This window comes from Lathyrus oleraceus, chromosome 2 (assembly GCF_024323335.1).
Source record: "Lathyrus oleraceus cultivar Zhongwan6 chromosome 2, CAAS_Psat_ZW6_1.0, whole genome shotgun sequence".
NCBI classification, from domain to species: domain Eukaryota; kingdom Viridiplantae; phylum Streptophyta; class Magnoliopsida; order Fabales; family Fabaceae; genus Lathyrus; species Lathyrus oleraceus.
Window position 1 is genome coordinate 184,693,590 of NC_066580.1, and position 72,089 is coordinate 184,765,678.

General features: G+C 37.6%; 1 protein-coding gene, 2 long non-coding RNA genes and 1 other non-coding gene across 4 annotated transcripts; 1 reads left to right on the plus strand and 3 right to left on the minus strand.

Annotated features, from left to right (window-relative positions):
- Positions 1-4,869: 4,869 nt before the first annotated feature.
- LOC127118783 (uncharacterized) lies at positions 4,870-6,995 on the minus strand. Its single transcript, XR_007802343.1, has 2 exons — positions 6,477-6,995; positions 4,870-5,126 (listed from the first exon to the last, which is right to left on the minus strand). It is a non-coding gene; the product is annotated as an uncharacterized LOC127118783 (long non-coding RNA).
- Positions 4,874-15,330, plus strand: LOC127118784 (uncharacterized). The gene is made up of 3 exons (XR_007802345.1): positions 4,874-6,508; positions 12,300-12,539; positions 12,641-15,330. It is a non-coding gene; the product is annotated as an uncharacterized LOC127118784 (long non-coding RNA).
- A 2,513-nt stretch (positions 15,331-17,843) lies between these two features.
- LOC127118782 (putative pumilio homolog 8, chloroplastic) lies at positions 17,844-21,560 on the minus strand. The gene is made up of 5 exons (XM_051049038.1): positions 19,930-21,560; positions 19,681-19,843; positions 19,145-19,308; positions 18,525-18,780; positions 17,844-18,438 (listed from the first exon to the last, which is right to left on the minus strand). The coding sequence occupies exons 1-5, from the start codon at positions 21,279-21,281 to the stop codon at positions 18,334-18,336; spliced, it is 2,040 nt and encodes a 679-aa protein (XP_050904995.1). The 5' UTR covers positions 21,282-21,560; the 3' UTR covers positions 17,844-18,333.
- An 18,107-nt stretch (positions 21,561-39,667) lies between these two features.
- Positions 39,668-39,774, minus strand: LOC127125060 (small nucleolar RNA R71). The gene has a single exon (XR_007804525.1). It is a non-coding gene; the product is annotated as a small nucleolar RNA R71 (small nucleolar RNA).
- Between the last annotated feature and the right edge of the window lie 32,315 nt (positions 39,775-72,089).

The window sequence follows — 72,089 nt, forward strand, 5'->3', positions numbered from 1 at the left end:
CACCTTGAGTGTTCTGTTGCTTCCCTGTTCATACTGCATAATCATCTTCTTATCAGAATCATACAACTTCAAGAGATTGTCCTTCATAGTAACTGAGAAACCTTTCTCAATTAGTTGACTTACACTCATCATATTGCTTTTCATACAAGGAACATACCAAACATCCTTGATCAGAACAGGTTTGCATTCTTCACTCTAACCTTGACATTTCCCATTCCTTCAGTATTCAGATACTTATCATCAACACATATGATTTTTGTCCTCTTTCTAGAGTCAAAATTATTCAGTCACTATTTGTTTCTAATTAGGTTATTTGAGCAACCAATGTCCATATACCACTAGTCTAACAAATATCCACCACCAGACTTAGAAACCATCAATAGCACATGCTCATCATCAGATTCTCCTCTGGATATGTTTGCTTCTTTTGATTTCCTTTCCTTGTTAGACCAACAATCAGAGTAAAGTGATCAAACTTCTTACAACAGTAACATTGAACCTTCTTCTTGTCAAGCTTTTCCTTTCCCTTATGATTCTTTTTCTCATCAAAATTAGAGACTCCTGACATCTGATAACCATTATGCCTCTTCTTAGCCTCAAACCAAAACAACTTTTGATTCTTCTTACCAGAAGACACTTTCAGAGCCTGCTCTACCTTTCTTTCAGAGGTTCTCTCACTACAACAAATAACGCTTTTTATGACAAAGCTTTCACCTTGAACAATAGAAAACCGAGGTATAAAGCCAAGGCACGCTACTTTTTATTATTTAACAAAATAAAAAACCATATATTCCCTCGTATTTTTAAAACACCGAGGTGAAAAAATAGCTCAGTACAAGTTTCAATTCCCAGCTATCGTAGTTTATAATTTAATTTGTTTATAAGTGTAAACAAAATGTTCTAACCCTTCGATTTTCTATTTAACCGACGCATAAAATAATAAGATTTTACTATAAAAACACTCGTTAAACAAGTTTTATCATAATCCTTACTAATATGAAGCGGCCCCAAACTCGCAAGCATCATTCTTTGGGATGGATTGCAAGACAGAAAAACTCTTCAATGTTCTTCTATCTTGAACATAACATTTTTTCCCTTGCAATCTATCTCACATAATGGTGTTGATGTTGTCGTTTTTGTATTTTTGGAATAACCCTTAGTTAAATAAGGGAGCTCAATCTTTAAAGAGTACTAAGTTGATAAATTACAAGTGCATAAAATCAGTCTTATTTCAAAATAATTTATTTTAAAGGGTATGCAACAAAATTTGTATATCACCGAAGTTTTTTTGTAAAAAAATGTATTTTAATATTTCATTTAAACAATGTAATTTTAAAAAATATAATTATTCACCTCGATTTTATAATAAAGCCGAGGTGTTCAATAATTTATATTACTATAAAAACACTCGTTAAACAAATTTTACCCTAAGACTAACTTATATGTAGCCTTCCCAAAGAGATATTCATCAAACATCATTTTACCCTAGAGATTTGTTGAAAGAATTTTAATGAATATCTGTTGGAAGAGATATTCACCATCCTCCATTTGATCATGAGTTGCTACTACAGATCTCTGGGATAGATTGCAAGCGCAGAAAACAAAAAATCTCATTAGGAAACAGATCTCTAGCATCTTGCATGGGACCTGGATCTGGAAAATAAAATAAAAAAATCATTGGGAAACATATTTTACAATGTATTCTTAATATTATATGTAAACAATGTAATTTTAAAAAAACAACTTATTCACCTCGGTTTTCTTCGTGATCGATGAGATAGTTAAGCGTTTGTTTTACTATATTCAACTCCTTTAAACAAATCTTTATCGTCCATTTAATGTTTATCAATTCTCAAGAATATTCCATTAGTGATACGCTTGAAACCTAAGGTACATCCATAATTAAAGGATGCTGAATATTGAAAATCTAATATGTATGGAACATGAAGTGCTTGAAACATAAAGATGCTTGAGAAAGTTCTCTAAGGGTCTGTTTGGATTGATGGAAACGGATGGAATGGAATGGAGTGGAGTTATATTCCATTGTTTGGTTTTGCAAAAAATGAAAGGAATGAAATGGAGTGTGATGGAACCAATTTCATCCAATACCACTTTTTTAACCCATTTTTCATTTCCCCCAAATTGGAGTGTATCCAATGGAATGGAATCAATTAATAACACAATTACAATTTTGTCCTCAAAATTTTTAATTTTATTAACCGTTCATATTCTTCATTCTTCATTTCACGTGACATTTTTCTATTCATTCACTGTAACTCTTCTCCTTTCTAGACCTGCTTCTTCTTCTACCCTAACAAGGTATGTCATGTTTCTTCTTATTTTTTTCACCTATTTATAAATATGTTCTATTTATTTATTTTCATGTTCATGAGTATTTCAATTTTTAGAAATTAGGTATGGTACTCTTGTACGCTTCTTGTTGCTTTTTTCTATTGTTACATGTCTTTTTCTACCATTACTGTTCATATGTTGCTTTTCTTCATGTTTTATAATGCTAGTTAGTACCTTTTAAAATTGGACTTGCAGAGCTATATAACACCTACTACAAAAATTGAATTTGCAAACAAAATTATATCTGCAGTGCTATAAAAATTGAATTTGTGGTGCTATAACATTTTCGTAGCATAAAGTAACATACCTGCAATAAAAATTGGATTCTTAGTGCTATAAAAATAGGATTTGTGTTGTATAGAAAATAATTATTAGTAATATAAATTGTTGATTTTCCATAAATATTCTTAATAATTAAACGTAATTTATCACTTTTATGTATTTTTTTTTATCTTTAACGAATGAAATTTAACGTAATTTATTTTATGCATTTTGAGAGGTTCTGTAAAATACTTAAATAAGAGAGTCATTATCTATAATGAACTTATATTTGTCTTTTGTTCTAGCAAGACTTGATATCATTATCTTCAATAGACATATATTTATCTTTTAATTTTAGCAAGACTTGATTTTGTTTATTAAGTATGGTGTGAAAAACTTATACACTTGTTAAGTATTTTGTTTATTAAGTATATATATTTCAAATTTATGATAATATATTTCTTTTCTTTTTTAAATAATAAGTTGATATTTTTATGATTATATGTATTATTTTATTGCGTGAATGTTGGATCTATCAATATTGCAGTGGAATAGATTTTTTTTATCATTATATGTATTATTTTAAGTGTTAAGTGTTTAAGGGTATAAATGGAATAAAAAATTATAATACCTTTCCGCTCCGTCCAATTTCCAAACAATGGAATGGAATATTAGTTCCGCTCCGTTATAAAATATCCAAACAGTGGAATGGAGTTTATGTTCCGTTCCGCTCCACTCCGCTCCATTCCGTTCTATTCTGCTCCGCTTCGTTAGTTTTATATTATCCAAATATAGCCTAAGATGGATTGCAAGAGTAAAAAATTACTTGTGTTTAAGGTTTGTTTTCTTAAAAATTTATTTGAGCACAAAATCATATATTTGAATATTGATTTTATTCATCTAACCCTTATTTTGTTTTGCTTCAGAATTAAATGCATGCGAGATCAGTAGAGAATAATCTTGCACCTAACATTTGATCTTCCCCAAGATTCAATAATTTAAAGATCTAAAGTCTAGATCTTCAGGGAATTTAATTTTTATCAAGATCTCTAGGGAATTTGATTTTTATCTATATCTTTAGGGAATTTGATTTTAATTTTAATATTCTATGTAAACAATGTAATATTTTGGGTAAACAATGTAATAATATTTTTTTAAAAAAAGAAATAATCTTACCCCTCGGTTTTCAAGATAAACCGAGATATAAGATATGCTAGTTTTGAAAATAATAGAAGTGCTGCTACCGGGGTTCAAACCCATGTGCATATAACATTACCCCTGGGCTTTTAAATCACTGAGGTGATAAGTGACAACTTTTCATGATGCCCTTCCTTACCTCGCTACTGCAGCCGAGGTAAAATGAATTTCAAGCCTAATGTTAAAAGCATTTTTTGTAGTAGTGCCTCATTCAGATGTAACTCTTGTGCCTCTAGACTTCTTTGTAGCTCTTTAATTATCATGGTGCTTAGATCCTTAAAATGTTCAATTTCTACAACAATGTAATCAAACTGAGGAGTAAGAGATATCAATACCTTTTCAATGATTACTTGTTTAGAAAGAGTCTCTCCACAAGATTTCATCTTATTTATGATCAGAATCACTCTAGAGATATAATATGTTATCTTCTCATTGTTCTTCATGTTGAGATTCTCGTACTGCTTATGTAGAGATTGAAGCTTCACCTTCTTCACTGATGCATCACCTCCATAGAAACATACTAATATGTCCCACGCAACCTTCATCGTCGACGAATCAACGATCTTCTCAAGCACATTCACATCCACACACTGATGAATGTAGAATAGAGCTTTTTGATCTTTCTTTCTCAACTCTTTGTATGTGTTCCTTTGTGCCTCAATTGCATCTGTTTCATAACCTTCATTGGCGTGATCAAGAAAATCTTGAGCATCAAACAACACACGGGTCTGAACCATCCATCGATTCTAATTCCTTCCATCAAAGACTGGAAGCTTTGTATTCAAGCTACCATTTTCATCGTTCATCTTCGATCTTGTGAAGAAACTCAGCCAGATCTCACCAAACACTCATGTTTACCAATCTCGCAGAATCAAGAAATATGACTCTGTTACGATTTCGATTGTAAATTCAACGTGAAATTAAGAAACGAAATCAATCACACACACCTCACCGTTCAATCATCATGTTTCCCGTGGTGTTTCCCATGGATTTGAACCATAGCTATAGATACCAATTGTTGGTGCACAAGAGGAAGAATACGAAGATGAAGAGAGAGAAGAGAGAAAATTGTAACTAACTTCTCACTGAAATCAAAATTCTGGTACAACTCAATTTTTACTACTGAAAGTAAGATCTAACTTTCAGCATTTATACAATTGAGTCTAAAAAATGAAAATTCAAATGCAAGCTAAATTAAACCTAAAGTCAAATTGACTCCTAATCTTACTTTTTCATCATCCTCAAGATACTTCATATGCATTATGCCATGCCAAACCTACATGAACCATGCTTCATATCAAGCCTAACAATCAACCCTGCAACAATAAGAATTGTCAGCATATACTCAAGCATGTTAGGCCATGATACATCTCAACAAACATTTCACACTTGCACAAATACAAGTCAAACCCATGACGTTCAATGCACACACATACATACTACACATTCAGCATGCCTAACACATACACATGCAATGCAACACCAACCTTCAATTTCTAAATTTTCTTATGCAAACTGATACCAATTATTTCTAGCCTAAAACATACTAACTGTTTTTTATAAAGGGTTCAATTAATCAATTCAACTAACTTCTAATCAAGTAACTTCAAACTGACTTCTAACTCTCCTAACATCAACTCAACTAGCATTTCCCTTTGTGATTCTACCAACATCTCTAATCAATTGACAACTAAAATCCTAACTATTTTTAACCTAAATTGATTTTAACTAACACACTAACCATTTCCAACCAACCAAATCCTAATTTCTAATACAGTTCAACTCAATTCCATAACTAACCTAACATCCACTAACAGTTAATAAAAACCACTAACTATCAAATTCCAAAGTTCTAACATCATAATAGTTCAAACTTCTAACTGATGTTAACATAATAAGCAACTAACATTCATTAACACTAACCAATTACCATAACAGTTCATTAACTCATATATTTAATTCCACATTAAACAATCCAACATCTCCTAACTAACATACACAAACCAATTCAAAATAAATTCTATAACAATTCCTACTAACTAATTCCATAATAACCCTAACAACCCTAACATAACTCACTATCACAATTCACTTCAACTAACACGTAATTCTGGAATTAGCTAACTAATTTTCCCTAACTCAACTCACTAACATTCTATTAACAGTTCAACATAAGCTCTTAACTTCTAACCGATTAAAGCTAGTCGTTCTCTCTAAACATTCCTAACTGTCAAACTTCAAACTAAACTAACTGTCAACCAACACTATTAATCTCATAACCAACTTTGCTCATGAACTCAATTAACCATAACACCTGACCTAACTCCTAACTGAATTTCCCTAGCTCCCGAATTCGGTTGGTTTCAATTCATCTATATAAACTACATTCTCCTCTATAACGATCTTCAACCACTCACTCTGCAAATCCAATATGAAATCACCCTCTGCAAATTCAATCTCTATTCTCCCTCACCAATACTGAATGCTCAAGAATCTTCCATTATTGAGAAAACTTCACATTGAAGTTTGCTTCAACTGAGCTCAGCCTCACTCCTCTACACTCTGCACACACTCTACTTTCCACCCATCAGCAATAACAACACAACAATTTCAGATTCCTACAGATTGAGATTCTGAAGAAGAAAAAGAAGGAAGAACAAGAACACCAATGATTCAAGCAGCTTCAAACTCCCCCAGGGTAAGTCTCTGCTCTGCAAGTAAGATAGTTTCCTTGATTCTTCCTTTTTCTACTTTAAATTTGTTACCTCTTTGTAGCCTTTAAGTTGCAAAACAATAACCTCAAGGTTTTGGCTCAAGATTGTTGATCACAATCATTTAATTTGTTCATAGAATTAGGGTTCTTGGGGGTTTTAGTGGAGGATAGGACTATTAAGTAAGATTTAGGTAGTTTTATGGGGAGAGTTGATTAGAGGATGAGAAAAAAAGTTGATTGGTGGTAATTTTGGTCGTTTTTGGGTTGCTTCGCCACCTCCGACGTGATAGAGAAATTTTCGGTGAGGGACGAGGTGAGAGAGGGAGATGAGTGTGGTTGAAGTGAGAAAAAAATGAAGTGAAATGTTTATGATGCCTTCCACCCTTTTCCCTCAAGCGTGTTGGTCCCTCAAAGTCTAATCACAAAGGACTTTGCTGGTTGGCACCTCAAATATTACTTACACATCCCTCTCTGAATCCAAACACGAGGAGACAACCATGTGCCTCTTAGCTATATAGGCCCATCGCCTTTTCTAATTACACGTGCATTCTTTACAATACACCCCCGGCAGAGAAGAGTGTTTTATTTATTTAAATATTGCTTTTCATTTTTAATATTTTGGTCACACATTGAATACATAAAAATGCACATTAAAAAAACATGTATTTCTTTTAGTTATATTTTAATTATGTTAGGATTATTGGATTTAATTGTTAGTTTTGATTTTAATTAGAGGTATACATTAGATATTAGGGCTTAAGCACTATTAGTTTCAATCTTTAATGCCATTGTTTCTTTTAATTTCATATGTTTATTGTGTGACTCTTTGCATGAATCCTTCTCGGATGATTAGTTGATCAAGTTCATTTTTATCAATTAATTATATTTGTGAATTAGACTTGTCTTAGGTTTTTCATGAACAACATGTATGCTCCCCTTAGGATCCATATTCAGTTAAGTGATCATAAGTCTCTTGATCACTTGATTGAATTAGAACTTCACACTTGCACATACTTGATCCATCAAGTCAACTCAAGATTCATAATCAAGACCCCGGAGATAGGAAGACATCAAGACATTGTCATGTTGAGCTTCATCCATTCAAGAACACATTGCCTCATCATTTTAAAAACAAACAAAAAGACTCTTCCTTGAAACACCTTTTAATTATGATGCGAATTGTGCGCCACGAGTCTTAAGCAATAGAGAAGAATCAGATGGATCATTCCTTCCCTTATTCTGAGTATCTTCAAATACGAGACATATGCCTCATCTATTCAAAGTACTTGACTCTATTCATAGACTTTAGTGTAATTCAAATCAAATAAATTTCAACCTTCAAATCCGCAGACAACACTTCAACAATCAACATCAAAAACACCTTTTTCTTTGGACAAAACACAATTCTCTTTGAATACTCATACACTCGTGATGTTAATCACCTTCTCTTGGTTAGTAACCTCCTTCATGGGTTAATCGCCTTCTCATGGTTAAAATACCCATCTCTAAACCATAGCCTCCTCTCTTTGGGTTAATCACTTTCTTATGGTTAAAACTCTTCTCACACATGCTTGCTTTGTTAGTCTCATGCTTAGGCGAGCCCCTTCATGCATGTTTGCCTTATTAGCCTCATGCTTATCAAACCCCTCATTCTCATGCATGTCTGCCTTGTTAGTACCATGCTTAGGAAGACCCCATTTTCCTTTATGTTTGTCTTGTCAGACCCAATGCTTAGACAAACCCTTCTCATGCATGTCTGTCTTGTTAGTCCCATGCTTAGACAGTCCATTTCATGCATGTTTTCCTTATTAGTCACATGCTTAGATAAACCCCTTCATGCATGTTTGCCTTATCAGACCCAATGCTTAGGCAAACCCTCATCTCTTGGATGCTTTCCTTATTAGTCACATGCTTAGGAATCCACCTCTTGCATATTTTCCTTGTCAGACTCAGTGCTTAGGCAAACCCCCTTTCTTGTAGATCTTAATCCTCGGATTTAGGAAAAACTCTACAATTCTTCATTGTCTAATCACAATTTATTAGTTAAATGCCACACTCTTTGGTTCAGAGACACCACTTTATGGGTTCAAACAATACACTCTTGGTCCAAACAACACCTTCACCATTTCACAATTTTTTTCTAACTACATTCACAAACGCTTCTCAATTCAATTCAACCATAAACCTTTTAAACAATTTATTTCTTTTCATAAAATAACTATTATAATTTGTTCCTTAGTAGTCATACTAAAAGCTTATAGCATCTAAAAGAGAATCAGAATCATCTAACGGCGAAACACTTATAGGATACGATTATAACACTGTTTCCTAAAAACAATCAATAAATTCGTAGTTTTCTACCATGAACTATGAAGCTCTGATTTTCTCATTGCACTATGAGAATACTTAGGCACAAAGGTTTGAATCCTTGGTGAGCACATTAATTAATAAACTTATTTTCTGTTAATTAAAAACAATCACAAGTAACTTTAAATAATCACAAGTAATCTTTAGATAATAATACCTATATGCGCAAAGAGCAATCAAAATGGTTCCCGTTAAGAACAACAGATGTGAGGGATGCTAATACCTTCCCCTTACATAACTGACTTCCTTACCCCTTTTCTTTTAACTTTGAGTTTTATTGATATTTTCCCTTTCCTTTGGAATAAATAAAGTTCGGCGGCGACTCTATTGTATTTCGAGCGTGCGATGCGCTCGGGTATTTTTCGCAAAGCGACACCAAGTTATATAACTCTTCATGAGTATCTTTGTTTGATATTTCAGCTAAAATGATATGATCAATATCATTTGGTGTTGGATATTTATTTGATGGATGAAGGAAAATTAAAATATGAGCATGGGGTAACCCTCTCTTTTGAAACTCAATGATATACATATTTTCACAAAAGTTTAACCGGCAATATACATATTAGTTATTGTACATTAATATGAAACTAACTAAATTATATTTGAATAATAATAATAATAATATTTGTTTAGCCAATGTTAATTTACTTACATGCAAGAACTTTCCCCATTACACTCTTCTTTGTCAGATCGGACAATAACTCATTAAATTTCATTTTAAATACTCTTGAAATGAGGTCTGGATGATCAGCTGCTTTTAGATTAATAGAACCAAGTACACGTTGCATTTCAGGCCAATTTGGGTTACATGTGAATGTGATGAACAGATCGGGAAATCCAACATAACTGTAGATTGCCATTCCGTCAAAGTATAATTGATCCATGTATCTACGACTACCAATATATGACGAAGGTAGCTCATCCCTCTTCCTTGTGTATGGCTATTTGATCTAGCATCAGTCAGATAGTGATAATTGCCAACTCTAAGTTTTGATTGATTCTTTCTGATTCATCTAAGCCTTTTTGATTCCATCATGGTAAACACCTCCACAAAAAATATTGGTAGAGCCTTCTTGATCTCAAAATTATTTGTGCTTCATTTGTTCCGGATTGAATCCTAAAGGCAAACCATTCTCTTATGGTAAGTCGAGTTCTTTTTGTTTCTTGTTCCCATCGTACATCTCCATTGCCCCCTTCTAAATGTGTTGAGTCTATAATATGGCGATTGTTAGAACTTTTATCATGATGTCTCACATTAGGTCTATAACCATCTTCACCATAAGGGACAGGGCCGGCCCAATCAATCTGGAGGCCCTGTTTTAATTTAATAAATAGGCCTAAATCTAAAATATATATATATAATTTAATAATAAAAAAATACACTAAAAATTCAAAGTATTGTTTAAACTAATAATATCTTTTTATACAATATAAAGTTTCTAACTACTTAAAAAGAGCCTTCCTCCTAACACTTTTTGAAGCAAATTCATCAACCAAATCCTCATATTTTACTGTCTCCAAAAGATCATTTTCAACTGCTATCAACGCCAATCCGTTAAGTCTTTCTTGTGACATGGTAGACCGCAAGTAAGTCTTTAACAACTTTAATTTTGAAAAGCTTCTTTCTGCAGAAGCAACTGTCACAGGAATAGTCAACAAAATTCTATATGCAATAACTGTATTAGGAAAACAATCCAAGCCTTTTGAAAATAATAATATATCAGTAGGTCTTATGATTTCTTCAGGCAACATTTGTCTTAGTAACTTTAATTCCTCAAAAAATTCATTCCCGTCAATGTCAGATTGCTCATTATGTTTCATCATCGATAGGTACACTATCAGCATTATCATTTTCAATAGGCACACTATCAACATTATCATTTTCAATGGGCACACTATCAAGAATTTCAACATTAGTATTATCAACATAATGACTTTCATTTGGAACTTGTGGTTCTTTTATCAAAAATTTATCAAGAGCTCCTGCTTGAGATTGAATTAACTCTTCAATTTTTTTCCTTTTCTTACGTTTATCATTTCCACATTCATACTTTCTATTCTTAGGAGGCATAATAGGAGGCATAGTAAAAAAAAACCTGGAATATCTCACAATGTCTTGTGTCCGCCAATGATCAACTCTGCAATATTTACTAGCAATCGATCTATTTGTAGCCTCGTTGTTAAATTAAGTTCCTACAATAAATTATTAATTAGTGCAAGCAAAAATAGTACCAGAAAAAAAAACATGTTTGTAATCATCATAAAATGGGATTATTAATAATACTTTAATTATATTATCACTATTTTTACTAACACTACTATGAAATATACAGAAAATAAAATGCTCCAAAATTAATTATTTTTAATTTTATCTTACTGTTGTTGATATTTTCTATTACAATTAATTCTAAATTTTAGATTCTATCATAAACTATTGTCTATTGAGATAATTGAATGAGTCACACACATAGAAATGACATACTCTTGACACAACAATATAAAAAGCACTTCTTTGACAGCTTGCAATCTTTCTATCACACTTCTTTGACAACTTGCAACCTTTCTACTTTTCAATTAGTTTTTAATATGAACTAATCAAAACTCAAAAGTATAAAGTAATAAAAAAATACAAAATAATCTCATAACTCATTATTCTACTTATACCATTTATTTGACAGCTACTACTCGGCACTCACTATTCTCTATTCATTTCTCCATCTCTATTCTTTTCTTCTTTCTTCTTTGAAACCTAACTTAACCCATTTCTTCTTTTCTTTTTACAGTAAAATTAACTCAACCAATTTTAGAATTTTAGGAGAAAAAAAACACAATAGAGCCATGGGAGAAAGAATCATAAACCAAGAAACACATACAAGTTTCTATCTATGTATGTTCTTTCTTTAATTTTATATTTTTTTTCTTTCAAAACATGAAGATAAACTACTTTGATTTGAACAAACTTACCGATTAAACTGCACTGCCGTCGTCTCACACTCTCACCGTCGCCGTTTTGTTTTTTTCTTTCTAATATTGTTTTGTTTTTTTCTTTCTAATATTGTTTTGTTTTTGGTTTATTATGTGATGTATATAAACAACTTTGTTTTGGGTTTCTTTAATGCCGACGTTTCATTTTCCTTGGCGTCTTTTCGGTTTTAGGTTGCGTTTGGAATGAGGAAAAATAATATATATTTTAAATTTTTTCATATTAATTAGATTTAAAAAAAAAAAAAATAGGCCCCCAAAATTTTGGGGCCCAGTTCCATAGAGCCTGTTGCGCCTGTGAAAGGCCGGCCCTGATAAGGGAAACGTAATGGATACTGATATCCTAAATAAGATATATGATACTCATCTATTCTTTGAAGTTCACCATATTGTTTCTTCATTAAAATCTATATCTTTTATGCAGTATCAACATCTCCAACAATAAGAGCAACTACTTCAGACACAGTTGGGTGATTGTATATCCTTCCATTAGTACTTCTCTCATAAATTAGACAAAGTTTTAGGTCAGAAACATTTCCTTCACACAGTTTATCCCTCGCCATTCAAAAATATTGAGCATGGACATTATGTTCATATAACATCTCAGAGAGTTTTCTCAATGTTAACATCAACTTTATTTCTTGTCCTACATTAAAATGAACAGGTCTGTGTAAATTGATACATATGCAAACTGAATATTTATAATTAGATTTCCATAAAAAAAACAAACCTGATTCCATTCACTCTATTTTGAATTTCATACAGTTGTGCAAAGAATGGATTTTGACCGGGCATCGGTAACATGCTTCCTATCCAATGACATAATTGACCTTGAATATGAAAATTGGGAGGTCCTCTACCATTGTTAAATTGATTGTCCATTTTAGCACCAGGAGACGTAAATGCAAATATCATGTTGTAACTACGAATTTGTTGTTGGAATTGTTTTGATTCATTTGAGTTCTGGTGAAACAACATCTCCTGTAAAACTTGAGGTGGTGTTTTTAACAAAGGAATTTGAATCTTTCCTTCCCCACATCACATGGAAAATTTAGGATTAGTTGCATCCCGAAATTTGTATTTCCTCTCTTGATACCACATATTTGCACCATAATACTGACATCAAATGATTGGATCTCATATATTATAATACTCTCCTAAATTTAAAAATCAAAGAAGGATGTAACATCAGTACGCGGGGATTTATAAATGTGCATTTTCAATAGCAACTTAGTTTTATAAAAATACCATTAGTTTGCATATCTTCATTCTAATCATAGTCGTTTTCCTCATCCATAATCGAAAATGTATCCTATTGTTTCCTTCTAAAACAATTTTTTTTATCTTGACTATAAATATTTATGTGCTTAAAATATAAGGTTACATACTGGGTAAATAGTTATATACCTTCATTATCACCCTTCATATGATCGTCTGCACTATCATCTTCAAAAAGTTCGTTGATTTGCGAATTTGGTAATTGGGGACTATTTGAAGATGTTGAAGCTACATTACAAAATACAATATTGAATATTCTTTTTAAATTGACTCCTAGTTTACTGATGTTCTCGCGTGATACCCTTTTTGATATGATATTAACAGTCGTACTTGGCAAGATGTTTAAGACTGAGTTAAGCAGATTGTGTTGAACAAAACTTGTTATACATTTGTTGTGACTTGGAATGTTTGGAGAAATTTCTGATAGTGGAAATCTTATACACGATACTTCTTTATCAGGAATTATATCAGAAGGTGAAGAATTTTCTTTGTGCATTGACTTCAATCTCTTTGCTCTCTTCTGATCCAATATACTCTTTCTATGCAATCTAGCTAATCTTGCTCTTTTCTTCTTAAGAATATTATTGAAGTGATAATGTTCATCCACCTTATCTATATATCCATTGGCTAATCAAAAATAGTTTTTCATAATTATACTACAAAAGTTTAATCCTATTGTACCATGAAAATCCAAAAGCAAATCAAAGTCTATATACATTACACACACATGTGTGTGTGTTAAGGCATGGAAATTTGGTGGTAAGACATTAATATTGCACAATATTTAAAAAATCCCTTACAAATTAGTCAGTCTAATAAAGTGTCAATTAAGTAATTACAATCATTTCCACATGATACATAAACTGTAGAGTCATTCATTAATGCTAACAATGACATGTGAAATTAAAACAACCTCAAAGCATCATATATGTAGTTAAGCATGCTACAAGTAATCATTATTCTTCATTAGGAATGAATAATAATTAATTTCACGCATAGAAACAAAACATGACAATGGTTGCATAATGATTGCAATGGCTTAATATTAACTTATGGCTCTTGAGGTTCCAACCAAATAATTATTTTTTGAGATTGTATTTGTTTTAAATTATGCTTAATGTAGATGTAGAAAATAGGATCCAATAGTATGGTAGTTTGCATCAATTGAAAATTTTCTAATATGAGTTTTATTTTAAAGTATTATTATTTGAGAAAAATAGGAAATTAAATTAATAACATAGTGAAAAATTACTCAATTTAAAAAAAAACTAATTTTGTTGTCTACAATACTAAATCTTAGTAAATATGGAACAATACATTTTAAGTTGTTAATATATGAAACATACATACTTAGATGCAGTTGCATATATATTACATGGACATTATGAAATATACATGGATGTTATGTAATATAAATGGATATTTTAAAGTTAGATATATAAATTGTAATGCACATGAAGATTTATATTGAAAAATTATTTCAATATTTAAATATAGGAAGATGAATTTGTAAAAGTCCCTTAAGTCAAGTCCCACATTGTATGTTAGTTAAAAAAATTCCTTAGTCCCACATTGCTTAGGTGAGATATATTTCCTTCCTCACTTTATTATATAAGAAAAATCCTCGTTTCATTCCAAAATACACCAAAAACTTATTTTGAGTTTTTTCTTCCTCATTCTCATAACTCCGTGTCTTTCGAATTGTCGAAGCGCCAACTTCTCCCCCTTTCTTTCTACTCGTTGAATTTTCCGAGTATTTTCTTGAATTCTCTTTAGAGAATTATATTAATTTATCCTCGTATGAGTTGGGAAATTACAAGTATTAATTTTTGAATTCTCTTTGGAGAATTTTTTGAGTTTCTCTTGGTTTGAGAAATTATTATGACTGGTTGTTATACTAGGTACTATGAATGGTATTTATACCATATTCGAACGGTCTTTGTATCATTCCGTGTAAGTAGTAATCGTACAATATAGAACTGAACTATTTTATCCTAGAAGTGGTGCAATAGTTCGACTGTTTTGCATAACTTTGGGCAGTGCTATGAAACGTCTTAAAGAGAGCGACCTAGTACGCGACTTGACCCGATAATTTCTTTTGTGTCTAATCGTGAAACAATAATTTAGGTATACATTATTTTTATTAATAAAGGTTATCAAACGAGGTTGGTAGGTAATCAGTTATGTTAAATAAGTTTTTGACTTCTAACCTATTATTGAATCACTACATTTCCAAGGTTGATAAGAATGGTGGCACTTGATAAACCATGCCTTCAAACCATAAAAACTAACACATATTAAATGTGTGAAAGAAAACCATCTTAAAATATTCCATAATAATTATAAAAATACCAAATATAACATGTTTTTTAATACTTGCTACAATTAACATCCTTGTTCAAGAAGGATAGAAAACACAAACATTTATCTTTCTGACCCAAAATTAAATTAAGCATTTGATTCAATCTTTACTTTCTTCAAAAGTTTGGTCCCTGAAAATTGCGTAGCTCCAAAAACTTCATAATCAACATCTTTAACATACTGAGAAATGGACACATCCTTAGTTGGAGTAGCTACACAGTTCGAATCTGGACTATTTTCTCCACACGCAGACAACAATTGCTTCAAAATAGATTAAAATGTATTCAGAAAATGAGAAAGTTACCACACACTCAAAATTGCATGTTTTATAATTACCGTAAAATTGTCGATATTTTTCTAGCTTGCATTCATAGTCACAAATTGAGTCTAAGCCTGACTATTCCAGTTTGACATCAATATTAGGTAAGATTTTGAATTTGACTTAGATTAATATTTCATGTAAATAACTACAATAAACTTAAACCTCATTAGTTATGTAATCAGTTTCATTTTTTTTGACAAATTTTTTATCCATAGAAAGCTTACAAACTGAAGCTTGGCTAAAATTTGGCAGAACCTTAACTCTAAAAGCTATCTTTTTACTCAAAAGCAAATAAAGTTCATTAGGATAAACCATAAGTTCATCTTCTCCATCCTAGTAATGGAACGCTAAAATATTCAGCAAAACAAATACCCATATATCATTAAAAATGAATATGACGTAGTAAATTTACACCTCTAACATTGACTTATGCATATTATTAGCCATTTTTCCAATAATTTCAGCACAATCAACATCCCAAAATACAAATCGAAACTTTGAATCACCATAGTAACGTACATCTCTACTTTGTATCTTTTATATCAAACAAATAATATTATCGGGTGAAATAACTAACAAAACATAAGATACAAATATAGTAAAGAGATTAAAATGTCTTTAAAAAATGAAACCTTGGTATAACTTGTTTGACATCTTCTCCACATGCATAATAGAACCAACCATATTTTGATACATCAAACTTCAACGTAGTTACTACAATAACACAAAGCGTCTCCTAAATACAATCCAAAAACATCAGACGTATTTAGAACATAATAATATAATTTAAACTTACTTCTATTAGAATACACAATGTATAATATACTTGTTTGACCATGCATAACTGAGTTAAGGATGCATTTGGCCTTATGAACAAACTTCTCAATCGAGGTATATACTATGATGCACCAGACCAATTAAACAAAGATCTTGATGATTGAGTCGACTTCTCAGTCTGTTCGTTTATAGGTAACCTATAACATTTAACATAATTTAATGATATATATGAAATTTCACAAATAAAAGATAATATTATGAAATAGATCTAAGTTAGATATTTATTACTTAAACAAAAATTCTTTAATATATGAAATATCTTCATTAATCAGCAATTTAGAACCACTCCATTTGTTTGAAACTATAAACGTTAAACAACATTATTGTATCAGTGTCATGATTGATGTATTCAAATATATGCAGAAAAAAACCAGACATATAAAATCTTGACAATCCTTTATCATTGCATGTGTAAGAACAATTGCAATATCACCATTGTTATTGGCATCATTGTAGTAATCCAAAAACATATGATATTGTTTAACTCATGCAAAACACCATTAACATATGAAACTATTTTAATATCAATAGATTTAAGAGTCGTATCATCAAGGAACACAAATTTTTGAAACGATCATAGAATTTCTACTGGAAATTATTCTCATAAACAATACCATTGTTGATTATGCAAGTCATATTCTCCTTAATCAAAGGTAAAATATAATTTTGATAATAGTTAATTTTTATATATTAAAAATTGATGAATCACTCATTGTGGGCCCGGACGGAGGAAATATTATTTAGAAACTAAAAATAAAAAATCATAAAATTAAAACAATTTTATTTTATAAATAGACCATTAGTCAGACAGGAGTATCATTGATTTCATACTTGTAAAAATCCTTTTATCTCCTACTTTATTGATTTTATCATTGATGCTAACTTTACACATACAATTTATCATTGATGCTAACTTTACACATACAATATGTTTGTTTTTAGAGAAATAAAGAAGAGAGAAGTAGAGAAGAGAGTATCTCTTATTTGGCGTATGAGAGAAGTTAAAGAGAGAGAACTAAGAGAGCCGCCCCAATCAATTAAAATGAGTTCATGTTTCTGATTCATAACTACTAGCATCAATACTTTCTCTATACAACTTCTATTATTAAGCCATAATATTATTAGACTTTAAAATAAACCAATAAACATCATTATACCACACAAACAAAAAGTCATAAAATCTCCTAATTTTATTAACTAGAATTCAAAAAGTACATTATCCCCAGTCTTGGAACAAACTGTTTTTTCCTAAAGCAACATCCAGGAAAATGTACACACTCTACAAAGCTTCATAACAATACTTCATAACAATACCATCATGGATGCATCACACACATAACACATCCACAGGGTAACAGCTCAATATTACATAACCATAATAAGCACTAGAAAAAACTAAGCACATTCTTTCAGACTCCGGCTCCAACGGAAAAATGAGAGGCAAGTTCCTGATGAACACCACAATGTTCTCCCGTTATTGGAAGCTCGGAGTCTAAAGACACATACACAACAACAAATACTAGTAGTAGTAGGCTAATAGGTAAGTTTTTTTTGTTCCGCTAGATTCACTAGCTAAGTTACACATAGAAAACTAATTGGATGCGACTAGGAGAAAACTGATAAGAAACAACAACAACAAAACATGTCTTGAGTACTGACATCACTTCTTCATCTGGATTTTTGAGAAGGTCCTCTTGCAATACGGGCTGGTGCGCAAGTTTTTGTGCGCTTTGACTGCATCAACCAAAGATATAAACAAGGAGCCCTGCATCAAGAGTCAAAACAATTAGGACAATTTATAAATGACTAAAACACTCATTGTGTGTGTGTGTGATCCCCTAAAATTTATACCTTGGTATTGTCAAGGGCGCACTGAAGGACATAGTTTCCAAACGGGTCTTGAAGCAGAGTCTCGAAGCGAGTAATAGACAACAATTCTTGGACAATCCTTGCTCTAGTCTCTGGAATATATTTGAGGCACTTTTCAACTACATGGCTGCTGAATTTTTGAGCAGAGAGGACTGCATAGTGTCCTCTGAATTGAGCAGTAAACTTGGCTATAGCACTTGGAATCTGCATCTGGATAATGTACTGAACAACATAGTTTCTGAAAAACAATGATTCAATGTGTTATCTTGATGAGCTAGCATAGAAATTTACAGTATCAATTTGAGATATGCATAACTATTAAGCTACGTTTGGTTGAGCTTTTATCTATAAGCTCTCTAATATTGCTTTTGAAAACATCATACACTTTTTGGTTTTCACCACTAGTATCCGGTCTACTGGACCGACTAATCCAGTTCGGAGGTAAGTTCTGGCATCAAGTGATTCCAGCCCACTCCGAATCGCAGTTGCGGGAAATTGAACCGTAGTTTTCTCTACTGAGTCCAGAATCACCACTGGATCAATCAACTCACGATTGTTATGAAACCACACATATATAGATGAAAATAAGAAACTAGAGTTACCCATATGGGTCTTGAGCCAGATCCAAGCCATGTTTGCAGATTTCCTTGACAAGTCTTTCTTGACTCTTTCCCTTTGAATAATCAATGCACCGTTGAAGCACACAGCAGCCATGTTGATGAGTAGCAACATCAAGACAGAATTTTGTTGCAGCATCAAAGATAAACTGCCATATATCATAGAGGAAAACGAAAAATCAACAAACTTTCAAATTAATTTCAATGAAATATACAAAAATTCTAGTCAAACAGAGTGAAAAAATTAGAATAGCTTCACCAATATATGTTCTTCAAACTATGAAGAGAATGCCGCAAGACATATGCTTTAAAATATATATGCCAATCACAGAAACAGCCGTATGGATCATATTGGAGAGAACAAAAGAGTGAAACTCAGAAAATTGAAAGAACTATGATAATATCAATAATGAATTTCCATATAGATAGATGCTAATTATTCAATTAATAAACATAAAAGAACCACTAGTTGTGGTCCACATTAAACTAAAAGTAACACATGTTTTAAAAAAGTGGTATACCTCATTATCTTGAACACTAAAGCATGTCAAACAACGTTGTATAACATGATTTCCATTCAGATCCTTAACCAGCTCAAGAAAAGCAGGTTGAATTGCTGCCCTCACCAATGCAATTTGCCTCCTTGATTTGATAGTAGAAATCAGCACCTGAACCACTCTTGTCCTGAAATATTTACAATATCATTAACTCAATGAATCAAAATCTTAAAATTTCAAAAATGTTAGGTAAAACCAACAATGCTAAATTACCCATGTGTGTTTAAGGATGTTCTGACTAGCTGACCAGGATCCTTAGTCAGCATATGAACAATCTGCAACCTTTGATCTTCCCTACAAAACTCCAGCAACTTCTGAACAAGATAGTTCCCAAAAGGATCCATCATAAGGTCAACAATGTTATCAATAACATTATTAAACACAATTTCCTTATCGTCAACCGACCCTTCCTCAACCAGCTTCTGCAGTTGACGACCACCATTCTGATCCTTTGCCGTATGAATCATGTAGCTCTGTAGAGTATGATGTCGTTGCACATCATCATCAGTTACGAACCCAGTTCTAACAGGAAAGTGATGAGAAATTTGAGGAATCACTCCCAAACCCCCTTGTGAGTATGAATACTTAGAAGCAGCAGTAGCACCACCCAAGAATGGATTCCGGTCTCTTTTCATGTCATTCTCTTGAAGAATGAAACTATTATCACATTTAAAAGCCAGTGGTTCCTCAATAGGTGTAGTAGGATAAAGAGATTGAGGAAGCTGATGATAATATAGTGGTGATGCAGGAGCGTTGTTGTACATGATAGGATTTGTAGGAAAATTATTTTCCGTTGCAAAAGAAGACCTTGTTGGTGAAGGATACACAAGGCGCTGTTGTTGTTCATAAGAGTTGTTATAAGATGAGTTTTGCAGCTGAACGGGAACAACCCTACCTCTACCCTGTCCATAGCAATGGCCATAAGAAACAGTGTTTCCGATTCCATTTCCAAGATCAATAGAAGAACCCATTTGAGATACTCCAGCAAAGGTGTTACCTTTTTGCATACCCCATTTGATATCAGAGAGTAAACCTTGTGAAGGTGATGAAATCCCAAAAAGTGATTTTGGACTAGCCATGTTTTGATAACGTGGGTTGTTGTTTGTTGGGTGTGTTGCTGTCACTGTTTCATCTTCAACAATGTTGTTGTTGTTGTATGCATGAGTTTCCCAAAAACCAGGAATGTTGATGTTTGAGTTTGCGTCAACAATATTACTACCTCGGATTCTTGCAACATTGCTGTTGATGGTGATGTTGTTGTTAGATTGTTGATGATGATCTTCATCGGAAAGGGTGATAGCAGAAAGATTAAGAGACAAACGATGATAATCATGATCATATTCATGATCACGATGATGATTCATAGTCCAGGTGTTGTTGTTATTGTTGTTGATGACCTCATTACCCCATGAAGTAAACCCATTTGAAGGAGAAGAAGATGGATGCATAATAGACATTCGAGAAGATTGATGTTGTTGGTGTTGTTGGAGCAATGGAACAGTGGTAATAGGAGGATCAGAGTTGTTGTTTTTCATCATGAACCATTGATCAGTTGTATTGTTCATTGATGATTCCAAAGAGGTGATTGAGAGAAAGAAAAAAAAATAGTAACAAATAAGAGAGAGAATAGAACAGAAAGAGTGGAGTGGTAGTGGTCGGTTAGAAGAGGGTAGTGTTGTGTAGCGCAGTATTTGATTTGAGTGTGATGATGAAAAATCGTTTATTTGGTGAGAGATGGAAAAAGAAAGTGTTGGTGAGTGTGTATTTGAGTGAGGGTTTTTGGTTATGGTGTGGTGATGAGTACGAAATTGTCAGGGTTTCGTCCGAGAAAATAGCAGCTATTTTTGTGGGTGCGCGGATCAATAGCCAACAAATCATCGCAGTCAATTCTGTTATTTGGAATGAAATTCTCGGAATACCACTTCTAACTTTTTTTTTTCTTTTGTTATTTATTTATTTATTTATATACTATTATTCTATCATCTCTTTATTATTCCTAACAAATATATATATATATATATATATATATATATATATATATATATATATATATATATATATATATATATATATATATATATATATATATATATATATATAATTTTATTTTAATTTAATATTCTCAATTAATTATTTTATACGATATGGATGAAGTAGGAACGAAAGTTTCACATGCCATTGGTAGAATTATAATTGACAAAATTATAGGGAAGATGACTTTCGTGATGGGGCAATTCAAAATAGGTTTCGGTTTGATCATTTTAGGAATGATGTTGGTAGGGGAAGATCACGTACACATAGAGTTTTGAGTCGAGCAGAATGTGTTACTCGAGCATCAATGGTTTATTTCTATTGTTCCAATTTTAGTGATAATCTTCAGTATGTGGAATTACGAAAGAAAATATTCTAGGGAGAATGGGAGAAGGGATGTTGTGTCTGAGATTAAGAGGAAGAAGGAGTTGGAAAGGGTGAAGGAAGAAACAGTTATGAGTGAAAAGGAAAAGGAAAAACTTAAAGTGGTGACTAATGAGGGTGTGGTAAGTAAGGTGATTAAGGAGAGGGATAAGGACCCGGTTCTTAGTACAAATGGGAATAGCGAGAAGGTAGAAAGGGTCGAAGATGGGAAAGGAGAGGTAGTTATGGTTTATAGTAGTTATGGGGTTGTTCGTGAAGACGTTGAATGAACATGTAATGGTATGATGACTAAGATTTAGAATGGCGTTAGCGTTCCCGTTTTTCAACAATCTATATAGATGTTTGGTTTCATGATTTTATGGTGGAACAGAACAGAACATGGTATTTGCTCTGATGCCAATTGAAATTTTGTTCTTGGGGAAATATGTTGGACACGATGTCTGAGGCAATATGTTCAACCAAGTTATGACAGTTTAACTTATACAAGATGATGAAGTAGAAAAGCAATAAATAACATAAAATATTTGGCAACCCAGTTCGATGCAATATCACTTACGTCTAGAGGGCATTCAACCCAAGAAAGGAAATTCATTATCAATAGTGTTAGTACACTTAGTCTTACATGAACACACCTTGTTCACATCCTCTTCCCAATACTACCCAATAACTTTCTATTTATGACTCCCCCTAGATATAACAATCCATTTCACTTTCTCTCAACCCCTAACCTTGGTGATCAACTTCAATAAACAACTTTAAGAATGTTGAATTACAACTCAACTAAACAAACCAATAATATTCCTTATGATCTGAATGTAAGCGCTAGTGTGGTGTACAAGCAACATAAACAATGGACTTAAATAAAACCCTAACACAAAGAATCTTCAATCAAGCTAGTGGTCTTCAATGTTAGAATAAGTCCCTTTAAATAGCAATCCATAGTTGGATTTTTTCTTCAATGGGTATTTGAATTTCAATCACTAGATATGGTGGAGATTGTGTTAAGATTGGTTTTTCAAAACATCTCCACTAAAATATTTGATTTGATTTGAATTCAAAATTAAATCTCCATAATTTAAATTTTAGCTTATTAAATTATCAAACAAATCTAACTAATTAGGTTGCTGAAAGATATCAATAAATCAATCAAAAAGGAATCCAGAAGCACACTAAAAAATTACAAAAAAATGTGTCAAAGCTTGAACTGCAGTTGGTGCTAGATGTACCACACCTGCCGGAACATCATGTCCCAAATGTTTTCTCTCTTCACCAAAACATCTTGTACACTCCATATTATTTTGTATAATGCAGTCAATCCAAAAGGAACAAGAATCTACCCCTTTAGAAATTTTTGGAAAAATAACTCTTTCAAAACTTACAAGATATGCAAAGGGGAAATCTTAAAAAATACCACAAATTGAGCATCATAAGCACACCATAACAAAGAATATTCAGAGCAAACAACAACAGAAGTAAATGTGGTTGCTACACAATTGAAACAGAATCATAATGCTCGCATATAATCAGGCACACAAGCAAACATGCATGCACACAAACAAGGTTAGCCGTGGTCAGTAGTCAATCAGGCCATCACACACTAGAACACACCACTACACAAAGTTATTTCACTCATAACCCACAAATAAATCAGCTCATATAGGAAACCATAATTAAGGATCATATGTTAGGCCAGATGCTCCAGCATGTGAGCAAATATCAACATCAACACACATCAATACTATAATACATACACCTTGCAACATACAAGCTAAACAATGCTCCATAAATAATTAGTAGTTAGGTTACTCATCAAGCACACTACTACTATCCTTACTCCTCATTTTTTCCATAATTTAGCAAATGTCAGAAATAAATAAATCATATCATAGGGTATCAAACATCAGGTGCAGAAAAGATACTCATATATTCTTAGTGGCATCAAAACCATAAACACACGTGAGTACCAACTAGAGTAGCATAAGTTAAAGTTATTGCAGAACCACAAAAATAAGCCTAAATACAAAAGGCCAAAAATAATTCAAAACAACTTTAGCTTGATGACATTAGTCTTCAAAGATTGACTCTTCTTCTTCACTTGAGAATAATTTCCATCAGCAGTTTGACCTTGATGCTTTACCACAATGTTTGGGACATGTATCCCCACAAACAACATCCTATCAAGGGTTAGTGGCCTAGCCTTTTTGTTTGGAGTTACTTAAGGATGCAAAACTTCAGGATGTTAATTCAAAATTATTCTAGTTAATAAACATGGAAAACCTATAAGTAGCTTTACTGGAAAAGAATCAACATGCTTCATCGTTTTCTTAAATACATATTCTTCAAAATTCAGCTTTGCTTTGGTTCTAATTAGGAAGATCAATTTGGCCAAGGCAAAAGCTATGCTAGAATTATGATTAGTGGGCGCCCAATTTGCTGCACATATCTTGTTTAATATTGCATACTTCACACTTAGGCATCCAGAAGAGAGTAACCCCTTCTTTGGTTGTTGCTTAACTTGTCTAACAGTGATTTCTTAGGCAATCTTCTCAATAGAGGGACCTTTTTCAGACCCTACTGGCTTGTTTCTTCCCAGATACTCATTAACAATTGAGGGTGAAAACTTCACACATTTCCCTCTAACATAAAACTTCTTATATTCTTGACTTCCTTCAACATTGCAATCACTAGATATTGTTGATTCCTTAGGATTGGCATTAATTTTAGAAAACAAATAATGTAATCATCTCTGTTGTTTTAATATGTTGGGTTGAAGAAATTCAACATCTGGACCAACATGTCATGTACGATGTCACGACATCAGGTCTGTGACATCGCACATGTGTAGGAAACTGAATTAATTAATTCAGTATATGTCATGGGATCAGCAAGGATATCTGGTGAATATCCTAACTCCCATGTGGAGGTCTTGAAGACTAAATCAGAATATATATAGGCTCTAAACATGGAGATATATATGGAGAGAGTTTAGGAACTTGAAGACCTTGTTTTTAGCAGATTTTTTCTGCTGAAGTTGTAACAGCAAAGAACAAGTCTGCTGCAGCTTTCTGAAGGCCCAAATCCAGTTGGGTGATTAGGTTATAAATAGCTGATTGTAATCTAGTTTTTGTAAGCCTCTTAGAATGAATTTTTAAGGGTGTGTGTAAGGTAAACCTCCCAATCTGTGGGAAGGTTACCATGTGTCTCTCAGTGGTAAACCTGAGAGTGTTTGTCACTCAAAGCCTGTAGGCAAGAGTGATTATGTTCTTGAATGAAGCTGTGAAGCAAGTTCAAGGTGTTTGCACATTACATTGTATTTGTAGTGATAGGAATGGAAACTGGAGGTTTCTATCTAGGAGTTCCTAGGTATAGATTGCATTGGGTAGGGATTAAGTGATGAGTTGTAAACGGGGGAGTTTAACTCTGAATTGATACTACTAATAGTGGATCTTCTTCCTGGCTTGGTAGCCCCCAGATGTAGGTCATGTTGGACTGAACTGGGTTAACAATTTCCTGTGTTTGTTTACCTACTGCATGTTATAATCATGTCTGCCATAATTCAGGTTGTGTTACAGTCTGCCAATCAAGTTAATAACAAACCTGATACATAGCCTTCTGTTGGAATGTCAATCAGAATGTTTTGACATTCATCAACAACAGCACATACTGTTTATTAAGCTGATGAATTCAGTTCAGTATGTAGTGAAGTCTGGTTTTAAAAAGCATATCAGACCTGGCCAACAGAGCAGTGTGAAACTGTCAAACTTGATGTCTTGACAGTTCTTCCAGTAAGCTGATACTGAAGTAGAGACTGGTTGGTCTTTTACAGTACAGCAAATTTAGCAGTCTGTGTTCAGGAACTAAACAGACTGAGCATATGGTTCTGGGCTTGGATGTCAGACGGAATGTTGTGACATTCATTCCTGACAGCATATGCTATATTGTTGGATGGTTAGTTTTTCTGTTTCAGGATTTTTCTCAGGCTATTCTTCAGGAATCCACCAGCTGATCTAAAATCTAGGAAACTAACAACTAAGCTGCAATTAATGAACCTAACAAATAATCTATTTGTTAGCTCCTTAATAAGTGGAGATTAGTTTAACTTGTTACAACCTTAATCTAGGAAATACAAGTACAAGACCAACAAACTGGAACAAAGTAACAGATGATGTCCAAAACAGGATTGAGACATCGTGCTGACAACTGTGTAGGAAAACAACAGTAGTGAATGTTATGGTGCACATAACTAAGTGTTCCTCCTTTCTAGGATGACATAGAAGGAGAGGTCGTGACACTGTGATAAGGTGCTCATTAGTACAGAGTGTAATAACTGTCTTGCTGTAATAAGTACAATGTTAGATCAGATGTCATGACTTGGAGTAGAACATCTGAATACTGACTACGCCAGAATTTCAGATAGGTTAACAATGAACTCCTTGATCAGTTTCTTATAGCAAGGTCTAATGTCTGAAATAGTCTTCATCAATCCAACATCCTTCAGTAGATTCATGATCTCTTTCCACTCAAGGGAATGTTTGCTTAGCTCTCTTTTAAAATCAATTATACTTTTATAAACATACTTTCACTTCTGAACACTTATTTCATAATGGAGTGACACACTATCTATAGGTGTAGTAACAACATTCACTGGAATCCTTCTTTCCACCAATATTTTTTCTGATGGTGGACAAAATGTCCTGGAAATATGTTTCACAATTTGTCCCAGATTCAGTTGATTGACCAAGTTTTATTTTGATAGACTTCTTCTTAGTGGTTTTTGTAGTGGTAAATTCATGACCATCAAGCTATGGATAAACCTGAAATCAATAAAACCAGAGTCGCCACCTCACTTTTATTGTTTCCAAAGGAAAAGGGAAAAAGTACGAACAAAACCCAAAGATAAGTAGTTTTCAAATCAAAACTAATAAAATTCCAGAGATTACAGGTAAGGGGGTTGGTTACACAGAGGGGGGGGGGGTATTAGCGACCAAGTTTCCTAGGTACTCCTAGGGAACCCTTGTTTGTGTGCAAGTGTTTTTGGTCAAAATGATGTTTGATAAAAATACAAAGTGAGGGGATGAGAAAATAATTCATTAATTATATTTTTGTGTTTGACAAGACCTTCGGTCTTATGCCTACGTACCAACATAAAAATGAGGGATCAAAACATCGTAGTTCGTGGTAAAAATTTCAAAGATGTTGGTGAATTGATTTTAAGCAAAAGTTTAATAGGAAAAGGCACAAAGATGGCCAAATATTTGAATGAGGTTGTTAGTTCTTTTTGTCTTTTGAAATTAAAGTCAATATTGTTAAGTTCATTCACAAGTTTTATTTAAGAAAAAAGTTTAAAACATTCAATGGCATGAGGCCAACATTTCTAATCATTAAAACATGTCTAAGTTGAAAGCACAAACAAAGAAGGTTTTGAAAAGAGGAGAGATTTGAAATTAAATAAGTGGGAGGAGATGAAGGGACTATCATAGATAAAATTTAAAACTTTAGAGTTGAAAAGATATGACCAATGGGATGCAATCCACAAGACAAGAATGTCAGATAGAAACCCATTTCATTTGGACTTTTAAGCAAGGAACCAGCATAAGCAATATCCAAGCAATTAATCATGAAGACCAAGGCATCAAATAAATATAGCCATGATATCCAAGCAAGCACTCCAATAGCAAGAAGTCTTCAATGTCTTCAAATGTATCAGATGAAAATATTCCTTGGCAGACTCACAGAAACAATCATCAGATATCAACAATAATAACAATATAACAATCAAGCATAGAGACAAAGTGACAGATGAACCCAAGTGGAAATCAAGGCTTGCATCATATGAAAGGCATTGTCAAGGATAACTCAGTCTCAGATAGTGGCATTGGCCAAGTCCTTAAAGCATAGGGAATATTGTCTATTCTAAGTCCAAAAGTTTAGATAAAGTCCAATAGTCCACCAAGATATTTTTTAGGGTTTTTGTTGTTATTAGGTAATTAAGGTTGTAAGACCACAAACAAAATCACAAGCACACAATATATACAATCATAAGATATGGCTCAAGTGAGCAAAGTAAAAATGATTGAAACATAAACAAGTTGCATGAAATGTAAATGACAATGAATGATAAAGGTATTGAAATTTAAATTGCATTAAGTAAATGACTTGAAAGTAAAGCAATGTTAATAAGAAGTTAGTCAAATGTTAGTGAAGAGTTCAATTTGTTTAAGTCATTCTTTGGAGAACACTCAACCTTTCATTCACAAGTATAAATACATGAACCAAGACATTATCCATGAGAAGGGCTCTAACTTGGATAAATCAACAAGTATGCCACTAGCTCTCATGAATGGAAAAAAGGTCAAGTCTTCACAAAATGCCATGAAGAATGGGAGACTTACAATCTCACTTACTAGAACGCTAGGCCTTTTGGTACAAATTTAGCTCTATGTTAAGCAATTGTAATTGGACCTATGTAGAAGTCACAACTATCTGAGGCTGGAGAATAAAGACATTGGTGTTAATGCATGTTAGAGACTTGGTACAAAGAACCAAGCTCCTAAAACATACCACACACATAAATAAAGATGGGGTGGACCTATCTCAATCCAGCTCATGTTGATTCATCTGACACAAGGTCATTGATGAATCAACTATTTTTTGGACATTAGAGAAATCATCGACCAATGATGGATTGGGAAAGAATAGGGATGAATATGAAGAGGGGATGGGAAATAGGAACCCAAATTGATCACATGAAGAAATTCATCTGATCAATACTATCCATTCATCTTGAGGGATGAAATGTACATTTCATCAACCCCTAAATCCAATAGTATTGATCAAACAAAAGTTTAAATCAACCATGATCAAGGCCAAACAGATAGTCAAATATCACAAGGTCAATCAAATGACTCAACAGTATTTTTAAACGATTAAACAATTAAAAATTATTTTTAAAATGAATTAAAATGCATTTTTGAATGGACCAAACCTCAAATCCATTCAAATCACCAAATAAATGGGCAAGGGATTTATCCTAGGTCAAACAAGGTCAAAGGACCTTAGACAAATATTTTTAGAATTTTTGGAAAGTCATAAGTATTTTAAAATATTTAAAAACAAGTCAAAAATCAATTAATTCACAAAAAAATATCAAAATTAATCCAAAAAATGATTTTAATTCAAAATATGGAAGAGGAAAATATTTAAAGATTTTTGGTGAAAGTCCCATATTTTTTGGATTAAAAATGAATTTATTATGAATTAATCAAAATAAGTGGATTAAAAGAAAAATCAGAAATTAAAATAAAATTGGAAAAAACAAGGGCCATCAGATCTCCCTCATTAATTGATGTGGTAGATCTGATGGCCACGCGTGTGCAGTCCATGATGGACTCTGGTCAACGCTCTGCAACAATGGTAATTAAAACCAATGGCCATGATTAAAACATTCAAACATGATTAGATGGTTGGAAGGTGTAAGACCCCAATTTTGACCCTAAGATCCCTCATGTAATTTCATCATAAGCATTAGCATTGGGATCATATCTTGGCATCCTCCTTACCCCTTTTCATTGGGTTTGTTTTGGGAGAGATCACCAAACACTTTGTAATTATATCATACTTGTATATTATCATTTTATTAACTAAAATACTAAAAATATGTCTTTGCATTTGTCTAACTCTTTTGTAGGAAGGGCATGATCTCATTGATTCATCAAGTTCACATCTAGGATTTGAGACCCGCATGAACAAAGAGCACAACCAAGAATTGATTCAATAATGGTTATGAACATCATATATGAGTGCCAATATTCTCTACATATTATATTGATCAAGTTTTCTTCAAGAGTTTGAGGGTGATTTGCCTTGGAAACCCTAGTTTGACTGGGTATCTTGAGTAACTTCTACAACAAGCTATCTCACCAATTGATCAAATTTCTCAAGGGAAACTTCAAAATTCATCATCTTATGCATATATGATCTACCATGAGCCAAGAAAGTTAAGAGAATTGGAAGTTAACAAGTTGGTTGATGGTGGTTGGCCAGATGAATTCATCTGATCAAAACCGGGTCTCCCTAGACCCTATCTCCTACAATTTTCACCATATGAAAATTATTTCAAGAGAAAACTTACTCTAAATTACATTCCAAACAACTTTCATGTTAAGAGCTAGAGCTAGGTTTGCTTGGAAAATCATTTTCTATGTTGAGACATTATAGGTCATTTTGTCTAAACCCTAATTTGAAAGTCAACTTCCCAAGGCCATAACTTGCTCAATTTTTATGATATGAAAGATTTCCAAGTTTCACAATCAAATTCAATGTGTCTAATTTAACTTTGATGTTTTGAGTGGGAGCTATTTCAACTTTTATGAGCATGTGATATGAGGTTACATTATAGGTCACTTTTGACCTATACCATTGATCAAGTGATTTTTCCAAACTTAAAAAATGGATAACTCTATCATTTCAAATCCAAATGACATGAAATTGGTGACCATTTGGAACTTATATGAGAGAGCTACAACTTTAATGAAGACACTTTTCTCAGTTGAAGCTTATAAAAAAAGTTAAGCAACGTGGAATACTGAGACATATGGCTTGACACTTAGAAAAAATTTGATATGTCAAAAATTTCCAAACTTCCACCTCAAATTTCTCCAAGTTCCAAGATCAAAATGAAAAAGTGTTGAACACGAAAGTTGTTCCTCTTGATCTCACCTTTCCAAAGAGCTCAAATTCATATATTTTGGACAAGAAATGCATAGGTTGCACATGGCATGAACAGGTTGACATCACTTGGCAAAGATCAAACTTCAAACATCAATGCACACTTGCCTTGCAATCCAAGCTCAATTCATACTATCCAACATTCATTTGTGGACCTCAAGCAATGATTTCATGGGCCTGTGCGCGCCCATGCACCCTTGCATCACCATTTGCCAAAATTGGAAAGTGATTTGAAGTGTGCAATTATCAACTATTTTGGCTATAAATAGAGCTTCAATTGCTCAGAAATAAACACACCTTCGCGCTAGCTTTGATCCCCCATCTCAAACCCTCACTTTGCAAAGGATAAGCCTGAGAAATTCTTCTAAATTTGAGGTTGAATTTCCACTGTTTTGAAATTCAAATCTCCAGGAATCCATAGCCTTTCAACCATCCAATCCTTCTTCTGCAAGCAAGTGGAGTGAGATCAAGCACAAACAAGATCAAGATCAGTTGAATCCAGACCTCCATTGAAGGTATTTTCCATAAATTTTGAACTCTTCGATTCTCTCAAATTCTTACTCAATTCTATTGATTCTTTGGTTGTCTGAAGTCCTACCAATATAGGCAAGAAGATTGAGTTGCTTTGAGGCCAAATCGAAGCAACTCAGTTCATGTACCTCAAATTTCAACTCCATGTATCTCTCAATATACTTGGAGTTAGAGTGAATTGAGGCCAGATTCGAGCTCAGTGCCATTTTTTCTTTAAGATCATGTCCTTGTTTTTAATTTTGGTGATGGTTGATGGTGGACCAGTCCGGTGAGGTCCACCGGAGAAGATGACCGGAGCTCTGGCTCCGGTGATGCGTTGGCAAGACTCTGAACCACATGATCCATTCATTTAGTTTTAATCTTAGGCGTTGGTTGACTAATGACCATTTGATCTGCCACCTCTTAGGCGTTGGGTTTAGGCGGTGATGCGGCGCAGTTGACTAATGACCACATGGAATGCGCGCTAGGGACCATCTGACCTGCCACCTCAATTAATGAGGGAGATCAGATGGTCCACATATTTTTGATTTTCTGAATTTTTATTTTAATTGCATTATTTTCAATAATTCATATTAAATTCAACATTGATCCAAAAAATATGGGATTTCACAAAAAAATTCAAATATTTTTCTCTTTCATATTCTGAATTAAAATTATTTTTTGGATCATTATTAATATTTTTCATGAATTAATTGATTTTGCATTTGTTTTTAATTGTTTAAAAATATTTTTTAATGTCCAAAAATTATGAAATTTTTTCTCCAAGGTCCTTTGACCTTGTTTGACCTATGATAAATCTCATGGCCATTTCTTTGGTGTTTTGATGAGATTTTAGGAATTGGACAAACCATATTTAATTTAAATGCACTATTTTAATATTTTAATTTGAATAAATGGCAAATAAATTTGTTGACCAAGGTTGATTTAACTTTGTCAAATTAATATCATTGGATTTAGGGGATTAATGCAATATACATTTCATCTCCCAAAATGAATGAATGATATTAATTTGGTAAAAGTCCTCCTTTGACCAATTTGTGATTTCATTCATCCCCTTCCCACTTCATCTTATTCCCCTTCTTCATTCATCCACTCCATTTGGCCTATGATATCTCAAAGTCCTAATGCTAGTTGATTGAAAAATTAACATGAGTATGGATGAGATTAGGCCACATCTTTTGCATATTCTTTTTGTGTGTGGTACGTTTCATGAGCATAGTCCATTATACTATGTCTCTAACATGCATTAACACCAAAATTCTATTGCCCGACCTCAAATAGTTGTGACTTCTACGTAAGTCCAATTACGATTGCTTAACATAGCGCTAAATTTGTGACATAAAAGGCATAAGCATTCTAGTTAGTGAGATTGTAAGTCTCCCATCTTTCATGGTATTGTGTGGAAACTTGGCCTTCTTTCCTTCCTTTGGAAGATGTTTTGGTTCAAGGATCCATGCTTGTGATAAGTGGGTTGAGTGTTCTCCAAAGAATGTCTTGAAAAGCAAAAGCAAAACAATACTAACTCTTAACCTATTAACTACTAACTTTTAGTTTCAAGTTTTTACTTCAATGCAATTTACTTTTAGCACTCTATTTCATTTTCGATTGTTCATATCATTCTAATTGTTTATGTTAATGCAATTTTCAATTTTTCCATTTGGACCATATTGTGTGATATATTTTGTTTGTGTATACTTTGCTTGTTTGTGTGGTCTTTGACCATTAATGTACATAATAATAACAAAAAACCCTAAAAAACTTTTGAGTGGACCGTTGGCTTGATCTTGGACAAATGGACTTAGAATCTAGGCAACCTTCCCATGCTAATGGACTTGGCCAATGCCAATTTGTTGAAGAACCAAGTGCTTGCAATTTGAAATTCATCTGATACATCTTTGAAGACCTCTCTGAGTTCATCTGCAACATGATCATTGTGAAGCTGTTATTTTGAACCTGTGATTCATGGAATTCATCTGTTACATGGGCTATTTTGGAAGAAGATCATGGAATGGATAAAGCTTGGATGAGGCCATCTTTATTTGATGTCTTGCTCTTCAAGATAATATAATTGTGCATTTGTGTATTGCTTGATTCTAAAAGTCCAAGGGAATTCCGGGTTTCTATTGACATTCTTGTCTATTGGATTGCTACCCATTTGGTCAGATCTTTTCAATTCTAAAATTTTAATTTTGTGCATAGGATAGTCTCTTCATCTTCTCCCCATTTCTTTAATTTCAAAAATCTCTCCCTCCATTTTTAAATCTTCTTTGTGTGAACTACTTTTGTTTTAAACTTTGACCACTTTTACAAAAAGATAGAAACTTTGGCCTTATGCCATTGCATTTTCAAACTCATTTTCTTAAATCAAACTTGTAAATAAACTTAACTATACTTGACTTAAACTTTCAAAAAGCCAAAAAGAATTAACTCATTCAAACCATTTTAGGCCTTTGTGCCTTTCAAACTTAAATTTTGTTAAAATCAATGCATCCACTTTGAAATTTGTATCACGAACTACGAGGTTTTGATCCCTCATTTTTATGTTGGTACGTAGGCACAAGACCGAAGGTCTTGTCAAAGACAAAAATATAACTAATGAATTCTTTTCTCCTCCCCCATTCTATTTATTTGTAAACATCACTTTGTACAAAACACATATGCACACAAAAAGGGCTCCCTAGGAGTACCTAGGACACTTTGGGTGCTAACACCTTCCCTTTGTGTAACCAACCCCCTTACCTGTGATCTTCTGACTTTTATTAGTTTTTATTTGAAAACTTATTACTTTTTGGGTTTTGTTCGTACTTTTTCCCCTTTCCCTTGGAAACAATAAAAGCGCGGTGGCGACTCTTGTTATTTGATCTCTAGCTTGTCAATAGCTTGATGATCATGAATTTCCCGCTACAGAAATTAAGTGGCGACTCAGCTGGAGAGTAGTCTCCAGTGGGTTTAGCCTACTTTTTGTGTGAATATATTTGTATATATGTGATGTTTGTATATATGTATGTGTGATATAATCTGCTTGTTGTACTTGGTGATCTCTATGTGGTGAGATAAGTTCTAACCCGAACTTGAGTGCAATTAAGATAGGAGGATGGTATAGTCATGTTCGACTTGTGTGGAGTAGTCCTTAACAAGTTGACTTGAGATCCATCTGCTCAGTGGAGACTCCTTTGGATTTGGAAATGTCACACAAGTATTTGTGGTTAGGCATTACTATTTTAATTGGGTCCGAGAAGCTGAGGACCTTAGAACATTTAACCCATCTTAGCCTATTTAGGACGTAGTGCGGAAACTGTTCAAGTGTAGACTTGATAATAGTTGTTACGTGATACTACACTCAGAAGAGTTTCTCTTGAGAATATTATGGGTCGATGAGTCAGTCATCTTAACCTGTAATATCCGATAGATGGAATTAAGACTCTGGGAACTTTTTAGAACATGATCTATAGGTTTTTATCCTTAGTTCACTCCTTTGGGATGGTTCTTACCCATACTCCATGCTCGTGACTTGCAACAAACCCTTGATTCTTGGTTGATCCAATCAAGTCTTGTCAATATCAATGGAACTTGGGTGTTGATAAGGTGTAAACCATTATCCACCAAAATGGATGATTGATCTTGATAATGATTTGATTCATCCCTTGACCTTTGTTTGCCTTGTGTGTGATCCCTTATTTGTTATTGTTGCATTCATGCATTCATGTGCATCATAACATTCATCACACAAAAATTTCAAGGAACTAAGGTATCATTTGCAAATATTTTCAGACCATGGATTGTGGACGAAGGAACACTAAGAAGCACAGTTTCAGATGTCCAGACTTGAAAGAGTTAAGGAAGCTAACATCTTTTGTATTAGATCCCTTGGACTTCAAACAACGTCATGGGAAGCTTCTGTCCATTTTGTCTGCTGATGTGGTTGAAGGACTCTTGAGTGTGCTAGTGCAGTTCTATGATCCTCTCTACCATTGTTTCACTTTCCCAGATTTTCAGCTTGTGCCTACCTTGGAGAAGTATTCTCATCTTTTAGGGATACCTGTTTCTAGTAGAGTGCCTTTTAGTGGATTGGAGGAGATTCCCCGATCTAGTATTATTGCTGAAGCTCTTCACTTGAAGAAGTCTGAGATAGAGGCTCATTGGGTGAAGAAAGGAGGATTATTTGGGTTGCCATCTAATTTCCTCATCAAGGAAGCTACTACTTTTACTCAAGCTGGTAGTTTGGATGCCTTTGAAGCTATCTTTGTGTTGCTCATCTATGGGTTAGCTTTGTTCCCTAACATTGGGAGTTTTATTGATGTTAACGTCATTAGACTTTTCTTGATTGGGAATCCTGTGCCTACTTTGTTGGGTGATATGTATTTCTCTTTGCATCTAAGGAATTCTAAGGGTGGTGGAACGATTGTCTGTTGCATTCCTCTTCTGTACAAGTGGTTTATTTCGCACTTGCCTCAGACGCCTGCTTTTATGGAGAACAAACAATGTCTAAGGTGGTCTCAGAGACTTATGTCTCTCACTAATGATGATATAATTTGGTATCATTCGTCCTTAAGAATTTTGGAGATTATTGATAGTTGTGGCGAATTCTCTAATGTGCCTCTCATTGGTACATAAGGAGGAATTAACTACAACCCTGCTTTGGCTCGTTGACAACTTGGGTTCCCCTTAAGAGACAAACCTAATAACACTTTGTTAGAAGGTCTTTTATATCAAGAGGGTAAAGATCCCCAACATTTGAAGCAGAATATTGTGCATGCTTGGCATAATGTACATAGGAAAGGAAGATCCGAGCTTGGCCCGCGCAATTGTGTAGCTTTGGAAGCTTACACTCTTTGGGTGAAGAAGAGAGCTATGGAGTTGAAGATGCCTTATCCTTGTGAAAGACCTATGTCTATGGTTGTGGTTGATCCATTAACTCTCCCTAACCAAGATGTAGAGGAGTTGGAAGACACGCTCGTCAAGATGAAGCAAGAGAAGGATATGTGGGAAGAGCGCTTCCGTGCTTTGAGCAAGAAACATGAAGAGTTGCAGTTGGAGTCTAAGGACAAAGATACACTTATCGAGCTACTTGAAGACCGAGTAACGAAGAGACAGAGAGAGCCAGAGGTTTCGTCTTCTAGCATGCCTCAGTCTTCCGTTGCTTAGAAGAAGATTGTTGATCAACTTGTCCTCGAGAAGACTCAGATGAAGGCTTCTTTTGAGACCGAGATCCGTCGTATTCGAAGGAAGTACGCGCCTTCAGCCAGATCTTATGACATTGTTGTTAGGGATCCTTAGGATGACTAGTCTCCTTTTCTCTTGTATCTTTTTATTTTGGTTTCTGAAATTGTACTCAGTGTAATCCTTCCAATTTATATAAATAAAAAGAGATTTTTGGTCATATCAAATTGTTGCAATTGCCATTTAAATATTATATATTTGCAAATGATATAGTAAGTTCCTTGAAAATAAAAATAATCAAGCATTACATTCCATGCATCATTTGCATAAGTAGGTTTTTGCCAGGTGTCTGATTGGTGTTTCTTCTGTGCTTTAGACAAGCTAACTCACCGGTACAATACCCGAGCCAATCATTTAAAAATTATGGAGCATTTGGAGCAAGAGAACAGAGAGCTGAAGGACGAGATCGCCCTCCTGACTGCCATGATGGAGTCAGTTCTTGCCGCTCAAAGTCAAGCTTCTCCAACGCCTGCAACTCCCCCCGCGAGGACTGTTACTTCAGAGGTTGCTACCTCTACCATGCCTGCTGCTACCTGTCGCAACGCGAAAAAAAACCGGCGGGGTAAAAACAAAGCCGCCACCGACGCTATTCATCCTATGACGGAAAGGAAGCGCAGGACTAACCTAAGAAAAGGAAAGGAACGGTCTTACGACCAGAGATTACAAGGTACGGGAGTCAGTTACACAAGGAGAAGGATTAGCACCCCCTCACGTCCGCCGTACTCGACGGGATCCACGCTCAAAAGATAGTTCAAAGAAAAGGAAAGGGGTGTTGTTGATCACACTAAAATTTACGTATTTTTGACTCCGATTTCACATGCATTCTAGTTGTTTTATTATCATTTTATTGTGTTATTGCTATGTTTTTCTTTATTTACAGGTTTTTACTTTAATCGGAGCCCCGATCGAGAAAAGGAGTGAAAAAGGGCTAAAAACCCTAAAATTCAGCATTTTGTGCTTATGGCCTACCCCATGGCGGGCGCCACAGACCAAGCCATGACGTGTCCAAGTCCAAGTTCCTCAACTCCCACGTTTCCCCACTTCATCCACTAAGGCGCCCCACTTTGTGCTTGTGGCGGGCGCCATAGCCCTGTGGCGGGCGCCACAAGAAGGAAACGGTTTCCTCTATTTTCAAGTTGAAGGGCATCCAAGTCAATTCCACCTCTTTTATTTGCTTATAAATAGAAACGCGAATTCAGTTTTACAATCATCCAAACTTAGAGCAGAGGCAAACTTAGAAGCAACTTTGTTTCACTTAGGCATATATTCAGTATTTTATAGTGGTAATCGCTTCGCATTGGAGTGTTACCACAATTGTGTCATCAAGTCTGTGATAGAGTCTGTAATCGAGTTTGGAGCACTTTGGAAGGAAGTTAATCCTGCCGCCATTTTCTTTTCTGCATTGCAATTTACTCAGCCCTCCGATTGGAGCAGGTTTTTATTTCTTGCCTTTACTTTATTTATTTCCCGCACTCGCTTTTATTTTATTTATTTCCCGCACTCGCTTTTACTTTATTTATTTCCCTCACTCGCTTTTACTTTATTTATTTCCTTGCACTCGCTTTTACTTTATTTATTTTCTCGCACTCGCTTTTACTTTATTTATTTCCTCGCACTCGCTTTAAATTATTTATTTCCTCGCACTCGCTTTAAATTATTTACTTTCCGCACTCGCACTACTTTTATTTACTTTAATGCACTTTTACTTTACCATGTCTAACTAAATTTATAAGGTTAGAATGTAAGGATCGTAATTAAACCAGTAATTCGTACAATTGTTTTTTAGAAATACTTAAAGGTCTATTTTAACTTTCAACTTAAGTTTTCCCGCACTTCAATTCCGTTGGGTAAGATCGAAAGCCGTCCAACGTCTTTATAAACTTAATTGTTTTTAACTATTTCAAAAACAGCGAAAGCGCTTTGTTTAGTTCATTAGGAGTTTTTAACATTAAGAAGAAAAGAGATTTTAAAACTATTTTCGGACGCGTTTATAAGTTTAGAATCTGGTTCGTAAGAACCTCTTTTGGTTAAGAAGTCCAGGTTATAATACTTTTCAACTTAGTCAAGATACTATATTTCTTAAAAATAGGTTTACTACTCTAACGCAATGCGCGCCTTTTTATAAGTGACAATAAGAGGGTTTGATTAGGGAGTACAACTCGGTTCTGAATACGCGAAAGCGACAGTTCCTGTTAAATTAGTTCTTTTCAAAGTATGAAACACTGCCCATAAGTAGTTCTATTAGCAAGTACTTGGCTTATCAATTGATTACATGAATTACATTCGACCCTGTCTTTATTAATTAAATCTATTTAAATACTTTACTTTTCATTGCACACTACGAAAAACACCTATTTTGACTGCCTTTGATAAACACCATAACGACAGATAACGATAGATTGACACTTGGTCTCTGTGGATACGATAATCTTTTATATTACTCTGACGCGTTCGTATACTTGCGAAAAGCATGCATCAAGTTTTTGGCGCCGTTGCCGGGGACCAATTTCGTCAAATTTCATTTTCCTGTTGTTATATCGTTTAGACTTAGGTTATTTCCCGCCGGTCAATGCGAAGAACTCGCAGTACCGGAAGTTTAAGCTTAGTAAACCCTCTGGCGGAACCTGAACGTTACGCTCGCGCACGTTTATTCTTTCATAGAATTAAGAGAGCTATGGCCGAAGATCAAAACCAAAGACCTCTTAAGGACTTCGCTCAACCATCTAATGAAGAACCTAGTTCTAGTATAGTAAACCCAACCATCCCAGCTAATAATTTTGAACTTAAACCATCCCTGTTGCAACTAGTGCAACAGAGACAATTCGCGGGTCTCGCTACCGAGAACCCTAACCAACATTTAAAAATATTTCTTCAATTATCAGATACTTTTAAAACCAATGGAGCTTCTCTTGAGGCAATACGTTTAATATTATTCCCTTTTTCCCTTAGAGATAAAGCTCTATCATGGTTAGATTCCCTTCCACCCAATTCCATTACGACTTGGGATAACCTTAGAAGAGTTTTTCTTGCTAGATATTTTCCCCCGAGTAAGACCGCCGTTCTTCGAAACCATATAACTAGATTTACCCAAAACCAAGGAGAATCGTTGTTCGAAGCTTGGGAGAGATATAAAGAGTTGTTACGAGCATGCCCACATCATGGTTTAGAAAATTGGTTAATCATTCAAACCTTATATAATGGACTTTATTATAACATAAAGATGACCATCGACGCTGCCGCAGGAGGCGCTCTGATGAACAAACCTTACCCTGAAGCTAGTGCCCTCATCGAAGACATGGCTCAAAACCATCAATCATGGGGAGTCGAACGAGCGACAGTGGAGAAAAAGGAAGCCCAAGGAGGAGTGCATGAACTAAGCTCTATAGACATGATGCAAGCTAAAATGGACGCATTAGCCCTTAAAGTCGAGCATATGTACACGAACCCGAATACTGTAGCCGCAGTTTCGTCGGATTGTGAGATATGTGGAACCCAAGGACACCAATCCGCAGAATGCAGTCTATTAAACGAAACCCACTCCGAGCAAGTGAACTACACCCAAGGGAACCCATATTCGAATACCTATAACCCTGGATGGAGGAATCACCCGAACTTCTCCTATAAAAACAATAACCCTATTCAAAATAATGTACCTCCGAGACCTAGTTATCAAGCCCCTAGATCAAATCAACCTATGCAACCTGTACCACAAAAACCGAGCCTTGAGAAAATTATGGAAAATTTTATCACCGCTCAAACCCAACAAAAAAAGGAGTTCATGAACCAAAACATTCATGTTAACGAATTGATTACTCAGTTAGGAACCAAGGTTGACCAAATAGTTACTCATACCAAGATGCTTGAAACCCAGATCTCTCGGGTAGCTTTAAACCAAGCCCCTCAGACTACACCTGGAGGACAATTCCCTGGACAACCTCAACAAAATCCGAGAGGACAAAGTAAAGGAACCAGAGGAATCTGAAAACCAGGAAGGTCGAGATAAAGGAGAAGAACCTAAAGATAAAATTTACGTACCGCCCCCGCCATATAAACCACCTATACCATATCCCCAAAGACTCAAACAAACCCAGATAAATAAACAGTACCAAAAATTTATTAAAGTTATAGAAAAACTTCATGTAGAAATCCCTTTCACAGAAGCCATCACCCAAATACCTTCTTATGCAAAGTTTCTGAAAGACATCCTTACCAACAAACGTAGACTTGACGATCCGAAGCCTTTGGAATGTAATGCTATTTCCGAGGATAAATTAGCAAAGAAAGATAAAGATCCTGGAAATTTCTCCATTCCTTGCCTTTTGGGTAATCATGTCATCGATAAAGCTTTTCTAGACTTAGGAGCTAGTGTGAGTTTAATGCCTCTAGCAGTTTGTGAGAGGTTAAACTTAGGAGAATTACAACCCACTAAGATGTCACTTCAGTTAGCCGATAGATCTGTCAAATATCCGATAGGCATTTTGGAAGATGTTCCTGTTAGGATAGGTCAACTATTTATCCCTACTGATTTTGTCGTCATGGACATCAAAGAGGACAATGATATACCAATTCTTCTAGGTAGACCATTCTTATCAACTGCAGGAGCCATAATAGATGTCAAGAAAGGAAAGTTGACATTTGAGGTAGGTGACGAGAAAATAGAATTTATACTTTCGAAATTTCTTATGGCACCTGTGATGGGAGACTCGTGTTATGCCTTAGATATCATTGATGAATGTGTTAGAGAATTAGAACAAAAAGAAATTATAAAAACAATCAAGTTACCATCAACCCCCATAAAGGAAGATGATGACTTTAAAGAACCTTACATCGATGATAACCTTTACGAATGTTTATCCCTTACCCCAGATCCTATGCCATGCCCTAAGAAAGCAACCTTAGAACTTAAGGAACTGCCTAAGAACCTAAGATATGAGTTCCTCGATGAAAAGATGAACCGTCCAGTTATAGTTAGTGCTACCTTGAGCCATGAGGAAACGAACCAACTTTTAGATGTTTTACGAAGATATCCCTCAGCCTTAGGATATAATATCTCTGACCTGAAAGGTATAAGCCCATCCGTATGCATGCATCGGATTTCACTCGAAGAAGATTCAAAACCCTCTAGGGAGCATTTGAGAAGAATAAACCCTATAATGAGTGATGTTGTTAAAAAGGAAGTTCTTAAGTTACTTGAGGCAGGTATAATCTACCAGATCTCGGATAGTAAGTGGGTGAGCCCTGTGTATGTAGTACCTAAAAAGAGGGGCATCACAGTCGTGCAAAACGATAAAGGCGAACATGTAGCAAAATGTTTAGAAGAAGGATGGCGGATGTGTATAGATTATAGAAAATTAAATAAAGCAACTAGGAAGGACCATTTCCCTTTACCATTTATAGACCAAATGTTGGAGCGTCTAGCCAGACACTCTTACTTCTGTTATCTAGATGGATACTCTGGATTCTTCCAAATACCTATTCACCCAGAAGATCAAGAAAAAACCACCTTTACATGCCCTTATGGAACTTTTGCCTACAGACGAATGTCGTTCGACCTCTGTAACGCCCCAGCTACTTTCCAACGCTGCATGATGTCAATCTTTGCAGATTACCTAGATGGTATCATGGAAGTGTTTATGGATGATTTCTCGGTTTGCGGATTCGATTTTCACAATTGTCTTGCTAACCTTGAGAAAATCCTGGAGAGATGCGTGGAGGTGAACCTCGTGCTAAATTGGGAAAAATGTCATTTCATGGTGACCGAAGGAATAGTTTTAGGACATATAGTTTCCGAAAAAGGTATAGAGGTAGATAAAGCTAAAATAGAAGTTATAGAAAACCTAAAACCACCAAAAACCATCAGAGAAGTCCGAAGCTTTCTTGGACACGCTGGATTCTACCGGCGTTTTATTAAGGACTTCTCCAAAATAACTAAACCGTTAACCGGACTTTTAATGAAAGATGCTGAATTCATTTTCGACGAAAAATGTAATGACGCATTTAATCTTTTAAAGCAAGCATTAATCTCTGCACCTATTATTAAACCGCCCGATTGGTCGGAACCTTTTGAGATAATGTGCGATGCTAGTGATTATGCAGTTGGAGCCGTTCTAGGACAGAGAAAAGATAAAAAATTACATGCCATTTATTATGCCAGTAGAACCCTAGATGTTGCCTAACTTAATTACGCAACAACCAAAAAATAATTACTCGCTGTAGTTTTCGCTATAAACAAATTTATATCTTATCTAGTAGGAGCAAAAATTATTGTTTACACCGATCATGCTGCCATTCGTTACCTATTAAGTAAAAAAGATGCCAAGCCCAGGTTACTCCGATGGATTCTTTTACTACAAGAGTTTGATTTAGACATAAGAGATAAAAAAGGCACTGAAAATGTAGTGGCTGATCACCTTTCTAGGCTAGAACATCTAAAACCTGAACTAGTACCCATAAACGATGATTTCGCCTATGATAGACTGATAGCTAAAGTAGAAACCATTGAAGACAATAACCTAGATCCGTTTGAGCATTCCCAAAATTCCTTAGCAATAAATAACGTACCCTGGTATGCAGATTTCATTAATTACCTAGCTGTTGATATAGTACCCCCTGATCTTGACTACCACCGTAAGAAGAAATTCTTCCACGATGTGAGAAACTTCTATTGGGACGAACCGCTCCTTTTCAAAAGGGGTAAAGATGGCATCTTTCGCCATTGCGTTCCAGAAGAAGAGGTAAATAAAATTATCGAGCATTGTCATTCTGCACCTTATGGTGGACATGCGAGCACCTCTAAGACATACGCCAAGATTCTTCAAGCTGGCCTATTCTGGCCTACCATGTGGCGTGATGTCTATGCTTTCATTGTCAAGTGTGATAGATGCCAACGCACTGAAAACATTTCAAGACGTGATGAAATGCCTCTAAGAAACATTCAGGAAGTAGAACTGTTTGACGTATGGGGTATAGATTTCATGGGACCCTTTCCACCATTCTTAGGAAACAAGTATATTTTAGTAGCTGTAGACTATGTGTCTAAGTGGATTGAAGCTATAGCTGCACCCACAAACGACACTAGGGTAGTAATCAAACTATTCAAAAACTATATATTCCCTAGATTTGGAACACCACGTTTAGTCATAAGCGATGGAGGATCACACTTTATATCGAGAATATTTGACAAACTTTTAAGAAAATATGGAGTTAGGCATAGAGTAGCAACACCGTACCACCCACAAACTAGTGGCCAAGTAGAAGTATCTAATAGGGAGATAAAACAAATCCTAGAGAAAACTGTTTCTATTTCTAGGAGAGACTGGTCTCAGAAGCTTTAAGAAGCGTTATGGGCCTATAGAACCGCTTTCAAAACCCCTATAGGAACTACCCCTTACCAACTAGTTTATGGAAAATCATGTCACTTACCATTCAAATTAGAGCATAAAGCCTATTGGGCCATTAAAACTTTGAATTTAGACTACCTAGCCGCTGGAGAAAAGCGTACCCTAGACATTCATAAATTAGAAGAACTTAGGCAATCTGCCTACGAGAATGCAAAAATATATAAAGAGAGGACAAAAGCCTATCATGACAAAAGAATAGTAAAGAAAAACTTCAATGTAGGCGATTCTGTTCTCCTTTTCAACACTAGGTTACGACTCTTCCCTGGAAAGCTACGTTCAAGATGGACTGGTCCTTTCGAAGTATCCAAGATTCTGAGATCCGGAGCCGTAGAAATCAAGAACGATACCTGTAGTCCATTCATTGTAAATGGACAAAGACTGAAGCTCTATGAAGGAGGAGACATTCCAACATACTACTCGAGCCACACCCTGATTGATCCACCGATTCATACTACTACAGGTGTATAAATTCTAACCGTCAAGCTAATGACGTTAAACAAGCGCTGCGTGGGAGGCAACCCATGGTTTTTCTTTTCATTTTACTTTTTTCGCATTTATTTACATTTATTTTTATTTTTTATTTTATTTTATCTTATTTTGCATTGAGACTAAAGTTTGAATGGTTTGTATTTTCAGGATCACTTTCCTAACTTTTACAGGATGCGGGGTTTTGATGACATGCATGTTGCCTATAGAGACAATGCTCAGAGGGAGCGCTACATTGCTTTATACCAGCGCCCTATGGCACCCACATGTTACCCTGATCAGCATTGTATGGAGGCACTGGGTATCGAGCCTAGTATCCGATTCCTTAGCCACCAGCTCCACTGGGACGCATTCGCTGATGACTTGAGTAACACATATAGGAACCTGACTTTGGAGTTCCTGAGTTCATTCGACTACGACCCATATTCTGGACCAGATGGGTATGCTGCTTTCAGGCTCTTTGGAGTTGAGTACTCCTTCAGCCAGAACGAGTTCGGCGACTTATTAGGTTTCCAGACTACTCCTGATGCTATCCCGGAGACACCTTTGGGATATTTCCTGGGTAAGGAAGTGGAGAAGTTTTGGAGTGATATATCAGGTGGCGGAAGCCAGGATCCATCTACACAGTTATCTTATGTCATACATAACCCAACTTTCAGATATTTTCAGATGATATTAGCACATTCCTTCTTGGGAAGACAGGATGCAGAGACACTACTAAGTGAAAAGGAGATCTTCCTATTATTTTGCGCATCCCAGTCTCGCCCAGTAGCATGTGGGAACTTTTTATTGAATAATCTCAGCAGTATCTCTAGATCCACCGAAGGAGTCATCCATGTTGGTGGAATCATCACACAGATTGCAGTCGCTTTGGGCCTGTCTCGCAAGCTGTTGCATCTTCGGACCTACTATGGATATACTACCATGGACATCGATTTCTGTTTGACCAGAGGATTGATGAGGAGAGCCTCTTTCCACCCACGTCAGTTCCGACTGCTAGTCGACAGCGAGGCCATCCATTACTTCACATTGCCAGACCCTATGATGACCAGTGTGCATGATCCAGTGAATTGGAGTTATGCTCTAGAGGGCCATGTAGAGACCGTCGAAGCACCAAGATCACCACCCGCTACTGAATACACGCCTACACCACCATCTCCTAGAATCACTGTTTTCTCTAATAATCATTCATTGCAGACACCCGACATACGCACCCAGATTGCTGAGTGCCGTAGAGAGATTGCAAAGCTTAGACAGGAAGTGGCGGACCTAACTTTACAGATAGGAGTGTCTGATCTCACCCATGCTATTGAAGCCAATTGTCTATATCAGGAGATCGCAGAGCTCAGACAGGAGATAGCCGTGCTCCGTGGATCCACTCAGGCAGACGACACCCCTAATACCTGATTTCACCATTTCATTTCACTTTATTTCTCTTTTATATATTTATCGTATTTGCATTACTCATTTTACATTATCGCATTCGGATATTATATAAACTACTACTATACATTAGTATTTCTATTTTTATCTATATATGTTTTATATTTTATTTGCATTTTAATTTTTCAGTTATTTATTTATTTATATTTAATTTCTGTTTTTGTTTTTGTTTCAGTTTCACTTTTTATTTTTTCGTTTTTACTTTTATAAAATTATGCAAGACAAAGAAACTAGGAGAATCACAAGACAAATGCTATCCAGACCCCTCAAAGCCAAAAGACAAGCGAAGCCCAAACCAAAGGACCAAAATCTGGCCCAGCCAGATTTTGCCTTGTGGCGCCCGCCATAGGACCTGTGGCGCCCGCCGCAGCGTCTGTAAATGGTCGGGGCAGACCACTTTCCTTCACCATTTTTGCAACTTACAACCTCCAAAACCCATTTTTTCACCCTGGAAAAAAGCCCTTGAACCCACAAAAAGCTCATACTTTCCTAACCATCGTACCACACAAACCATTAATCCACTTTCCATTTTCGATTTCATCCGCCGGATTTTGTAAAAATCCAACCTTTTCACCAACCACTTCATCTTCTTCATCCACATTTCAAGAGCATTCAAATGGAGTTCAACGGATTCATTCTTCGAGGAGGGAAACCAGGGGAGAGACAAAGAAAAATCATTGAACGGTTGCAAAATCGAGAAATTCTCCCGACAAGATATGTTGACGAAAATTGTCTCTATACTTTAGGTATCTACCATAGGGTTTTTCATTTATTAGACATCTTAGGTTTGCATAATTTCTTTATCAACAAAGAACCCACCTATGGGCGGTTGACAATCGAATTTTTAAGTTCCTTAATTTATATTGTCAACCCTAACACTGCTAGCATAATTGGTACTGTCAAATTTAGAATGTTTGCTGTTGAATACCAATTCAGTACCGATGAACTAGCCAGTCTGTTAGGGATCCCTCATGGGGAAGGTGCTATTTATGAGGCCCCTTTGGATTCCGAATGGTCTGTTGAGGTATTTTCCTTCTGGGAGCGTTTATCAAACACTTCCATTAACTCTTTTGAAGGAGTTCTTGCCTCAACTATCCATAACCCGACCATCAGAGTTTTTAGATACCTGTTGGCATGCACTATTTTTGGCCGGGAGAATCCAAATAAGGTTAACGCTAGAGAGCTTCTATATTTGCAAGGAAGCCTCACAAATAGGAAAATTAATTCGGTTCCGTTTATGCTCGCCCATATGATTTTAACTCTGAATAAGGCGGGACCGATTTCTTTTGGTGGATTGATTACGTCTATTGCTCGGGCACTTAACCTGAACAATGAGATGGCTACCCTAGACCCCTTACCTCCTCGCAAAATTAACTTAAAATTTCTGAGAGACATGAAATTGTGTCGCTCAAGGAGAGAAGGAGGTCATACACTTATGATTCATGGTGTAGCCATCCCATCTATTATTCTACCTTGCACTAGACGTACACATATACGTGATGAGAGGAATTGGACCTACGATTTAGATGCTCCACCTGTTTTGGGTCCTCTTCCACCTAACATTCCTGATGAGGCGGGACCAGACACTGATGATGAATATGATCGGAGAGAGAGATCTCCCGTACCACATGTGTCCCCCCATCATCCTTCACCACCACACACCGCACCATCTTCTTCTTCTACAGGTACCACTCCTGACTTCTATATTACAGAGGAGATGTGGCATGACCACCTGGCTAGAGAGCAAAGGCGTGACGACCTACTCTCTACCCTCCAGCAACAAATGACGGATAATATGAACTTCATGCAACAATCACAGCGGAGGACAGACAGGTCCTACGACACTGTTCTACAGTCCCTGCAAGTGATCACAGATACACAAGCCCGTCAACAACAATACCTCCAGCAACACATTGCTCTCGTAGAAAACACTCAGGGTACCATTTTAGGTCACCTTCGAGAGGTGAGGACCGCTCAGGATGCCCTGCAGGCGAGGATGGATCAGAGAGACCGTCGTCGTACCCGATCACGTCGTCCACCTCAGGATGGCGAGGGCACTAGTGGTCAGCAATAGGTTGCCAGGTAACTCTTCCCTTATCTTATTTCGAAACATTGGGGACAATGTCCGATTTAAGTGTGGGAGGAGCATTTATCGTTTTCCTTTTATTTTCAGTTTTATTTGCTATTTTTAGACTGTTTATTTCCTTTTAGTTGTTTAATTTCCCTTTCAGTTGTTTATTTTGCTTTTTAGTATAATGCACGAGTCTGATGAGTCACCAAATATAGTAGATCCTTAGCACAATCCTACCTCCCCATACCTTTAGCCCCACCAAAATTTTTTTGCAAAAGAAAATAGTGTTATTTCATAAGTTTTCAGGTTTTAAGGACATGTTTTGAGTAAGGATGCGGTGATTTGGGAGAACTTTGCGAAACATCAGTATCTGTTTTAGCACCATAAGCTTCGTAAATATAGGAATCATTCCCGAAACCCCATATACCATGGCCTTAATCATCATTTCCGTATAAGTCCTTAGTAGTTTATCTCAGCAGTCAGCTCCGGCCTACGCATCCTCTACGTAGGGGACTGATGCAAATAAGTGAATGATCCAGAAAAACAAAATAATAAAAAAAGAAGCAAAAAGGCAACTCCGGTATAGGTGACCCTCACAAAGTCGTTTAAACCAAAGAAAAAGAAAAAGAAAAGCAGTACCCACTGCTAGTTGGTTCAGAGGTATCTGGCACTGAACTCGGTAAGGCGGAGTACGATCCGATCCCCCACAACTACAGTTGGGTCCAATAAAAGGGTTTACACATGTTTATGTGCCAGAAACCCCAAGTTCATATCATAATCACTAACAGGCCACTCTACTATGAAGCATGTACGGATAACGGGCTTAATGTGATTGCGCCTGAATGAAAAGGACACAAAAGAGATGAAGAGGCAGGCCTAGGTATTGTGGGATAATATGGGTTGGTTAATATAGGAATGAAGTTTATGTCCGTATTTGCGGATTAGTGTCATCATGATACCCTTAGTTCACTCAGTTAGTACCTATCACTGCATCCCGACTTGAACTTAGAATTTCTACCTGAAGCACTCGTTTACACCGGTTTTTCTTTTATGAGCTTTTCAAATGTTTTGCTTGAGGACAAGCAAAGGTTTAAGTGTGAGAGAGTTTGATCACACTAAAATTTACGTATTTTTGACTCCGATTTCACATGCATTCTAGTTGTTTTATTATCATTTTATTGTGTTATTGCTATGTTTTTCTTTGTTTACAGGTTTTTACTTTAATCGGAGCCCTGATCGAGAAAAGGAGTGAAAAAGGGCTAAAAACCCTAAAATTCAGCATTTTATGCTTATGGCCTACCCCATGGCGGGCGACACAGACCAAGCCATGATGTGTCCAAGTCCAACTTCCTCAACTCCCACGTTTCCCCACTTCATCCACTAAGGCGCCCCACTTTGTGCTTGTGGCGGGCGCCACAAGAAGGAAACGGTTTCCTCTATTTTCAAGTTGAACGGCATCCAAGTCAATTCCACCTCTTTTATTTTCTTATAAATAGAAACGCGAATTCAGTTTTACAATCATCCAAACTTAGAGCAGAGGCAAACTCAGAAGCAACTTTGTTTCACTTAGGCATATATTCAGTATTTTATAGTGGTAATCGCTTCGCATTGGAGTGTTACCACAATTGTGTCATCAAGTCTGTGATAGAGTCTGTAATCGAGTTTGGAGCACTTTGGAAGGAAGTTAATCCTGCCGCCACTTTCTTTTTTGCATTGCAATTTACTCAGCCCTCCGATTGGAGCAGATTTTTATTTCTTGCCTTTACTTTATTTATTTCCCGCACTCGCTTTTATTTTATTTATTTCCCGCACTCGCTTTTACTTTATTTATTTCCCGCACTCGCTTTTACTTTATTTATTTCCTTGCACTCGCTTTTACTTTATTTATTTCCTCGCACTCGCTTTTACTTTATTTATTTCCTCGCACTTGCTTTAAATTATTTATTTCCTCGCACTCGCTTTAAATTATTTACTTTACGCACTCGCACTACTTTTATTTACTTTAATGCACTTTTACTTTACCATGTCTAACTAAATTTATAAGGTTAGAATGTAAGGATCGTAATTAAACCAGTAATCCGTACAATTGTTCGTAGAAATACTTAAAGGGCTATTTTAACTTTCAACTTAAGTTTTCCCGCACTTCAATTCCGTTGAGTAAGATCGAAAGCCGTCCAACGTCTTTATAAACTTAATTGTTTTTAACTATTTCAAAAACAGCGAAAGCGCTTTGTTTAGTTCATTAGGAGTTTTTAACATTAAGAAGAAAAGAGATTTTAAAACTATTTTCGGACGCGTTTATAAGTTTAGAATCTGGTTCGTAAGAACCTCTTTTGGTTAAGAAGTCCAGGTTATAATACTTTTCAACTTAGTCAAGATACTATATTTCTTAAAAATGAACCCCAATAAAGTAACCAAATATCCAGAATAAACTCCCGATATGTGCGACCAGTCACCACAAATGAACCCCAAGGATGAACCCCAAAGTGAATAACAATCGTCATAAATGAACCCCGAGATGAACCCCAAGTGAATAACAATCGTCATAAATGAACCCCAAGATGAATCCCAAGTAATAACAATCCTCACAAATGAACCCCAAGTGAATAACAGAAGCAATCCCCCCAAGGTATGAACATACAACACACACACGCGCTGAACAAACGGGCACTCACACCAAGGAAATCAAATGCCAGAAACAAAGACACGAAACGGTAAACACAAATTGAGAATAAGGGTGAACAAACAGAGACTCAACAATGGAAGAGGGAAAGAGGAAACAACACAAATATAAAAGAAAACAAATAAAGGGTGAACACACGCGAAAACAAAGAAAAGGGTGCCCAGAGAGATTGCCCTCAACCTCCTGCCTACGTATCTCATCTGGTATGAGAATCAGGGCGACGTAGTTCCCCTTACCAGGGGTAAAACACTCTCCTAACCAGAGACCGGGGAAACAACAAACTAATAGGGAGACTAAGACTCGAGCCTAATAGTTGTCATGCAACCAATACCCCTAAGTTGAGGTCTCTAACAAGAACTTAACTCATCCTGGAAACGAGTCAACTCAAGTTTAAACTCTACATACGTTCAACTTCCTCCGAAGCTAATCGTACGACTCCTACAGAAATGGAGATGAGAAGAGGAAAGCAAATAAACACACCAACATAAGTAAACAAACATCACACACTATATCCATACAAGAGGCTCAAACAATAGGTGGGTTTTAGTCAAGGGGGAATGCTCAACCTCGACAAACAAGCCAAACTGTAAGGGGTAATTTGTAGCTCTTAACCACTAACATTGAACGTCAGGGTGAAGATGATCAAAGTGTAAATGAGGATGAGACCTCATGCTCTTAACCCTGGCCAAGGTGAGCGCATGACACAGAAAGCGTGGGGATCCAGAAAGTGGGATCCTTTTCCACTTGACAGACTCTGGACAAAAGATCTGGGGCACATGTTCATAAGCATCAGCATGTAGTGCGAGCATAAAGAACAACACACTAAATAACGGGGAATCGGTTACAGATCCCTACCTTCCGTCAATTGCCTCTTCTCTTGGAGGTCTTGTCAAATATAACACATGCCTCTTCTTGGAGGTCTTCGGGCACAATTTTAAACAAACACAAACAGAGCCTCTGAAGGAGGACTTGCCAACAAAATGCCTGCCAAAAAGGTGACAGGACTCCAGACTACATGAAGTAAGAAGCTAACTACCTGAGTGGTGTGTCAACCACAATCCAATGCTCAAGCAAGAGGCAAAGCAAGTAAGCAACTAAGGTACCTGTACAAAGACCAAACAGTTACTACTTCAGTCATAAAACCAGAAGACAAGCGGTGAAACATTCTAACAGTTACACAATTCAATGCATAAGTGCCCTGACACTCAAACGAGCTCATGAGCTCACCACATCAATTAAAACCCTACAAAACAAAAATAGGTCAAAACTCAATGCATTTTGTATCTCACAATGTGAGAACAAACCCAATCATCAATGATGAATATCCAAACCTGAAACAAGAGACAAAGTTAGTTTATGTACATCCAATCAACACAACAAAGCATAAACAAACAATGGCATGAGATGAATTGAATCAAGACCACTCCTAGTCAGAAGTAGGGTCCTTCACATGACCACCCAATAATCCATACTCCAATGATCCAAAATCAACCATAAACCCCCTGAATACCCAAGCAGAACAGGGTTGCACTCAAAACTTGCTCACAATGGCTTCATACCTCTTCAAACACTTCTTAAAGCCTCCAAAAGATGTGAGAACCCCAAATAAACTCCAACCAATGATCACAAGCCCCAAACAGAACCAGATGAACCCCTAAACATCAATCACCAAGGCCAAAGACCCACCATACCTCAAATACCATTCAATTGCTTCAAAAACTCCAAAATAGGCCTAAATCACTTCAACAAGTCACCACAAGCCTCAAACCATTCCAAAGTTCACAAGTCAGTAGGATCATGCTTCTAAAATCATCTCTAATGAGTCACAAATCCAATTTATAAGCCCATCAATTCATCTCATACCAATAAGAACCTCCACCCCCTCAATACCTTATAAGTCTCCTTGAGAATTCACTTGTGTTCCCAACCTTCAAATAAGCACCAAATAATGTATGACTTGAATGAATGCACCGACCAAATGACTCAAGACTCACAAATCAGGGATCAAACCAATGCAAAAGAGGAAAAGGCTCACACTACAAAGAAAACCCCAAACCAAGTCAAAGAATGGACCAAGAGCAAACCCTAAAATGGGGTCAAAACCCTAGTACAAAGACTAGCTTCAAAACCTAACCAAATGACCAATCCAGGACCCATCCTTTTGCACATCACAAACTCAAACACTCCCTCCAATTTCCTCAAAAATACCAACATCAAATTAATGATCAAGTGTCTCATCTTGCCTATGTAATGTAATGACCAAAAATATGCCCAAAATGAACTTCCAACTTAGAAAATTCATATCAAATCAGAAATGCATGCAATGACTTTGGGATCTTTTGTATAAGTTCCTTATGCCATGCATGTTCAATATACAAAAGATCAAATCCAAAATGATGCCAATGCTATGCGAACAAAAATGCACCAATTCAATGTCAAAAATGTGACACAAATTGTCACATTTTTCTCTATGTGTCAAAAATGATGATAACATGTGAGAAAAATCCAAACCAGTGACCAATAATTCATGTCATGTATGAATGTCATGTATGCAAAAGAGTGGATCAAAAGGTTCAAAATTGAGGATTTCACAATACATTGAATGCACTAGGTCAATTTGGCACAATATTGATTCAAAAATTCCCACATAAAAATCCAGACATCAAAAATTCTTGAATTTAATACCATAAAAAAGTAGACACAAATACAAAACTATGAAAAAAAATTGGTACTCAATTGGAAAATTTTTGGATTTTTTATGAATTAAACAAAATGACCAAAATAATTGGAATATAAAATAGAAAAATGGAGGGAAATGAATTATTTGAATTAAATCAGGAAAAACACAGACCACCGGATCTGGCGTGCATCTGAGATCAATGGTTCACGTTCAAACTAATGAAACGCACCGTTTCATTAATTGAGTCACCCACCCAGTCAGCGTTCAACGATTGCGTGGCCTCAGTCAAACGAATCTCATCCACTCATTCTTCCACGCATTGCACCACATGGCGCCCACTCAGCAAAACCCTAAAATAACACAGACGCCGGAGCTCCGCTCCGGTCGTCTTCCTCGGCGAGTCCCCGGTGGCTCCCACGGCGGCGCCACCCTAAAATTTTCCAGAAATTCACCAGACCAACATCATTCCACTCAGATTTCCACGCTGATTCCAAATATCACATTAGATTCTCCTAATTCTTCCTAGGTTTTGCAATTCGAAGAAGAGAAGTTTTCAGATCTAAACTTCCAGTCACAATGAAATCCCTAATACTCATTCAATCTCAATTCTAATCAGATATTCATGACCTACACAACAAGATCTTCAATTCTATAACCTAAAATCAGCAAAAGGAGAGAGTGAAAATGGAGTCACCTGGAATTGGAGATCTCTGGAATCGCGATCTCACGAGCTCAGCTGCTCCAGATCAACTCCTTTGAACTTCCTTTGAAGCTTTATGCAAAAAGAAATGGCTGAAACCTCTTGAATGCGCCTCAATTTCCAAATATAATTATCATGATAATGCACTTGAACTGCTTGATTTCTTGAGGAATAACACCAAACGATGGATGATTCTTGATCAGTGAAGTATGACGATCAAGAATTTGCAACAATCTTTGAGATTTGTGTGAAGAAAATGCAAATTCGAAGAGACAGAGTTTGAGAGAGTTTTCTTGAATTCTAGATCTGAAATGCAGTTCTGAGGCTTGTGATTAGGGTTTCCCTACTTATACTTCTTACTAATAACACTGATAATCACTTTAGCCATTTACTAATCATGGTTAGTGAGTTATTATGCCAATTGTAAAAAATGCAAATTGAGTTCCCATGGCCATAATGCACGTGCTCAGCCCCATGCTAGGATTTTAATCCACTCAAGAGCAACCAAGGGTCAGGATTTGAAGGTTGTTTTGCTTGCATCTTAAGCCAAGAATGAATGGTGAAGATTTGCTTCATTTTGAACATGTGTGAAACAAGGAACATACACTCCTCTCTCATGCATGGCAAGGGCTCATTTTTACTCAAATGTGGTCTATGAAGAAGGCTGAAGTGAAGCCTTGTCTTAGTTCTTTGTGAATCTTGATTTGTAGCATGATATCATCCTTAGAACAAATGTGAAATAATGTGACTTTTGACCATGATTCCTTGAGGCTTAGCTTGCACAATTGAGTCAAATGATGTCATTTTGAGATGCCTTGAACATGAGAAGCACTTTGCAAAAAGGAATGAACCAATTTGAAACATTATATCAAACGTTATGCCATTTTGAATTTCCATGCACACTTTGTGATCAAATGACCATAACTCCTCGACCATTCATCATATGGACATGAATTAGGACTTTTTGGAAAGGGGAGACAAAGATCTACAACTTTCATGTTCACCAAAAATCCATCTGAAACTTATTTGATATTAAAAAGTCAAGTTGAAAGTGGACCAAAAACTTGCCAAATTTGGAAACTTTGAATTATAGGTCATTTTCCATTTTTAGTAACTTTTGCCATGACCTTTGAATCTTCAAGATGGATGTGTAGAATGATGAATAGACCCCATTTGAACATGATTGATGTGTCTTAACTCATTTCCCCACCTCATAGCCCTCAGTTGACTGCACAGTTGACTTTTGGTCCTCAGATGACCTTGAGATGTCTTGATCAACTTGAGATTCTACCACTTGGTGAAATTGCTTCAAAATGAAACCCTAGCTCATGTAAGCTCCTTATAATAATCATATGATCCTCAGCCCAAGAAAATACCTCATCTCTTTGAGAAACCCTAGTTGGAAGAACTGCATTGATTAGGGTTGACCAGAGGTCACAACCCTAATTCAGAGGAACTTGAGGATGAACTCTGAAACCCTTGATGATGATAGAACCATGATGATGGTGATATATCCTTGCAGATAAGATGATGCTCAAGACCTTTGAAGAATCAAGAAACCCTAATTGGAGCCCATACCCTCAGATGGTTGATGATCAATTTATAGAGACCCTCAGGCTTGAATCACCTAACTTCCCCATCTTTTGAAAAGACTTTGGAGGATGACCTTCTCATTTTCATAAGAGATGCAAAATGCAATGCCTAATGCCCTAAAACATGAAATGCAATGCCCCAAACTAGTCTCAAGAAGAGGAGGGCAAATTTTGAGGTGTTACAGCTGCCCCTATTCAATCCACTGTGAACCTGTCGATATGAACAGCCTCGGCTTTCAGATGATCAGGGTGAAAAGTGGTTGAATACCAAAATCAAACGAACAATTTGCGCTCCACTGGAAATTTTCTTTTTGTTATTATTTTTGTGCTTTTCTTGAACCCCTACACAAATATTTTCTCTTCCGAGCGGATGATCCCTGATCACCGCATTTGAACCCCGACAACATCATGTCACTCTTGCTGTCAAACAATAAACCCCGTTCTCCATTTGAACCCCAGTCGCCTGACGATAACTATCGATCGTCGTTGTGAACCCCATTCTCCAGAAGACACCCGTGTCTCCTTTTCTCCATTTGAACCCTGTTCTCCATTCTCCTGTGCTAATTCCGTTGGCAACGTCGGAAATAACACCAACCACCACTCTGATGGCGACATACCAGAGGGTACACCTTCACAAAAGGAAGGTAACATGTGCATTTCTTCCCTTGAAGACACCCATAACGACTTCTCTTGGCCTTGCCAAAGTCTAAGGTGACACATGATCAGAAGACAATCCTGAGGACCTCATCCCGGATACAATCTTCAGTTCCAATCTCCATCTCCATCTCCAGTCGAACCCCGTTCTTCAGAAAATGCCCAGCACTTCATTTTCTCTTGGTGGACCCCAATCTCCGCGCTGATCGCGTAACATTATCCAATCTTCATTTCCCTCTCCGAACGACGGAATCTCTTCCTCCAATATCTCACTACTGAGGAATACCATTGATCCAAAATCACGATGCCGAACTCCTCAGAGTAACATCTTCACCAACCAGCTAAACCAACTCTCAAACGGTAACCACGGCTCGAGACTAGCTTATGCTTGCAATGCCGATGCATGAGTTTTACAGCGTAATGCTCCATAACCATGGAAATGATACGCAATTAGTTATGCAATATGCTATGCTTCTCTAAATGATGAATGCATAAAAAGTATCCCCCTCAGGGGACGGCACGAGCAACTCTGTTGAGGAACTGGATATCGCTCCAATCTCCAACCCTGCTTGGGATAACACTGATGCCGAGGAAAGAGTAACCCTCACTGGGGATGACCTCCACTAAACTCGATCTGCTTGGGGGGAAGAAAATCTACCAACGCACCCCCCTGCCGGGGGAACAGCAACCTTCAGGCCTGGCTGCTGAGGAAACATCGACCTCGAACCTGTTGGGGGGATACAAAATATTTGACACGGAACACCCGTCGACTCGTCGAACACTCGTATTCACCATCTAACCACAGTGTCAACTTTCCACTTTTGAGAGCTCCCAGACTCATCCGGTCTTTTCCAATTCATCACCTTGTACTCTCGACTTCTCCCTACTTCAAGAAAATCGACCTCCTTAGATTCGTGCCAACTCTCCAGTCTTCAGACTTTGAAGAGTCTTCTTGATTAACCCTCTAGGATCGTCACAATTCTTTCGCCGTCTCTACATCATTTTTCACTTCCTCGTCCCTGATTGGACCTCAAAGGAATCTTTTGTCAAAAAGAAACGCTTCGCACCACAACCTTCAAGTGAGTGAAAATAACCAACAGCACCTGCAAAAGAGACCGTCAGATAAAACGTGCCCCCAGGCGCGCCAAACTTTCAACACCCAGGTCATTCAACCTTCCGAATAAGATTTCAAGTTTCAATCCTCTAAACATGCATTGGAAGAGACCCCTACATCTCAAAATGCAAAGATTCTTATCAAAATAAATGGATGTTTTTGCCATCAAAGCGATAATGAAAACAAAAACAAAATTATTTGACTGAATATGCATTTTATTGATTGAAAAAGGTGGCTCGTAACTGAGCAGTATACAGGAAGCAATCCCCTAAAAGAGGTAATTGCGCACAAAAGGAAAATCTATCCTAATGGCAATGTGAACCCGTGATCTCATCAAGTTCCAACCCGGTTACAACCCATATGTCCTCAAGACTCTCCGCGCTTTCTGCCTTCCGAAACAAGACGCTTCCGACCGATCTCCGCTTTTAGATTATCCATGTGTCATATCCAAAGTACAAACGACCATGCTAGACGCAGTTGTTCGTTTCACTCCCTCTTTTGCCTGGACGGCCCTTTCGGGTTTTCAATCCACCAGGATACCCTTTTTTGCCCAAGCCGCCCTTGTGGGGTTTTTGACCTGCCGGGTGTACAGTTTTTTTTCCTTTTTATCCCTAATTTTTGCCCGAACCTTTTTCGTTTTCATTTTTTTTTGTTCGCCGGGATGCCCATTTTTGCCTGGACTATTTTATTCTTTCCGTCCAGCGGGTCTCTTATACGAAGTATTTTTTAACTGCGTCCGCATTCACAGGGGATGGAAAATCCTCACCATCCATGGTCGTCAACAACAAGGCTCCGCCAGAGAAAACCTTCTTGACCACGAATGGACCTTCATAATTGGGTGTCCACTTGCCCCGATGATCGTTCTGAGGAGGAAGGATCCTTTTCAACACCATATCTCCCACATGGTACGCACGAGGTCGCACCCTTCGGTCAAAAGCACGCTTCATTCGCTGCTGGTACAACTGCCCATGACAAATGGCCGCCAACCTCTTTTCCTCAATCAGACTCAACTCTTCATACCGAGTCCTTACCCATTCAACCTCTTCCAATTTCACATCTATCAGGACTCTCAATGACGGAATCTGGACCTCAACTGGTAGCACAACTTCCATCCCATACACAAGCGAGAAAGGCGTTGCCCCGGTAGACGTACACACTGAGGTTCGATACCCATGCAATGCAAACGACAACATCTCGTGCCAATCCTTATAGGTCACGACCATTTTTTGCACAATCTTCTTAATATTCTTATTAGCCGCCTCGACCGCCCCATTCATCTTTGGACGATAAGGAGAAGAATTGTGATGCTCGATCTTGAACTCCCGGCACAGTTCTACCATCATCTTGTTATTGAGATTAGAACCATTATCAGTGATGATTCTTTCGGGAACCCCATATCTGCAAATGATGTCCCTTTTCAAGAACCTGTCCACGACCTGTTTCGTCACGTTTGCATAAGACGCCGCTTCCACCCACTTGGTGAAGTAATCAATAGCCACTAATATAAACCGGTGCCCATTCGAAGCCGTAGGCTCGATCTTCCCGATCATATCAATGCCCCACATACCAAACGGCCACGGAGACGACATCAAACTCAACGGATTTGGAGGCACGTGCACCTTGTCAGCATAAATTTGGCATTTATGACATTTCCGCACGAAGTTGAAACACCGAGCCTCCATTGTCATCCAGTAATATCCAGCCCTTAGCAACCTTTTTACCATCACATTCCCGTTGGCGTGGGTACCAAACGATCCCTCGTGCACCTCTTTCATCAATTGGTTTGCTTCTTTGTCATCGACACATCTGAGCAAAACCCAATCAAAATTCCTCTTGTACAAAACCCCATCTTTATTCAGATAGAACGCCATGGCCAACCTCCTCAGAGTCTTTCGGTCCTTCTTAGACGCTCCCTCGGGATACTCTTGGGTCTCCAGATAACGCTTGATGTCATAATACCACAGCTTTTCATCATCAGGCACTGTTTCGACAACAAACACATAAGCCGGTCTATCCAGCCGTCCCACCTCAACACTAGGAACTTGATTCCACCACTGCACTTTAATCAAAGCGGCCAGAGTAGCCAAGGCATCTGCTAAAGGATTTTCTTCCCTCGGCACATGGTGTAATTCCACCTTGGTGAAGAACGTCAATAATCTCCTCGTATAATCCCGGTATGGAATTAAGTGGGATTGATGCGTATGCCATTTCCCATTAACCTGGTTCACAACCAAAGCTGAATCTCCATAAATAACAAGGTTTTTGATTCGCAAATCAATCGCCTCTTCGACACCCAAGATACAAGCTTCGTATTCAGCCACATTGTTGGTGCATTCAAATGTTAGTCGGACAGCAAAAGGAATGTGGGATCCCTTTGGCGTAACCAAAACAGCACCAACTCCGCTACCATTCACGTTAACGGCCCCATCAAACATCAGAATCCATTCGGACTCAGGGTCAGGCCCCTCCTCCGGGATAGGTTCCTCACAATCTTTCGATTTGAGAAACATGATGTCCTCATCGGGGAACTCAAATTTCATCGGTTGATAATCCTCAATGGGTTGCTGGGCGAGGTAATCAGACAATACACTCCCCTTTATTGCTTTTTGAGAAGTGTACTGGATATCGTATTCAGTCAAAATCATTTGCCATCTCGCAACCCGTCCGGTCAATGCTGGCTTCTCAAATATATACTTGATCGGATCCATCTTGGAAATCAACAAAGTGGTATGAACCAGCATATACTGTCTCAGTCGGCGAGCAACCCATGCCAAAGCGCAGTAAGTTTTCTTGAGCAGTGAATATCTTGTTTCACAGTCGGTAAACGTTTTGCTAAGGTAGTAAATTGCATGCTCTTTTCGACCAGACTCGTCATGCTGCCCCAGTACACACCCGATAGACCCCTCGAGGACTGTCAAGTACAGGATTAACGGTCGCCCCTCCACAGGAGGCATCAGAATAGGAGGCTCCTGCAAATATTCTTTTATTTTTTCAAGTGCCGCTTGGCAATCATCATTCCACCTGACCGTTTGATCTTTTCTCAACAACTTGAATATGGGTTCACACGTGGCTGTTAGATGAGATATGAACCGTGAAATGTAGTTCAATCTACCTAAGAAACCACAAACCTCTTTTTTCTGTCCTCGATTCAGGCATTTCTTGTATCGCTTTTGCTTTAGCAGGATCAACCTCGATTCCTCTTTCACTTACAATAAACCCCAGCAACTTGCCCGACCGCACTCCAAAAGTGCACTTATTCGGATTCAACCTCAATTTGAATTGTCTCAACCGGTCAAACAACTTGGCTAAGTCTACCAGATGCCCTTCTTCTGTTTGTGACTTTGCTATCATGTCATCAACATAGGATTCGATCTCATGATGAATCATATCATGAAACAAAGTCACCATAGCTCTTTGATACGTGGCACCGGTGTTCTTGAGACCGAATGGAATCACCTTATAACAAAAAGTGCCCCATGGTGTGATGAACGTTGTTTTCTCCATATCATTTGGCGACATTTTAATTTGATTATAGCCAGAAAAGCCATCCATGAAGGAAAACACCGAGAATTGAGCTGTATTATCTACCAACACATCGATGTGAGGTAATGGGAAATCATCTTTCGGGTTAGCTCTGTTCAAATCCCTGTAGTCCACACACATCCTCACCTTTCCATCCTTCTTTGGTACTGGCACAATGTTCGCGACCCAAGGCGGATAATTAGTGACAGCTAGGAAACCAACATCCAACTGCTTTTGTACCTCCTCTTTGATTTTCATGGCCATCTCGGGTCGAGTTCTGCGCAACTTCGGCTTTACTGGAGGACAATCTTCTCTCAATGGCAACTTGTGTACAACAATATTGGTATCCAACCCTGGCATATCTTGATAAGACCAGGCGAAGATATCAACATACTCTTTCAACAGTGCTACCATTCTGCTCTTGACATTCATCTTTAAAGCGACTCCAATTTTTACTTCCTTTCTGACCTCCTCGGTGCCCAGATTAACAATCTCAACTGGCTCCCCGTGCGGTTGAATCACCTTCTCCTCTTGTTTCAACAACCTGGCTAACTCTTCCGGCAGTTCACAATCTTCTTCGCCTTCTTCTTCGGTATGATAGATCGGGTTGTCGAAGTCATATAGGGGTGTAACAGAATTGTCATCAATGAGATCCGGAGAATAATCGCGTCTGCATGAATGTTGATTCATGCGTTGCTTTAGAGTCGGAACGAGACAAATTAAAAGGAAGGAAAATGAAAATAAACATTGCCATTTTTATTATATTATTTTTTTTAACTGCAAAAATAAATGAAAAATAGAGAACACCGTTTTTAATGCGAAAAACATCCGTTTATTAATGATGCAAAAACTGCAAAATGAAACACATGAGGTGACCCTTACAATGGACCATTACGTTTCGGGCAAAACGTATGGCTTTCATGCAAACAGAATTAACAAACAGAAATATTACTCTTCACGCAGAGTGACAGTGATGATCCTTTCGACTTTCCAGTTTTGGATCTCCATTCCTGGTACGCACGGTTTTATCCATGAGTCGAGCTCGCAGTCACTGTCAGTCTCTTCACCCACAGCACAGATACGGCCTGGATCTACCATTCTAGAACTGGTGAATGTGAACGGTTGGCGACGACCTTTATTCTGTCCAGACGAACCTTGGCCTGACTGATAACCAATCCCAAACTTATCCTCCTTCACCGCAACATCTATCACTCTTCCCCAACCTGGGGCCTCTCCACTTTTCACCACCTCCACAGCCTGTTTATAAGAAGCAATGGACGGCTTCTTCTCTCTTTCGGCGAAAACGGCATTCTCCACCTTGACGGTCTAAAACGCCTGGCTTGGTGTTTCGAATATTTCACCGTCCATTTCCACATACTTAAATGATGACAACTGGCTGACAAAAATATCCTCCTCACCGCAAACTGTCACGACTTGCCCGTCCAAGATATACTTTAACTTCTGATGTAGAGTCGATGTTACTGCCCCAGCAGCATGTATCCATGGACGGCCCAACAAACAACTGTATGCCGGCTGAATGTCCATGACACAAAACACAGATTTGAACACCTCAGGACCAATCTTTACAGGGAGCTCAACTTCCCCGAACACAACCCTTTTAGAGCCATCAAACGCTCTAACCACCAGATCAGTAGGCCTCAAAATCAATCCCTCGCAGTCTAATTTAGCCAAGTCCTTCTTAGGCAACACATTGAGTGACGATCCCGTATCAACCAAAACATGCGAAAGCACAGCTCCTTTACACTCCATCGAAATATGTAGTGCCTTATTGTGATTGCGCCCGTCCATAGTAAGATCGAGATCAGTGAAACCCAACCCATGGCTGGCATTAACACTCGATACCACTGTCTCTAATTGATTGACTGTAATCTCCTGCGGGACGTAGGCCCTCTTCAAGATCTTCAACAAAGCATCTCTATGACCTTCTGAACTCAACAACAAAGATAAGATCGAAATTTTGGACGGAGTCTGGTGCAAATGATCAACAAGTTTGTACTCAGACTTCTTAATAATTCTCAAAAACTCCTCGGCTTCAGCATCAAACTCACTTTCTGGCTCAACAGGCGTCTGTGCCGCTCTAGGAGTATCCTCATTCACCACTTGCTTTCCTTTTGCCCTGGCTAAAGCCTCGGCCTTATCTCTCTGTTCTTTTTCTACATCTCCACCTCTCAACGTGTTAGGTGCAAACAACCTCCCGCTGCGAGTGAAACCACTAAGTCCGGCATTGTCCACCCTTGAAACGGTGGTATCAACTGCAGCCTGATCTTCCTTCTTTTTCCCATTGCAATACACATCACCACCATAGTCCTAGGGCACATCACCATCATTTTCATACGGAATAGGTCTAGGTACCGTGATGGTAATTGGAACCACATCTGCCGGCACTGACAAGTGGACAGGATCGAAATAAATGGTTATCGTTGAAATATCCTCATTCTCCAAAGCAACTTTCTCGAATCGGAGACTCCCCTCATCCATCATTTTCTGAACCGTCTCCCTCAACATTACACACCCATTTGCAGTTACAGTACAAGCAGCACAATAATCATCACAACCAGGAAAAACTCCATTCTTTAACAAATGACTCTTGACCACAGACATTGGGGTCCTCAACTGATCCACATCCGTCACCCCGATTTTACTTTTATCCTCAGAAATTACATTCACCGTCATCTGACCATGCGTCGGCATGGGATTAGCATTAACATTCGGCGTTGGTTCAAAATTGATGGCTTTGGAATCCACCAAGTCTTGAACAACATGCTTAAAGGCTTTACAACTCTCAATATTGTGCCCGGGAGCACCAAAATGAAACTCACACCTGACGTTCTCATCATAACTTGCAGGCCTTTGATCTGGTCTTAACGCAGCTAACGTCCTCAACTGTACCAACCCGAGATCCCTCAACTTCTTCAACAGAAGGGCATATGTCATGGATGGCTTATCAAACTGGCGATCCGCCATCCTTCCCCTAACTTGGTACCCAGCCCTTTGTGTTCTCTGCTGAGGTGGCTACTGTTGTTGTTGCTGTTGTGCGGGTTGATTACCAGCAGGAATTGTTACTGCAGCAGTATGCTGGTAGTAATGATCCCTACCGTATCCTCTTTGGGCATACACAGCACTCGAGTCACCCTCTTTCTTGCGCTGGCCATTTCCGAAGGGCTTCTTCAATCCAGACGATGGAGCATTTCCTTGTATTTTTCCCATTTTCAACCAGCTTTCAATCCTCTCACCAGCCACTACTATATCCGCAAAACCAGTAACTGGACATCCCACCATCCTCTCAGCAAAAATCCCCTGAAGAGTACCCATGAACAAGTCTGACATCTCCCGATCCACCAATGGGGGTTGAACCCTGGCAGCCAACTCTCTCCACCTTTGTGCATACTCTTTAAACCTCTCGTTCGGCTTTTAAGACATACCCTGTAACTGGGTACGACTTGGTGCCATGTCAGCGTTAAATTGGTATTGTTTGAAGAAAGCCTCCCCCAAATCCTGCCAGCTCTTTATGTCTAACGATCTCAGCTTGGTGTACCACTCGAGAGACCCACCAGATAAGCTATCCTGGAAAAAGTACATCCAGAGCTTCTGATCCATGGTGTAGGCAGATATCTTTCGAACAAAGGCCTGAAGATGAGTTTCCGGGCAAGAACTTCCATTGTACTTATCAAACGTGGGCACCTTGAACTTCTGTGGGATCACAATCCCCTTAACCAGCCCCATATTTGTCATGTTAATAGTCCTAGGAGTGGTATGGCTTTCCAGAGCCCTAATCTTTTCTGCTAGTACCTGAATCTCTTTGTTCGGCGGTTGAACACCATACTGACCGAACTGCTCATTCAGCATAGAGAACTGATCCTCTTCTTTATCCTCCACGGCCCCAAAGAAAGGAGAAAACTGAATTTCCTTCGGAGTGTTGCCCACATGACCTGGGCCACTGCCTGCAGCAAAACCAAGACCACCACCATTGTTGATGACTACTCCACCATTAGTTTCCTTCTTTCTGGGATCGCCACCATCCCTAGAACCACCAGGACCATTGTTGGAGTTACCCTCTTGGTTATTGTCCTTATTGGAAATCGAAGCCAGCTCAAGCTTCTCCACCTTCTCGGTGATTGCTTTCTGCCCCAGGGCGAACCCTTGCATGGCGTTGATCAACTCACTCATCTTCTCTTTCAGCTCGAGAATGTCAGTGTTGGATGAATCCATCAGTCTGGGTTTGTTGCGTCTGGTAAAGCATCTGTGCGGACGAGCTACGTGCCGAGGGATGACTCTGCGTGCGTGAGCAATGATTCCTATAACAATCAAGCACATTAGAAACCGACACCTGCAAAATAGAGGACAAGTTATTATGATTCATGCATGAAAGCAATGTCTATCCGTATGAGGGACATTCTGTCCTTCGATCCTGACTTCATTGAGACGGATAATAATTCGACAGCAACATTCTGACATCAATCATCTGGCTTTGCCGTACGGAACAGGAAGTTGTGCTTTAGCAAAGATATCACCCGACCATGTGTGCGCTGCGTAAGTGTAACACGGAAAAGCAAATAAAGCTTTAAGATCAATCACTGAATGATAATAACCACTGTATAACAAAAGCGCGCAACACGCGCGAGAGTCATATATCATATCTGATACAAATCATATCTGATATAAATCAACTTTACAATCATCCAGAATCGGAAAGAAATACGAGCAAGTGAATTCCGTCAACATGCTTGACGGTAACCCAACACATGATAACAACTGCAATAAAAGTTTAATCTGAAGAAGGTCCCACAGAAGGCTCTGCATCATCAACCATCCCGGTAAACTTCATGGTGAACCTGAGCTCAGTGTTCTCCTGCTGAAGTCTTCCCACCTCTTTCTGATGAATCTTCATCTGACGGAAATAATGGTCCTTCTCAGCAAGATAGTGATCTCTCTCGGCCATGATCTTCGCTTTCTCTTCTTCCTTAACCCTCAGCTTCGCTTCCCACTCTGTGGTAATGGCTTTGGCTCTAGCTTCCCTCTGAGTCTTCACAAGGACTTGTCTCTTCTTTTCATCTTCAATGACCTTCAAAGCTCTAGCTAACTGCTCTTTGGTAAGGTCGTGCTCCTTCGTAGATGACTCTAAAGCTTGGCTGATCTTGCAGTAATAGGCGGTGTCTTTCTCAAAACGCTTCACCTCCTGAGCATGTCTCTTAGCCTGGTCTTCTGCTTTCCTCTTGACCTCCTGATTAGCCAGTTGAATTCCGACAACACTCATTTCTATCTCAGTCTTCTCTGCTTGCAATTGATCTCTTGCCCTCCTCATCTCAAGAAATTCTTCCATACTGACAGAATAGCGCGGCTCCTCAATCAACAGATACCAAAGATCACCCACAGGAAATGGAAGACGAGTGAGCTCAACCCTCTTTCTAAGCCAATCATCAAATGGAGGAAAAGACCTGTTATTAGCTCTACCAAAAGGAATATTGCCTTTCCTTTGAATGTTGCGCCATGCATCAGACACTTGCCCCAACAATGACTAATTACCCTCAACCGGGAAGTAGAAAGACTCCTGAATCTCACGCTCGAGGGGAGGAACCTCCATAGCAAATCCCATTTGTCTCTTAAGAAGCGTCGGGTTATAATTAATACACCCTTGAACTCCTATAAGGGGCACATTGGGAAAACTCCCGCAACTGTAAATAAAGTCTCATCCAGCCACATAAATGTGAGTCCAAGCTATGTCCTTGGCTCGCAAACCCATCAACTTGGTTGCCCAATTTACAGTATGGTCAAGAAAGACAAAGGCACCCTTGGAAGGCAAGTATCCCATGAACCACTTATATAACAATTGAGCACAACATCTAACCAATCCTCCACGCCGCTTCTCGTTCCGACTATGGACCGAATAATAAACATCCCCAATCAAGGTAGGAATGGGATTCTTCTGAACAAACACCCGGATGGCATTAATATCCACGAAATTCTTCTGATTAGGGAACAAAATAATTCCATAAATGCTTACGGCAAGCAAAGCACAAACAGTCTTCCAATTACCCAAAACAACATGTTCCTTGGCTTTGGCCTCCAAGAAACTCAGATGAAAACCGGGCCATTTTCCTTTCTCCTTCAAGCCTTTCTTAGTCACTTCCGGGCTCAAATAAAGAGCACGAGAAATCTCAACAATATCAGGTTCTTCCTTAGTAACATAAAAAGGAATCTGGTTTCTGACCCGAATGCCCAGAATACCGGCATAATCCTCCATCAAAGGTCCCAACAAATAGTCTGGAAAGACAAAACATCTCAAACCCGGATCATAAAACTGGAGAAGAATATGGATGGCACTCCTATCCCCCTCTGTGAGCCTGAAAACCATCTTCGTAACACTGCCATAAGCCTCACGGAACATCCCCACATGGTCAGGCGTGATCAATGTTATCATACCCTTCAGCACGCTAATCTCTGGATCAAAGAAACTGTAGACAACATCATCTTTTAAGTCGGTCCTCATACCTAGAACAAGGATGTCTCTCAACCAGAATCTCAATCAAGAATGTACCCTGCATATGGATAAACATGAGTTAGATGCGGATAGATGCAAAATGGGAATGATGCAGATGCATGAATGCAATTCATAGTGCCACCCTCCAAGACATCTGAACACCAACTGTATTGGATTCCAGTCTCAAAACTGATCATAACCATCCAAGGGACTAAATAACCACAAATCCAACTCGGGGGTTCCGAAATAAATGGAACCGGAGGATACATCACCATCATCATAGGAAAGTCACTGAACGGATAGCAACAAGATCATCTGAACAAGTAACCCCAAATCTAACCCGGGGGGATCCGAAATAAACGGAACCCGCCAATAAAAACCACGGACAGAACTCCGGCGTGTCAGAAATAAATATCCATAAATCCAACTTATAAATAGGAACCCAGATCAAGAACCGAACCAAAGTCACCATCAAAGAGTCACTAACAAAACATGTACCTGTAGGAACCAAACCCCTCCCCTCACGGGTGAATTCTAATAAGGTCATCCTAAGGCGGATAATCGGTCTTGGCAATCGGATGAGATACTCAACGGGTTTGCCCTTTCGGGAGTGTCGTGCAGCTCTCATAAGATCATCTAAACCAAAGATCCGGGAAAGAACGGTCACCGAAGTCAACAGCTCAAAAGAGATAACCCAACCATAGTTGAAACTCCACAAGGAAGAGCTTTCTCAAAAGAACCTCGTCCGGCTGTGGTATGTCACGTCGCAACAACATGTTGATCTAACATGAGAGGAGACATGAAACCACGCTAATCCTAGGTGTATACTCGGACTTGGGTTTTAGCCCCACTCAGAACACCCACCCCCAAATCAGAGGAACCACACCTGTCCAGAATCCAGCACAGTGATAACAGGATGCATGCAAACATATATGAAAATATACATATAATCACAGTATAATAATCACAAATGCAATAAATAAAGCAGTAAAAGCAACCCAAACTACCCTAAAAACTACGCTAGAGAGCGCTAGGATTGACTCGCTTAGGGAAGATGGACCAGAAAGAGGTCAACTTTAGTCCCCAGCAGAGTCGCCAGCTGTCGCAACGCGAAAAAAAATGGCGGGGTAAAAACAGAGCCGCCACCGACGCTATTCATCCTATGACGGAAAGGAAGCGCATGACTAACCTAAGAAAAGGAAAGGAACGGTCTTACGACCAGAGATTACAAGGTACGGTAGTCGGTTACGCAAGGAGAAGGATTAGCACCCCCTCACGTCCGCCGTACTCGACGGGATCCACGCTCAAAAGATAGTTCAAAGAAAAGGAAAGGGGTGCTGCTAATAAACTGCTCAAAGAAACTGCACAAACTGGAACGATAAACAGGTGAGGGAGAGAAAGAAGACGGAGGAAGCGGACTCGGCAGGATGTTGCATCCTAGGCCTACGTAGTTTGTCAGAAACAAAAATCAGAGTCGACGTAGTTCGGGAAAAGGAGACATGCTCACTAAGATATCGCGTCCTATGCCTACGTATCTTCTCTATCCAGAGGAGAATCAGAGCACTCGTAGCTCGGCTAACGCACGCTGAAGCAAGACACCAAAATGGGACGCTGAGACGTCAAAAGAAACACCCAAAAGGAAACAGAATGCCAATACATGGACTTACACCCGACTCCTAACATTAACGAACACTAACCAGCGAACACCCAAGAAAAAAGGTTATCAGAACGAACCCCAATAAAGTAACCAAATATCCAGAATAAACTCCCGATATGTGCGACCAGTCACCACAAATGAACCCTAAAGTGAATAACAATCGTCATAAATGAACCCCGAGATGAACCCCAAGTGAGTAACAGTCATCATAAATGAACCCTGAGATGAATCCCAAGTAATAACAATCCTCACAAATGAACCCCAACTGAATAACAGAAGCAATCCCCCCAAGGTATGAACATACAACACACACACGCGCTGAACAAACGGGCACTCACACCAAGGAAATCAAATGCCAGAAACAAAGACACGAAACGGTAAACACAAATTGAGAATAAGGGTGAACAAACAGAGACTCAACAATGGAAGAGGGAAAGAGGAAACAACACAAATATAAAAGAAAACAACTAAAGGGTGAACACACGCGAAAACAAAGAAAAGGGTGCCCAGAGAGATTGCCCTCAACCTCCTGCCTACGTATCTCATCTGGTATGAGAATCAGGGCGACGTAGTTCCCCTTACCAGGGGTAAAACACTCTCCTAACCAGAGACCGGGGAAACAAAAAACTAATAGGGAGACTAAGACTCGAGCCTAATTGTTGTCATGCAACCAATACCCCTAAGTTGAGGTCTCTAACAAGAACTTAACTCATCCTGGAAGCGAGTCAACTCAAGTCTAAACTCTACATACGTTCAACTTCCTCCAAAGCTAATCGTACGACTCCTACAGAAATGGAGATGAGAAGAGGAAAGAAAATAAACACACCAACATAAGTAAACAAACATCACACACTATATCCATACAAGAGGCTCAAACAATGGGTGGGATTTAGTCAAGAGGGAATGCTCAACCTCGACAAACAAGCCAAACTGTAAGGGGTAATTTGTAGCTCTTAACCACTAACATTAAACGTCAGGGTGAAGCTGATCAAAGTGTAAATGAGGATGAGACCTCATGCTCTTAACCCTGGCCAGGGTGAGCGCATGACACAGAAAGCGTGGGGATCCACAAAGTGGGATCCTTTTCCACTTGACAGACTCTGGGCAAAAGATCTGGGGCACATGTTCAGAAGCATCAGCACGTAGTGCGAGCATAAAGAACGACACACTGAATAACGGGGAATCGGTTACAGATCCCTACCTTCCGTCAATTGCCTCTTCTCTTGGAGGTCTTGTCAAATATAACACATGCCTCTTCTTGGAGGTCTTCGGGCATAATTTTAAACAAACACAAACAGAGCCTCTGAAGGAGGACTTGCCAGCAAAATGCCTGCCAAAAAGGTGACAGGACTCCAGACTACATGAAGTAAGAAGCTAACTACCTGAGTGGTGTGTCAACCATAATCCAATGCTCAAGCAAGAGCCAAAGCAAGTAAGCAACTAAGGTACCTGTACAAAGACCAAACAGTTAGTACTTCAGTCATAAAACCAGAAGACAAGCGGTGAAACCTTCTAACAGTTACACAATTCAATGCATAAGTGCCCTGGCACTCAAACGAGCTCATGAGCTCACCACATCAATTAAAACCCTACAAAACAAAAACAGGTCAGAACTCAATGCATTTTGTATCTCACAAGGTGAGAACAAACCCAATCATCAATGATGAATATCCAAACTTGAAACAAGAGACAAAGTTAGTTTATGTACATCCAATCAACACAACAAAGCATAAACAAACAATGGCATGAGATGAATTGAATCAAGACCACTCCTAGTAAGAAGTAGGGTCCTTCACATGACCACCCAATAATCCATACTCCAATGATCCAAAATCAACCATAAACCCCCTGAATACCCAAGCAGAACAAGCTTGCACTCAAAACTTGCTCACAATGGCTTCATACCTCTTCAAACACTTCTTAAAGCCTCCAAAAGATGTGAGAACCCCAAATAAACTCCAACCAATGATCACAAGCCCCAAACAGAACCAGATGAACCCCTAAACATCAATCACCAAGGCCGAAGACCCACCATACCTCAAATACCATTCAATTGCTTCAAAAACTCCAAAATAGGCCTAAATCACTTCAACAAGTCACCACAAGCCTCAAACCATTCCAAAGTTCAAAAGTCAGTAGGATCATGCTTCTAAAATCATCTCTAATGAGTCACAAATCCAATTTATAAGCCTATCAATTCATCTCATACCAATAAGAACCTCCACCCCCTCAATACCTTATAAGTCTCTTTGAGAATTCACTTGTGTTCCCAACCTTCAAATAAGCACCAAATAATGTATGACTTGAATGAATGCACCAACCAAATGACTCAAGACTCACAAATCAGGGATCAAACCAATGCAAAAGAGGCAAAGGCTCACACTACAAAGAAAACCCCAAACCAAGTCAAAGAATGGACCAAGAGCAAACCCTAAAATGGGGTCAAAACCCTAGTACAAAGACTAGCTTCAAAACCTAACCAAATGATCAATCCAGGACCCATCCTTTTGCACATCACATTCAAACACTCCCTCCAATGTCCTAAAAAAGACCAACATCAAATTAATGATCAAGTATCTCATCTTGCCTATGTAATGTAATGACAAAAAATATGCACAAAATGAACTTCCAACTTAGAAAATTCATATCAAATCAGAAATGCATGCAATGACTTTGGGATCTTTTGTATAAGTTCCTTATGCCATGCATGTTCAATATACAAAAGATCAAATCCAAAATGATGTCAATGCTATACGAACAAAAATGCACCAATTCAATGTCAAAAATGTGACACAAATTGTCACATTTTTCTCTATGTGTCAAAAATGATGATAACATGTGAGAAAAAATCCAAACCAGTGACCAATAGTTCATGTCATGTATGAATGTCATGTATGCAAAAGAGTGGATCAAAAGGTTCAAAATTGAGGATTTCACAATACATTGAATGCACTAGAACTGCTTGATTATCATGATAAT

Coding starts and splice junctions, on each gene's coding strand:
- LOC127118782 (XM_051049038.1), bottom strand. CDS start 21,281: ATGAACAATACAACTGATCAATGGTTCATGATGAAAAACAACAACTCT. Junction 19,844..19,929: donor ACATCCTTAAACACACATGG/GTAATTTAGCAT, acceptor TAAATATTTCAG/GACAAGAGTGGTTCAGGTGC. Junction 18,439..18,524: donor GCGCCCTTGACAATACCAAG/GTATAAATTTTA, acceptor CTCTTGATGCAG/GGCTCCTTGTTTATATCTTT.